Consider the following 72,089-nt stretch of genomic DNA (forward strand, 5'->3'; position numbering starts at 1 on the left):
TTCAGTCACCATCTGCAGTGATTTTGGAGTCCAAAAATATAAAGTCTGTCACTGTTTCCCCATCTATTTGCCATGAAGTGATGGGACTGGGTGCCACAATGTTAGTTTCCTGAATGTTGAGTTTTAAGCCAACTTTTTCACTTTCCTTTTTCACTTTCATCAAGAAGTTCTTTAGTTGTTCTTTATTTCTGCCATAAGGGTGGTGTCATCTGCATATCTGAGCTTATTGATATTTCTCCTACCAATCTTGATTCCAGCTTGTGCTTCATCCAGCCCAGCGTTTCTCATGATGTACTCTGTATATAAGGTAAATAAACAGAGTGACAATATACAGCCTTGATGAACTCCTTCCCCAATTTGGAACCAGTCTGTTGTTCCATGCCCAGTTCTAACTTTTGCTTCCTGACCTGCATACAGATTTCTCAAGAGGCAGGTCAGGTGGTCTGGTATTCCCATCTCTTTAAGAATTTTCAACAGTTTTGTGATCCACACAGTCAAAGGCTTTAGTGTAATCAATAAAGCAAAAGTAGATGTTTTTCTGGAACTCGCTTGCTTTTTCAGTGATCGAATGGATGTTGGCAATTTGATCTCTGGTTCTTCTGCCTTTTCTAAATCCAGTTTGAACATCTGGAATTCCATGGTTCATGTACTGTTGAAGCTTGGCTTGGAGAATTTTAAGCATTACTTTGCTAGTGTGTGAGATTTTAAACATTACTTTGCAATTGTGTGGTAGTTTGAGCATTCTTTGGCATTGCTTTTCTTTGGGACTTAACTGTAAGCTTTTATGAAATTTCTAATGCACTGTTATTTTACAGGAATCAGTTAACTCTACACTTGCCATTGAATAGATTAATATTCTCTCCATACCTTAATATCTCTCAATGTAATTCTAAATATAAATCTATAATACTAAATATTGATTATTGGGAATCTTAAATTCATGTTGTGTGTCTTTCATCTTTTTCTAAAATTAGACCTTGAAATCAAATTGTCTCTTTCAAAAAATGTAATTTGGAAAGAAAAACACTTTTGGAGAATAAAACGATCAATTTGCTTGAATTTTTAAACAATTGTTTTATTATTCTATAATGATAGAATTTTCCAAATTAATGTAACAAAATACATAATATAAAGAAATAGTATCTAAAGGAAAAAAATGGATTATTTTTAAAAACTAACTTTTATATAAATACATGAACTTTAAATTTCATCTAACTTAATATTTTAATATACTCTACAGTTGATAATTTGGTTTCAAAATGTTTGGTATTCCAATAAAAGTATATAATTAAAACATCACAAAAAGGAAACATTCAAAAGCTTTTTTTTTAATTTTAAAAACTGTACTCTTCTGCTTGCCTCACAGTTGGCAAATTTCTTCCAGATTCAATATCTCTTTAATTTTTATCCCCCCAAGCAATCCATTCATTTGGAAGGTAAAATCATCATCATTTTTACATTTTGGATAAGTTGGATCAGGGGAAAAATGTGTAAATGGCTTATCCCAAGGTCACTGAGCAGTCAAGTGGCAGAGAACTTACTCTCTGATTCAGATTTCATATAGAGGGGCCTAGAAGACAGAACTGATGCTTAGCGAGGTTTTGTTATCATAGCCTGGTACCTTCTTTAAAGAATTGGTAATTCATCTTTCCCCTAATACATTAGAGTATGCAGTTCTTCTATTTTATGCAATTTACTAAAAATATTTTGTAAGTGATAACTAACGACTTTATATGGAGTCATACTGTTCTATTCCACTTATGCTCGGAAATATGAACAGCTGTTTGAATGCACATGTGAAAAATTTCAATTTGTATATAAGGGAGAATTTTGGTGCTTCTAAGGATAAGAGAATTAAGTCAGTTTACCTTTACAGAGAGAAACTGCTCCGGGAATCATTTAAGGTGGTTAAATTACATAACTTCCCCCCACAAGCTGTCAACAATAAAGAGATTAAGACTTCATTTGCAAGCTTTATTATCTTTAATGTAAAATGACAGTAATTGACATTTTAAAACTGTATGGTACAATGCGATACATGGCACAGGCAGAAACTTGTACAGGCTTTGGAGCCTGCCTCCTGCACATATTGCTTCACTTGTCTATTACAGAATCTAGACTATTTTTAGTTGTTGAATCTTTTAAATATTATCTATGAGAATCCAAAAACATTACTTGAGATAATACTGTAGAAAATCAAATTAAAAAGGACAGAATATATATTACTTTTTACTTCCGGTTCTCCTTTAAAACCAAGTTAATACTCCCAAAGTGTAACGTTATGTGAATCAGTTACCCTATTTGCATAATTTGCTTTCAGTGCAAAGTAACAGACCCTGACCCAGATTACCTCAAAGTGAATTGTCAGCAGGCCAATAAAAAATTGAACAGATGGATGTCATTTTTCAAAATTAGGCTTTCTTTGACAATAATCATTCTTGATGTTCTAAGATAATAAAAATCAGTAGGAGGAATTCATCAGGCATTTTCTTACATAAGAATGTTTACAGTTTATGTAGAAGGAAAGAGATAATTGACAAAAAGGATGAAAATCCTTTCTAATTTCATGAAGGATTTTGAGTATAAATACACACACACACATACATCAATTGCTTGAAGTCTAAGAATATAATATATTTCTCTTTGCTAACTATGTTAGAATATCTCTTATTTTTATCTTGTGAATAAGTTTGGACAATTTTCATGTCCATTCCCAGTTTCTACATATTGTATTTTTGAAGGCATAAAAAAGATAATCATATTTTATAAAGAACAGTTTTCCTCTTCAATTAATGCCCCATGCTAAATTTGAAATTTACATCCTACACACCAGTCTGGTTACAAAATAATTTGATTCAAATGTTTAATTAAGCATGACAAGGAGGCTTTAGTTCTAAGTTAAGAGGGAAAAAAATGAAAGAGTTGCCTTGGAAAAGCCTGGAGCGTATTATGCAGAGCATCTTGGAACAAACAGTTTTAACTAAAGACTTAGCCTGTTCCTTTGATGACTTCATTAACAAGTCAAAGTCTTCAGACCCATGAGGCCTATGACAGAGAATACTCTAGTAGCTAGATGTAGGACACATAGAATTTGGATTTTTTGATCAAGTTGTAATAAATATCTTTAATTAGCAGGCTTTTCCTAGGGAATTAAAGGAAAGAAAAAAGGTGCTTCATTATTTATTTTTGAACTATTGCTTCCTCATTCTATGTTAATTGAAAATATCTTTCATCTATAGATATTACGACTTTCATAAATAGTCAATATGTACATCATGCACATATTCACTTTCTTTGCGTTATATGGTGTTCCACAAACTCTATTCGTCAATGTTCAAAACTATAATTAAAGCCAAGCCTTAATTTTTCCTTTTACTAACACATTTTGTTGTAAGCAAAAGAACGAGAGTTGAACTTACTATGATGTATTTGATCTTCATTTCAGTGATAAGTTTACATCTGTTCTCACAGAGAATGAAATCAGTGAACATTCACAGAAATGGTGTAAAAGCAAATTTAAATGTTCTGAAATACAATAATCATTAGACAACCTGCAATTGCTTTTCTTTTTTAAATTTTCATTTACAGGAATATTTTGTGTAGAATTATAGTGTCTGTTAAGTCAAGAAATGTCAAATTGCCTGACAAATGTTCTCAAATGCCAGATTTACAGCAATATCTACCCTCAGGTTTTTTTAACAAGCAGCAGCTTTATACAAATCCTTAAATTAATCATGGATACCAAGTCAAGGGCTGAATCTCAAAAATATTCAGCTAAGGGAAGGAAGGCGAATATCTTGGGGAAGATGGAGAGGCATGACATGGTGTCAGAATATGAGGGCTGGGGAGATGTTTCAAACCTTAGAGTTTCTGAGTTTCTTATATGCTCTATGTTTTCACCTTGACTCTCTAAAAGCCAGTGAAAAACCACTGCAGCTATTAATAATAGCAATCTGATACCTAATAGGGAAAAAAACATAAACTATTATTCTAGTAGAACAGCTATTCTTGGTATGACAGTGGGTTTTAGGTTTTCTGTCTTCAAAGATGTCTAAGGATTTGATCCTAGTCCGGTCTTCTTGCAACACTAACTCAAGGAATTTATGGAGGGGCAGGTAAGATCCAAGAAAGTCCTCTTAAATGCTATTTATCAGACTAAGCGCGTTCATTGTCAGAGTGGTTTATCAAGTGGTGTGTGACTGATTATTGATGAGATACAGTTGTACTGAGAATAGGAGGTTCTTTTTCACCTTGAAGAAACTACATTGCTTGCAAGTAACGAAAGCTGAAAAGTACTCAGAGACACTGAATTTCCTGAACTGAAATAGTCTGTGCCAATCCATTCTCATCTAGTGTGATCACACATGTTTTAAGCGTGAAGTGACTGGGACACTGGAAGTTGTGTTTACGAATCCCAAGATCACCACAGTGTTTCTGGGCATGCTGTGTTGCTGCCTGCCCAGTAACCCTTCTTAAAAAAGAGTAACAGTGTACTATGTCTCATGAGGGTGATTGTCAGTCCAAACTTAGATTACTCCCTCTGGTTGACCAGATCTGTTTCACTGAGCTTCCACTTCATGTTCAAAGTATATCTCTGGCTTCCCTATTACAGTATGATCCTAGTTTTTTTCCCCTGCTTCTCTTACTATACTTTTGATTTTACTTCAAAAGCCCCTACCCTTTCTTCCATCCCCTAAGTGTATAAATGTGGCACTGAGGTGGATAGATCAAAATTGTCAGACTTACACACATCTGGATTTGCACTCTAGCTCTGAAACTCAATGGCTATTTTATCCTGAGAAAATCAGTTAACTTTTTGGAGCTTCACTTTCTTATTGGTATTCTTCTATATCTCATAACATTATTTAAATTATAAAATACATATAAAGTTTTTTTTATATGTAAGTGGTTTCATGAATGAGAAAAAAACCTAGTAAATATATGATAATATATGTTACAAAAATAAAGAATAACTGTACTCAGTTGTTGTATCATATACAACCTGTGATGGAGGATCCCAGTATGTATTAAGGGTATCAGTTCAGTTCAGTTCAGTCACTCATTCATGTCTGACTCTTTGTGACCCCATGAATTGCAGCATGCCAGGCCTCTCTGTCCATCACCAACTCCCGGAGTCTACCCAAACCCATGTCCATCAAGTCAGTGATGCCATCCAACCATCTCATCCTCTGTCGTCCCCTTCTCCTCCTGCCCCCAATCCTTCCCAGCATTAGGGTCTTTTCCAATGAGTCAGCTCTTCACATGAGGTGGCCAAAGTACTGGAGTTTCAACTTCAACATCAGTCCTTCCAATGAACACCCAGGATTGATCTCCTTTAGGATGGATTGATTGGACCTCCTTGCAGTCCAAGGGACTCTCAAGAGTCTTCTCCAACACCACAGTTCAAAAGCATCAATTCTGTGGCATTCAGCTTTCTTCACCATCCAAGTCTCACATCCATACATGACCACTGGAAAAACCATAGCCTTGACTAGACAGACTTTTGTTGGCAAAGTAATGTCTCTGCTTTTAAATATGCTGTCTAGGTTGGCCATAACCTTCCTTCCAAGGAGTAAGTGTCTTTTAATTTCATGGCTGCAATCACCATCAGCAGTGATTTTGGAGCCTCCAAAAATAGTCTGACACTGTTTCCACTGTTTCCCCATCTATTTCCCATGAAGTGATGGGACCAGATGCCATGATCTTAGTTTTCTGAACGTTGAGCTTTAAGCCAACTTTTTCACTCTCCTCTTTCACTTTCATCAAGAGGCTCTTTAGTTCTTCTTCACTTTCTGCCATAAGGGTGGTGTCATCTGCATATCTGAGGTTATTGATATTTCTCCCAGCAATCTTGATTCCAGCTTGTGTTTCTTCCAGCCCAGCATTTCTCATGATGTACTCTGCATATAAGTTAAATGAGCAGGGTGACAATATACAACCTTGACGTACTCTTTTTCCTATTTGGAACCAGTCTGTTAGTCCAAATAGGAAAAGGAGTATGTCAAGGCTGTATATAAGGGTATATGCTGTGCCATATATTTACACAGATTATATAACACAAGCCATCAGTAAAGACACTCAATTCATTTTACATAAAAAAATCAGAAGCTATGAGTGGCTATTTTTTGGTAATTTGCATTTTATTAAATATAACTGCTGAAACCAAAGACATTTTATCAACTTTATCAAGAGCATTGTATTAATACCATCATATTTTATCTTTAAAACAAGTCTACAAGATAAATACTTTTATTATCCCAGTTCACAGATAAAAGAAATGGGCATTTAAAAGAATTAATAGCATGTAGTGAAGCAAGTATTGAAATCTAAATTTGTCTGACTCTGTCACCTAATCTATGACAAAGGAGGCAAGAATATACAATGAATGATAGCCTCTTCGATAAGTGGTGCTGGGAAAACTGGACAGCTACATGTAAAAGAATGAAGTTAGAACATTCTCTATCACCATACACAAAAATAAACTCAGAATGGATTAAAGACCTAAATGTAAGGCCAGACACTATAAAAACTCTTAGAAGAAAACATAGGCAGAACACTCTTTGACATAAATTACAGCAAGATCTTTTTTGATCCACTTCCTAGAATAATGAAAATAAAAACAGAAATAAATAAATTGGATCTAATTAAACTTACAAGCTTTTGAACAGCAAAGGAAACCATAAACAAAACAAAAGACAACCTTCAGAATGTGAGAAAATGTTTCACATGAAGCAACCAACAAGATCTCCAAAATATATAAATAGCTCATGCAGCTCAATATCAATAAAACAACCCAATCCACAAATGGGTGGAAGATCTAAATACACATTCCTCCAGAGAAGACATAGATATACCACGAGGCACATGAAAAGATACTCAATGTTGCTAATTATCAGAGAAATACAAATAAAAACTGCAATGAGTTTATCACTTCACACAGGTCAGAATGACCATCATAAAAAAATCTACAAATAATAAATACTAGAGGGAGTGTGCACAAAGGGGAACCCTGCTACACTATAGGTGGCAGTGTAAATTGGTGCAGCCGTTATGGAGAACAGTATGGAGCTTCTTTAAAAAAATAAAAATATAACTTCTGTATGACCCAGCAATCCCAGTCCTGGGCATATACCCAGAGAAAAACCATAATTCAAAAAGATATATGCATACCAATGTTCATTACAGCACTATTTACAATAGCCAAGACATGGAAGCAACCTAAATGTCCATCAACAGAGGAATGGATAAAGAAGATGTGGTACATATTTACAATAGAATATTACTCAGCTATAAAGAAGAACAAAATAGTGCCATTTCCAGCAAAATGGATGGACCTAGAGATTGTCATAGTGAGTAATGCCAGACACAGAAAATGATATATCATTCATATGATACTGCTTATATACAGAATCTTTAAAAAAAAAACAAAGGGTGCAAATGAACTTATTTACAAAACAGAAGTAGAGCCACAGATGCAGAAAACAAACTTATGGTTACCAGGTGATAAGGTGTGGGAGGGATAAATTGGGAGACTGGGAAGGACATATACACACTACTATATATAAAATAGGTAATATAAGAACCTACTGTATTTGTTATTCAGTCACTCTGTCGTGTCCGACTCTTTGCAACCCCACAGACTACAGCACGCCAGTCTTCCCTGTCCTTCACCATCTCCCAGAGCTTGCTCAAACTCATGTCCAATGAGTCTGTGATGCCATCCAACCATCTCATCCTCTGTCATCCCTTTCTACTCCTACCTTCAGTGTTTCCCAGCATCAGGGTCTTTTCCAATGAGTCTGCTCTTGGCATCAGGTGGCCAAAGTATTGGAGCTTCAGCCTCAGGATCAGTCCTTCCAATGAATATTCAGGATTGAGTGGTTTGATCTCCTTCCGGTCCAAGGGATTCTCAAGAGTCTTCTCCAACACCACAGTTCAAAAGTATCAATTCTTTGGCACTCAGTCTCATTTATGGTCCAACTCTCACATCCATACGTGACTACTGGAAACATTATAGCTTTAACTATACAGACCTTTGTCGGCAAAGTAATGTCTCTGCTTTTTAATACACTGTCTAAGTTTGTCATAGCTTTTCTTCCAAGGAACAAGTGTCTTTTAATTTCATGGCTGCAGTCAACATCTGCAATAATTTCAGAGCCCAAGAATATAAAGTCTGTCACTGATTTCCTTGTTTCCCCATCAAATTTGCCATGAAGTGATGAGACTGGATGTCATCATCTTACTTTTCTGAATGCTGATTTTTACACCAGCTTTTTCACTCTCCTCTTTCACCTTCATCAAGAGGCTCGTTAGTTCCTCTTCACTTTCTGCCATAAAGGTGATATCATCTGAGGTTATTGATATTTCTTCCAGCAGTCCTGATTCCAGCTTGTGCTACATCCATCCTGGCATTTTACATGATATACTCTGCATATAAGTTAAATAAGCAGGATGACAATATACAGCCTTGATGAACTTCTTTCCCAATTTGGAACCAGTCCATTGTTCCATGTCCAGTTCTAACTGTTGCTTTTTGACCTGCATACAAGTTTCTCAGGAAGCAAGTTAGGTGGTCTGGTATTCCCACCTGAATTTAAGAATTTTCCACAGTTTATTGTGACCCACACAGTCAAAGGATTTAGTGCAGTCAGTGAAGCAGAAGTAGATGTTTTCCTGGAATTCTCTTGCTTTTTCTATGATCCATCAGATGTTGGCAATTTGATCTCTGGTTCCTCTGCCTTTTCTAAATCCAGGCTGAATGTCTGGAAGTTCTTGGTTCACTTATTATTGAAGCCTAGCTTGGAGAATTTTGAGCATTACTTTGCTAGCATGTGAAATGAGTGCAATTGTGTGGTAGTTTGAGCATTCTTTGGCATTGTCCTTCTTTGGGATTGGAATGAAAACTGACCTTTTCCAGTCCTGTGGCCACTGCTGAGTTTTCCAAATTTGCTGGCATATTGAGTGCAGCACTTCCACAGCATCATCTTTTAGGATTTGAAATAGCTCAGCTGGAATTCCATCACCTCCCCTAGCTTTGTTCGTAGTGAGGCTTCCTAAGGCCCACTTGACTTCACATTCCAAGATGCCTGGCTCTAGGTGAGTGATCACACCATCGTGGTTATCTAGGTTATTAAGATCTTTTTTGTATAGTTCTTCTCTGTATTCTTGCCACCTCTTCTTAATCTCTTCTGAAAAATTTATAAAAAATAGATTTGTCTGACTCTAAGGTCTATAATTTCTCAATTAACAATGCCCCCAATAATTAATTCTGTGTCCTGTGACTAGGACACAGTATGTAAGTAATATACATTTGGTGAATGCACAGAAATTACATATAATGCATATAAATAGGAGTGGGTAGCCTATCCTTTCTCCAGCAGATCTTCCCGACCCAGGAATTTAACCGGGGTCTACGGCATGGTAAGCAGATTCTTTACTAGCTGAGCTACCAGGGAAGCTCTATATAAATTACTTTTATAGTTTGCTTTATTAGCATAATATTTTATTGTCTCACCCTCTTCAGGGGGTACAATGTCATTCAACTTGTGGATGACAGGAAAATAAGTGGCTTATATTATAGCCAACTTTTAGCATAATCTATGATAGAGACAGGTCAGATGGTCTGATATTCCCATCGCTTTCAGAATTTTCCACAGTTTATTGTGATCCACACAGTCAAAGGCTATGGCATAGTCAATAAAGCAGAAATAGATGTTTTTCTGGAACTCTCTTGCTTTTTTGATGATCCAGCGGATGTTGGCAATTGGATCTCTGGTTCCTCTACCTTTTCTAAAACCAACTTGAACATCTGGAAATTCACAGTTCACGTATTGCTGAAGCCTGGCTTGGAGAATTTTGAGCATTACTTTACTGGCGTGTGAGATGAGTGCAATTGTGCAGTAGTTTGAGCATTCTTTGGCATTCCCTTTCTTTGGGATTGGAATGAAAACTGATCTTTTCCAGTCCTGTGGCCACTGCTGAGTTTTCCAGATTTGCTGGCATATCGAGTGCAGCACTTTCACAGCATCATCTTTCAGGATTTGAAGTAGCTCAACTGAAATTCCATCACCTCCGCTGGCTTTGTTCGTAGTGATGCTTTCTAAGGCCCACTTGACTTCACATTCCAGGATGTCTGGCTCTAGGTGAGTGATCACACCATCGTGATTATCTGGGTCGTGAAGATCTTTTTTGTACAGTTCTTCTGTGTATTCTTGCCACCTCTTCTTAATATCTTCTGCTTCTGTTAGGTCCATACCATTTCTGTCCTTTATTGAGCCCATCTTTGCATGAAATGTTCCCTTGGTATCTCTAATTTTCTTGAAGAGATCTCTAGTCTTTCCCATTCTGTTGTTTTCCTCTATTTCTTTGCACTGATCACTGAGGAAGGCTTTCTTATCTCTCCTTGCTATTCTTTGGAACTCTGCATTCGGATGGGAATATCTTTCCTTTTCTCCTTTGCTTTTCGCTTCTCTTCTTCTCACAGCTATTTGTAGGCCTCCTCAGACAGCCATTTTGCTTTTTTGCATTTCTTTTCCATGGCGATGATCTTGATCCCTGTCTCTTGTGCAGTGTCACGAACCTCTGTCCATAGTTCATCAGGCACTCTGTCTATCAGATCTAGTCCCTTAAATCTATTTGTCACTTCCACTGTATAACCATAAGGGATTTGATTTAGGTCATACCTGAATGGTCTAGTGGTTTTCCCTACTTTCTTCAGTTTAAGTCTGAATTTGGCAATAAGGGGTTCATGATGTGAGCCACAGTCTACTCCCAGTCTTGTCTTTGCTGACTGTATAGAGCTTCTCCATCTTTGGCTGCAAAGAATATAATCAGTCTGATTTCGGTGTTGACCATCTGGTGATGTCCATGTGTAGAGTCTTCTCTTGTGTTGTTGGAAGAGGGTGTTTGCTGTGACCAGTGTGTTCTCTTGGCAGAACTCTATTAGCCTTTGTCCTGCTTCATTCTGTACTCCAAGGCCAAATTTGCCTGTTACTCCAGGTGTTTCCTGACTTCCTACTTTTGCATTCCAGCCCCCTATAATGAAAAGGACGTCTTTTTTGGGTGTTAGTTCTAAAAGGTCTTGTAGGTCTTCATAGAACCGTTCAAGTTCAGCTTCTTCAGTGTTACTGGTCAGGGCATAGACTTGGATTACCGTGATATTGAATGGTTTGCCTTGGAAACGAACAGAGATCATTCTGTCATTTTTGAGACTGCATCCAAGTACTGCCTTTCGGACTCTTTTGTTGACCATGATGGCTACTCCATGACCTGTCTCTTGAGAAACCTCTATGCAGGTCAGGAAGAACAGTTAGAACTGGGCTTGGAACAACTGACTGGCTCCAAGCAGGAAAAGGAGTACGTCAAGGTATAGAAAGTTGTTTTGGAGTCGAGAGTTGTGTGAAACTCTCAATTTTCACTCTGTAAATACCTGAACATGGCTATGTTCTCATTCTTGACAAAAATTTGAAGTGACAATGAAAGTTTTTCACTGTTTTATAAATCTGTGATTACAAGAGTTTTCCTAATCTTCAATGATAAACATAGTTTTATTCTTTATTTCTGTTTGTTCAAATCTTGACGAACTAAAACAAAGATTGAGCCAACCTATATTTTCATCTAAATTACCAAGATTATTTGAAGCTTTAGCCTCACTTATTTGATAATTGCTTCAAGATCGTATTTCGCTTTGATATGGGGCCCTGGCCATACCACCAGAACACCACAGTTTTAAAAAGCATGATAACTTATTTGTATGAGTTATTTGTTACCGTGTAACAAATTACGTACAAAATTAATGGCTTAAACCAATGACAGTTTTTATCTCAGTTACCGTGAATCAGGTATCCAGAGATGATTTAACGGGGTCCTCTGGCTTTAGATTTCTCTCAAGGCTACTTCCTCTACAGGATCGACTGAGAAGAATCTGCTTCCTACTTTATTCATGTAGTTGTTGGCAGTATTCAGTTCCTTGTGGACTATCGGATTGATGCCTTAGTTCCTCATGAGCTGTTAACTGGAGGCCTCTCTTATTCCTTTGCCATGTGGGTCTCTCTTTAGAGTATCTCACAGCATGGAAGCTTGTTTTATCATCAGGTGAGAGAGCAAGCGAGAGTACCAGCAAAAAAAAAACAAGTTCCAACATGATAGAAGGCACACACTTTTGTAACCTAATCACACAAGTGACATCCTATCACTTTTGCCATATTCTATTCATTAGAGTAAAATATTCTAATAATTATAATTCTATTTATTAAAAGTCAGTAAGTCCAACCTATACTCAGAGGGAGGTGATTACACAAGGGTATGAACATCAGGAAACTAGAATCATTGGGAACCATACTAGAAGCTGCCTACATACAATTGTGGGGTCAATGATACATATGCCCACTACCATTAAATGATGATATATCTGTTTATGGCAATAAGAAGTAAATAATAATAATAGCTTCTCATAAGCTGAAATCAATAACTAGGTATAATAACCTTATAAAAACACTTTGCAATCAAAATAAAGAAATTACATAAATTGTAATGAAAATGTAAAAGAGAATGAGAATTGCAAGTTAGTATTTTGGAAAATTCGTATATCAATGTGAAATATTAGCCAGCAGTTTTACACATTCTGTAGTGAATAAGAGGCAAAATCTTTGAAGTCATATATGTGTGCGCATGCATGCTCAGTTGCTTCAGTTGTGTCCAACTCTTTGCGACCTTATGAACTGTAGCCTGCCAAACTATTCTGTACATGGGATTCTCCAGGCAAGAAGAGTGGAGTGTGTTGCCATTCTCCTCAGGGGATCTTCCCAACACAGAGATTGAACTCGGATCTCCTGCATTGGAAAAAGGGTTCTTTACCACTAACACCACCTGGGAATCCCTAGGTCATATATTCATGGGTTCAAATATAGGGTCTACCACTTACTAGTTGTGTATTTTTAGACAGGCTATTTAAAAGTTTTGAGTTTCTATTCTTCATCTGTAAAGTGAGGGTACTAATGCCTGCATAGTAGAGATTTAAATCTGACCTTACGTGTAAGATACTTAACCTGAATAAATAATAACCACTGTTATTTTATGAGTTTTACTATTTTAAGATGATCATTTGCTCTGCAATGAAAGAGAATTATAATTAGAACAGAAAGAGTGTTTCAGTATCAGTTAGAGTATAATTATTGATATCAGGAGTACCAGTGGTCAGAGGTATAAGCTTCATTTATGGCAAGAAAAAATACAAAACAATCAGTGAACTGGTAAAAAAAAAAAAATCTGCACATAAACTGAAGCAAAATGGACTCAAAGTACAAGGAATAAAGTTGGGGAATAGATGATGCATTCACGTATAAAAAAACAGGATTATGAAATTTGGTAGTGATTCCTGGCAAAGACAGCTTTCACCCCAGGGACTGGTTTTACTGATACTCACATGTGTATGACAGTTTTTGACCTATTCCTTGCTGAAGATTCAGCTTGATATCTGTAGTATATTGGTTGCCTTTATGTGTGCGTGTATGCTAAGTTGCTTGAGTCGTGTCCAACTCTTTGCCACCCTATGGACTGTAGCCCACCAGGCTACTCTGTCCATGGGATTCTCCATGCAAGATACTGAAGTGGGTTGCCATGGCCTTCTCCAGGGGATCTTCCAGACCCAGGGATCAAACTCATGTCTCTTATGCCCCCTGCCTTGGCAGGTGGATTCTTGACCACTAGTGCCATCTGGGAAGTCCATGGTTGTCTCCATGAGTCAGTCCAGTTCTTCATCTTCCTTGTATCCACATTGAATTTCTTTCGCTTAGAATCAGTGGAACTTTAGGTGATGCTGTAAACATTCTGGGTGATGAGACAGTACCAGAGAAGGATATCTACCCACTTTCCCCTCATATGTGCCCTTTGTTTGTTTTTCCATGGACTTATTGGCCCATGAACATAAGACTGTTCAACAGAACAATAAGTACATATGTCTTAACTCTTTGCCAAACATTTTCATGAACAACACACACACACACGCACCCTACATATTATTTCTGACTTTATGAGTTGTTATATCATTTGTGTAGAAGAGAAATCTGAATTTGAAAAGATATGCCTAAAATCACAGAGCTATGTAAATGGCATATACTCAGTTTAGACACAGGTCTTCTGAAGACAAAGTAAATGAGTTTCCACTACAATCCTCACTGCCAATAAAATGCTAGAATTAGTGTCAGATTAGTTTGATCCAAAATAGAATCAAATCATTTAAATTAACGAACCTTTTAAATGACTTTGTGTTCATTTTCATTTTATTTGTTTTTCCTATTGCAGCACAGTGTAATGGATGTTGCACACTAATTATTGCAGCTTATCTGGTGAAGCCAGAAAATTCAGGTTCATAAGCATAATCATTAGGTCTGTTTCTTCACATGTAGCATGATGAGCAGGAAAATAAATAATAAAATTCTCCTTTGTCTCAGATTCTAAAACTCTAAAGAAAATACTATTATATTTTTCAATTTGCCTTTTAATATGTTTATTATGTTCTTTTAGTGAGGAACAGGGAGGCCTGGCATGCTGCAGTGCACGGTGTCACAAAAGAGTCAGACACAACTTAGTGACTGAACAACAAAATGCTCTTTTAGGTAAAGTCAGGAATGAGTAGTCTATACATGTACGTAATGCTATGTGCTGGCAATATAAATAAAGCACAAACATATTTGTTGGGACTAAATAAATTAAAGTGAACTAGAGTAGCTAAAATGATTTTGTAAAAAAGAAGAACATTGCAAGAATCATGTGCTTAATCTCTTAGTTATGTCCAATTCTTTGTGACCCCATGGAGTATAGCCCACCAGGCTCCTCTGTCCATGGGATTCTCCAGGAAAGAATACTGGAGTGGGTTACCATGCCCTTTTCCAAGGGATCTTCCCAATCCAGGGATCAAACCCAGGTCTCCTGCATTACAGGCAGATTCTTTACCATCTGTGCCACCAGAGAAGCCCAAGAATTCTGGAGTAAGTAGCCTATCCCTTCTCCAGGGGATCGTCCTGACCCAGGAATCGAACCAGGGTCTCCTGCCTTGCAGGTGGATTCTTTACCAGCTGAGCTACCAGGGAAGCCTTATACTACTCAATTTTAAGAATCGCTATGTAACTACTGGGTGACATTGACAGAATCACCTAGATCAATGAGACAGAAGAGAGCCAAAAGATAGACCCACACAAATATTTCCAATTGATCTTTCCCCAAAGTGTAAAAGCAATTCAAAGGAAGAAGGATAGTCTTTTCAACAAACAATGTATGAATAGACATCCCTAGGCAAAAACCCAAAAATAAAACCCCAAACAAACAAAAACAGAATCTTTACCTAAGCTTCATATCTTACACAAAAATTACCAAATGTACTGGTAATTGTATAAATGTAAAATTGGCAAAATTTTAGAAGAGAACAGAGAACACAGGAAAAATATCGTGAGCTAGGTTTAGGCAAAGAGTTCTTAAACATGACAAAAAAAATCACAATCATTAAAAAAAAACATTTAGATCACATGACCAAGTTATTTTTTTTTCTTTTTGCTTTGCAAAATACCCTGCTAAGAGGACTAAAAGACAAGCCACAGCCACACACTGGGAAGAATATTTGGAAAAAATCACATATCTTACAAAGGACTCATCAGGTATATAAATACATAAGATCAACACCTTGTACACCTCAAACTTAACACAGTGTTTTATATCGGTTGTTGTTCAGTCACTAAGGCGTGTCTGACTCTTTGTGACCCCATGAACTGCAGCACTCTAGGCTTCCCTGTCCTTCACTATCTCCCTGGGTTTGCTCAAACTCATGTCCATTGAGTCGGTAATGCCATCCAACCATCCTGTCCTCTGTCATCCCCTTCTCCTGCCCTCAATCCTTCCTAGTATCAGGGCCTTTTCCAGTGCGTTGTCTCTTCACGTCAGATGGCCAAGTATTGGAGCTTCAATTTTAACATCCATTTTATATCAATTATATATCTATAAAAGTAAAAATAATATATAAAGCACTCTCAGATGCAACAATAAGAAAATGAACAACCTAATTAGGAAATGGGCAAAGGCTTGGATAGACACTCCACCAAAGAAAATGTCAAGCATGGACTTTTGTAAAGAAGGAGAAGATGGAAAAGTTTTGGAAAATATTTGCTTTGCTAATTTGGATACCAAACTTTTATTTATCCTTTATCTTCATATTCCTGCCTAGTAATGTTTGGAAATGTGATATCCATATCTTTAAGTGAGAAAGACAAAAGTCACTTGATCAGGATGGCGGACCAAGAAGATGAAAGAATACTGACACCCTAGTGACACTACTGAGTTACTGTCAGCCTTTTCCCTATTTTTTGAGTTAAATTTCCTTTCTCTCTTGAATATTTTCCCATAAAAAATGTAGAAAATAAATACAGTGTCAATGTGAGCTTTCTGTATTGTTTGAGAACATTCAATTCTGTTTTAGAGGGCAGGAAAACAAACGGGATAGAGGAAACTCATATAAAGTGTTAAGCTAAGCAAGTATTAATAGCTTATGAAATACAGGTTAAGCTCATAGGATTTGTTAAGGATCAGTAAGTAAGCAAATGTCTTATAAATCATAGGTAAACTTCATAAGATGTGTTAAATTTAAGTAGTTAAGTGAATAACTGGCTGAAGTGTCCAATACCTGCTGTGCAATGTAGTGCCTATCATTAATACTGTCCACTTAATCATTTGTTAGAAGAATAGACCTCATGTTATATTCTTACCCCAATAAAAAAATGAAAAGGCAAAAATATAGAGACAATAAAAAGATTAGTATTTGCCAGGAGTTTTAGAGTGGGGAGAAGGGATGATTAGGTAGGGGATTTTTATGACTGTGAAATTATTTTGATACTACAGTGGTGGTTGAATAACATTATGCATTTCTTTGTCAAAATCCATGGATTTGTACATCACAAGAATGAACCCTAATATAGACTATGGACTTCAGTTAATGTTTTTTTAATATTGTGTCATTGGTTGTAGCCATTGTACCACACCAATGCAAGATGTTAATAATGGAAAACTGTGGATGGGGAAAAGGAGAGAGGGGATGTATGAGAACTCTCTGTCCCTTCTGCTCCATTTTTTTGTTAATTCAGACTGCTCTAAAAATAAATTCTACTAAACTTTTTTTTCTATTAAATATTTTTAATGAGGAATATGGCAGTCTTTTTTCCTAAAGATACTGCTGCATTTGAATATCCACATTGAGAAAGATGAATATAGACAGCTCACTGACAATAAATTAACTCAAAATACATTATAGACATGAATAGAAGGAAAAAAGTCTCTAAAATCTTAAACAAAATCACTGAGTAAACACCTGTGATTCTGGGATAGGCAAAAACTTTTTAAATACAACAAAAAATACAAATAAAAATTAATCTGCACTTCAGTAAGTTAAAAACCTTTGCACTACAGAAGTCTTTGCTAAGGAAAGGTAAAGACAAGAAATGCACTGGAAAAATATTTGCAAATTGTTATGGTCCTTTAATGGACCAGAACTTGGGGGTACAGAGTCGACAATAAGAAAGTGAAAGAAGGAAGAAAAGAGGCTGATAATTCCCTGGTTTACACAGTGTGTCAGTATAACTCTAGACAAAGAGTTAGCTCCATCTATGTAGACACAGGGCACCCTCTCAAAGAGGTCTTGAAAGCCCGGGCGAATAAGTAGACATAGAGGACACCTGTGCTCTGTGGAAGCAGCCTGAAAGGGGGAGAGAGAGAGAGAGAGAGAGAGAGAGAAATGAAGAAAGACACGGGGACCGATGTTCTGATGGAACAAATGCATTTATTCAACACATTGTGGGCATATATATACTGTCTTAAAAGATAGCCTTTTCAGCAGAGATAGGGATAAACAAATCTTACAAGTTATTCAGGAAGCCTGGGGCTAGAATCATTTTCAAGAGGGGATTGTAAAAGTTACTTTCCATATCAGAAGGGAAGAGAGTTGTAAATGGCTACTTTTCACCATATGGGAAGGCTACTTTCCATACAAATGGAATACATAAATTCCTATTATTCCCGAGAGCTGGCTTGCCAGCCCTCTCACACCTGCATTCAGGGGCTGTTAAGGAACAAAGGATTTATGCAAGACCGAAAACAGCATACAGGAAGCTTCCTGTTAAATGCTTCCTTACAGCAAATCACATAACAGGTAATGAAAATGAGTTCAGAATATATAAAGATTATTTTCATCTGAAGAAGTAAGTGGAACACAAATAATCAAATTTTTTAAATGGGTCAAATTTTAACGAGTTATTTCACAAAGGCAGAAATATGAATGACCAAGAAGCACATGAAATAATGCTCTAAACTGTTAGTTAACATGAAATGCAAATTAGAATGAAAAAGTGTAACACTTTTGTCCTGAAGAGTTGCCATAATAAAAAAAAAAATACAGGAAATAACAAGCATACTCAAATGTGGAATTACAAGGACCCAATATTGATGATAGGAATGCAAAATTTTGTTGCTACTTTGGAAAACAGTATGGCAGTTTCTAATATTTATTTTTGATAGGAAAATTATCCAGCAATAGCAGGATTACTAAACTACACAAATGAAAACTTATATTCAGCTAACAACATGGACACAAAGTCATAGCGGCATTATTCATAGCACCAAATAAATGAAAAGGAAAAAATGTCATTCAACTAGAAAATATACATAAAAAAGTTACAACCAAACAGTGGAATATATAGCCATGGAATACAAAACCATGTTCACAGATTAGAAGATTCAATATTATTAAAATGCCAGTAGAATCAGGTCTACAGATTCAAACCATCACTGTTAAACTCCCATTTGCATTTTTTGCATAAAATGACTGCTAAAATTAATATGGCAATGTAAAGGTTTGAGAATAATCTAAACAATCTTATAAAAGAACAGTGGAGAGACAAACACTTTCCAGTTTCAAAATGTACTGCAGGCCATATAGTAATCTAGAGAGTGTGGTACTGGCATTCAGTTCAGTTCAGTTGCTCAGTCATGTCCGAATTTTTGTGACCCCATGATTCACAGCATGCCAGGCCTCCCTGTCCATCACCAACTCCCAGAGTCTACTGAAACCCATGTCCATCGAGTCGGTGATGCCATCCAGCTATCTCATCCTCTGTTGTCCCCTTCTCCTCCTGCTGTCAATCTTTCCCAGCATCAGGGTCTTTTCCAATGAGTCAGCTCTTCGCATCAGGTGGCCAGAGTATTGGAGTTTCAGCTTCAACATCAGTCCTTCCAATGAACACCCAGGACTGATCTCCTTTAGGATGGACTGGTTGGATCTCCTTGCAGTCCAAGGGACTCTTAAGAGTCTTCTCCAACACCACAGCTCAGAAGCATCAATTCTTTGGCGCTCAGCTTTCTTCACTGTCCAAGTCTCACATCCATACATGACCACTGGAAAAACCATAGCCTTGACTAGACGGACTTTGTTGACAAAGTAATGTCTCTGCTTTTTAATATGCTGTCTAGGTTGGTCATAATTTTCCTTCCAAGGAGTAAGCGTCTTTTAATTTCATGGCTGCAGTACCATCTGCAGTGATTTTGAGGCCCCCAAAAATAAAGTCTGACACTGTTTCCACTGTTTCCCCATCTATTTCCCATGAAGTGATGGGACCAGATGCCATGATCTTAGTTTTCTGAACTTTGAGCTTTAAGCCAACTTTTTCACTCTCCTCTTTCACTTTCATCAGGAGGCTCTTCAGTTCTTTGCTTTCTGCCATAAGGGTGGTATCATCTACATATATGAGGTTATTGATATTTCTCCCGGCAATCGTGATTCCAGCTTGTGCTTCTTCCAGCCAAGTGTTTCTCATTTTCTACTCTGCATAGAAGTTAAATAAGCAGGGTGACAATATACAGCCTTGAAGTACTCCTTTTCCTATTTGGAACCAGTCTGTTGTTCCATGTCCAGTTCTAACTGTTGCTTCCTGACCTGCATACAGGTTTCTCAAGAGACAGGCCAGATGGTCTGGTATTCCCATCTCTTTAAGAATTTTCCACAGTTTATTGTGACCCACACAGTCAAAGTCTTTGCTTAGTCAATAAAGCATAAATAGATGTTTTTCTGGAACTCTCTTGCTTTTTTGATGATCCAGCGGATATTGGCAATTTGATCTCTGGTTCCTTGGCCATTTCTAAAACCAGCTTGAACATCTGGAAGTTCATGGTTCATGTATTGCTGAAGCCTGGCTTGGAGATTTTTGAGCATTACTTTACTAGCGTGTGAGATGAGTGCAATTGTGCAGTAGTTCGAGCATTCTTTGGCATTGCCTTTCTTTTGGATTGGAATGAAAACTGCCCTTTTCCAGTCCTGTGGCCACTGCTGAGTTTTCCAAATTTGCTGGCATATCGAGTACAGCACTTTCACAGCATCATCTTTCAGGATTTGAAATAGCTCAACTGGAATTCCATCACCTCCACTAGCTTTGTTCATAGTGATGCTTTCTAAGGCCCACTTGACTTCACATTCCAGGATGTCTGGCTCTAGGTGAGTGATCACACCACCGTGATTGTCTGGGTTGTGAAGATCTTTTTTATACAGTTCTTCTGTGTATTCTTGCCACCTCTTCTTAATATCTTCTGCTTCTGTTAGGTCCATACCATTTCTGTCCTTAATCGAGCCCATCTTTGCATGAAATGTTCCCTTGGTATCTCTAATTTTCTTGAAGAGATCTCTAGTCTTTCCCAATCTGTTGTTTTCCTCTATTTCTTTGCACTGATCACTGAGGAAGGCTATCTTATCTCTCCTTGCTCTTCTTTGGAACTCTGCATTCAGATGGGAATATCTTTCCTTTTCTCCTTTGCTTTTCGCTTCTCTTCTTTTCACAGCTATTTGTAAGGCCTCCTCAGATAGCCATTTTGTTTTTTTGCATTTCTTTTCCATGAGGATGGTCTTGATCCCTGTCTCCTGTACAATGTCACGAACCTCTCTCCATAGTTCATCAGGTACTCTGTTTATCAGATCTAGTCCCTTAAATCTATTTGTCACTTCCACTGTATAATCATAAGGGATTTGATTTAGGTCATACCTGAATGGTCTAGTGGTTTTCCCTACTTTCTTCAATTTAAATCTGAATTTGGCAATAAGGAGTTCATGATCTGAGCCACAGTTCGCTCCCGGTCTTGTTTTTGCTGACTGTATAGAGCTTCTCAATCTTTGGCTGCAAAGAATAGTGACATTAGGATAGGACAATGGAATAGAATTCAAATCTATAAATAAACCCATATATGTTGTTTCAGTTGTATTTCAACAGTGTTGTTTAGCCGATTAATTGCTTGTTAGTGGTCTTTTCCAAATGTAATGCGTGGAAAATCAAATGTCCGCATGCAAAATATGAATGCATGACAGTCAACTCAAAATGGATTATATACTTAAACATAGATGCCAACATTTTTAGAACGCATACATGCATATTTGTTCTTCTGACTTTTGAAATGATTGTTTATAAATGATACCAAAGCACACTAAAAAAAAAAAACACTTTAAGATTCAAAAATGAATATCAAGAAAGTACTCAAGCCCAGACTCAATGATTTCACATTGTCTATATGGAAAAATCAGTAAATCATAATCTTTAAAATAAAATGCCATCAAAAGATCACTGTAAGTAGTGTGAGGCACAGTGATGTGAAAGGAAAGAACTTAGATGCTGAAGCCTCACACCCAGGATTCCAATATGAGATCTACTGCTTACTAAGGAAATCGGGGAAATAACTTAATATTTCTAGGTCTCTATTTTCCTACAAAATCGAATAGGATCTATTTTTGTGAAAAATAAAAAAATAATATACTCAGAGTACAAATAACTCAATTAAATATGAACATTAATAAACATTTCCCTCAAGAAGGTATACAAATAGGAAAGAAGAACATGCGAAGATGCTCATCAACACCATTAGTTTTTTGGAAAATGCAAGTTAAAATGCCAAGTAAATACCAATTCATACCCACTATAATGTTAATAATATAATCAAACAACATGTTGAGGATGTAGAGAAACTGGAACCCTCACATATTGCTAGTAGAAATATAAGATGTCACAATCACTTTGGAAAACTTTGCCTGATAATAAAATGTTAAACAAATGTTTAATATAGGATTCTGCATTTGAAAAATTAATTTCTATCCAAGTTAAAGACTTTCATCAGAAGTCTTATAGTATCTCCATTCATAATAGTCAAATATCCACAAAAGGAAAATCAATGGATATATAAAGTAGCATGAAAGAACCTGAAAAACATTACGGGAAAGAAGCTACTCAAAAATAGCAAGTATTTAAAATGTGTAAAGAAGGAGAACATACTGTGAATTAGTGTTTGCTTAAGCTGTGAGTATAAATGAGAAGTGACTGGGAATAGGTCTAACGTTTCTCTTTGATATGGTAGCATCATTAAAATTTAGATTTTGGTAATGTATACAGCTTCTATATTTATTAAAATTCATTGAATTTTACAGTTAACAATAGTGAATCTTGGGCATTGTAAATTATATCTCAATAAAATTTTTAAAATATAAATTCCATTTATTTCTGCCAGCAATGTATTCATAAAATCAAAAATAGAAATTGAGAAGAAATTATCAATATCAATAGCATGGATCGGAGGAGAATAATTGAGATAAAATAAATAAGTATAGTGAAATTTGTATACTGAAAACTACTAAACATTACTGGTAGAACATAAAGATCCAAATAATTGGGGAAAGATTTTATGTTAATGGATTCAAAGAGACTCTATGGTTAGATGTCAATTAGCCTAGTGAAAAAATTGGCTTAAAACTCAACATTCAAAAAACTAAGATCATGACATCCGGTTCCATCACTTCATGGCAAATAAATGGGGAAAAAGTGGCAACAGTGACAGATTTTATTTTCTTGGGCTCCAGAATCACTGCAGATGGTGACTATAGCCACAAAATTAAAAGACACTTGCTCCTTGGAAGGAAAACTATGACAAACCTAGACAGCATATTAAAAAGCAGAGACAGCACTTTGCTGACAAAGGTCCCTGTAGTCAAAGCTATGGTTTTTCCTGTAGTCGTGTACAGATGTGAGAGTTGGACCCTAAAGAAGACTGAGCACCAAAGAATTGATGCTTTCAAACGCTGGTACTGGAGAAGACTCTTGAGAGTCCCTTGGACAGCAAGGAGATCCAATCAGTCAATCGTAAAGGAAATAAGTCCTGAATAGTCATTGGAAGGACCGATGCTGAAGCTGAAGCTCCAATACTTTGGCCACTTGATACGAAGAATTGACTCATTAGAAAAGACCCTGATGCTGAGAAAGATTGAGGGCAGGAGGAGAAGGGGACAACAGAGGATGAGATGGTTGGATGTCATCACCAACTCAATGGACATAAGTTTGGGCTAACTCCAGTAGATAGTGAAGGACGGGGAAGCCTGGCATGCTGTAGTCTTTGGGGTTGCAAAGAGTCAGACACAACTTAGCGACTGAACAACAACAAGCCTAGTAGATCTGAAGTTTCAACTACATTGTTGCCAAAATATCACTGAACTTTCTTGCAGAAATTGGCAATGAAGGGTAAACTTCATATGCCAATTTAAATGACACAGCATAGCAAAATATCTTGAAAATTAGGATGATTTAGAGAATTTACTCTGTTTACAAAACTTACTACAAATCCAGTTATAGTGTAGTAGTACCAACCTTAGGATAGACATGCAGATTGATGGAACAGAATTCAAAGTTACAAATTAGTCACAGCCTGAGGGAAATAAGCGGTAATCTTGTATCAGATAAGAGAACTGTATCTGGAATACATGAAGTACTCTTTCAACTCTAGAGGAACACAAATAACTCATCTAAATGTGGGCAAAAGGTGTGAATAGAAATTTAATCCAAGAAGACATATGAATGGACAAAAAGCACATGAAAGAAATGAGGTGATGAATACATTAAAAAAATTAGGTTTTAGTAAAATTTTTACAACTTAGTATATTTATGAAAAGTCATTGAACTGTACACTTAAAATTGGAGAATTTACGGCATATAAATAATATCTCAATAAAATTGTAAAATAATTGCCTTTCTGTTCACTAGCAACATGAAAATGAAATTGAGAAAATCCTGAAATTTAGAGTTAGAAATTTTTGTTATGAAGTTCATACATATCTGCTACTTTTATTTCCAATATTGGAATCACAATTCTGACTCTATGTCTCCTTCATTCATCTGTTGCTTTAAAAAGAAAAAAAAAAGTTAGAGTGGAACACAATAAAATATTTTACTACAGCCTAGATTTTATTAAAACTGAATTCCTATGACATTGAATAAAGAAAATAGAGGTTTTATATGTGTCAACACTTTCATTTTAATGAGATCTATATGATTTTAAACTGATACAGGTTTTGTAGCTGGGCACATACCCTATAGTGACTTCAAATATTAGGATGTGAGATAGTGCTTAGTACATGTATTTCTGATTACCAGTAACATTTGATTCAGGATCTTTTGGTGTCACAAAATTATCATTAAACATTTCCCAGAATTATACATGCTAAGAGGTTACGTTATGTAAGTTTAGGTTAATTAAAAGATTTACCTGTAAAAGGCTGTATTGATTCAATTTGTTTTATCAGCTTATTACTTTGTATGGTTAATCATACTATAGAGTAAGAAATATTTTGGGTTATTTTTACCTTATTTTTTGGATCCCAGATAATGATAAAATCACTACAGGTAGCTCTAATACACGACTGAGCGACTTCACTTTCACTTTTCACTTTCATGCGCTGGAGAAGGAAATGGCAACCCACTCCAGTGTTCTTGCCTGGAGAATCCCAGGGACGGGGGAGCCTGGTGGGCTTCTGTCTATGGGGTCGCACAGAGTCGGCCACGACTGAAGCGACTTAGCAGCAGCAGCAGCAGCAGCTCTAATACAAAAGGATAGTGAACTTCAACTCTAATCAACTTTTATATCAAAACCCACCTAAGAAGGAAAGAATTAAGCTAAAAACTTCTGGCCCATAGCATGCCCTTTCTGTGGTTGTGTTTTTTTTCTTTACCATCCTTCCTCCATGGCAGTTCACTAATAGCTATGAGCCTTAAAATTGATTTTATTAGAATATGTGGAACTTTTGATTACAACATGCATGCCAACCATTCAATACATTCACATATTAGCTCAAGAGTTTCATTTAGTAAAGCTTTTTACATGACTTTACCTTTCCAGTTGTGACTCCAGGACTGAGAATTGCTGTGTCTTTTTAATCTCATGAACACACACACACACACACACACACACACACACCCCAACAATATACTGTATTACCAACAGACTCAGTTCATAAGAAATTGTATACGTCTGATCATTTCCACTGCAGGTTCTGCATAGTCATTTTAATTATTTCTCAATTTGTGAAATCCTTACTGCTCATGGCTTAAAATCTTGAAATAAACTCCTTTTTCTCAAAATCAGGTTATACTTGCATTTCTATTCTCTTTATAAAGAGATAACTCAAATGCCTTCTGATTTCCTTTTTACAGTGGGTTTTTTTCATTGCTTCCGCGTTTATGCATTTGTTCATATTTTCTGCCTTGGTTCCTCTGCATCTTTTTCTCCTTTCAATACACAGTTCAACGAACGTAAGAATTTTTAGAACTTTTATATATTAATGAATATTCAGTAGTCCGTGTATCTAACATAACAGTATTTTTGCACAAAAGAGAAGGGACTTGAGACATACAAGTAGTTGTAAATGTTTTAAACAAAGTGTAACTTTGATTGTGTATTCATTGTTTCCAAGCATGACTGATCTGATTCTAACTCATTACTAATATCTATAAAGTATACAGGATATATTTTATTTAGTTTAAACATAAAATCACAAGTTGTTTTGCTTTTGTTTTTGCAGTTATTATTATTGTAATCTTGTGTAGTATTCATTTGACATCGCTGACGATGGGGAATTCCTACAGTTCAGCGGTCATGTTTTCTGATCTTGTTAAGTTAGTACAATAAAGATTTTACAAGTTTTAATAGAAGAGGATTTGTGAAGCTCTGGAGAAGGATTTGAATTAATCTGAAAATCACTATGAGACCAAAAATAATTTTGAAAGATTTGAATTGTCACTGATTACTAGTTAAGACATTGTCAAGAGATGTGTAAACACTATACAAACACTTTCTTACCTCTAGCAGCATTTTTTGTTTGTTTTGCTGTCCCTGAACAGATGAATGGTGTTTAATAATCCTCCAATTCTATTTGAAATTGCTAATACTTATTAACCTGCAGTGCTCAGATAATCAAATCCTTTGATACCATTATCAAAAAACAATATTTAAAAGAATTTACCTAGAGGCAAACAATGTATCTTTACCCTTGAAATGACATTGATTAGAAATGGCAAACACCAGAACTATCTAGTTGAGTTTCTTACGTGTGTGGGTGCATGCATACTCAGTCATGTGTGTGTGTGTGTGGGTGCGTGCATACTCAGTCATGTCTGACTCTTTGCGACCCCATGGGCTGTACCCTGCCAGGCTCCTCTGACCATGGGATTTTCCAGGCAAGAATACTGGAATGGGTTGCCATTCCTTCTCCGGGGGATCTTCCTGATCCAGGGATCGAACCTGCGTCTCTTGCGTCTCCTGCATTGGCAGGCGGATTCTTAACCACTGTACCACTTGAGTTTCTTATATATTGATTTAAATTTTAACTTATTCACATTAATTTTCCTCATACTAGAATACTACACAACAGAGCATCTAAATCCATGGAAGTCACAGATTCTTTCCTCCACAACCCCTGTACATTTTCTTGCTTGACTTAGGTCAGTTTGTTTGAAGCAGAGAATCACTTGTTGATGAAGGTTGTCTGAACAGATGGCACCTCAAAACTTTTAAAAATGACATACAAATGAGAGTGGGAAACGGAAAGGGAAGGGAGCCAGTTATCACTTGCAGCTTGTCACATCTTCACTTCAACACCCAAACCATGGCTATGCACAATAATATTCTCCTTCATGCTTTAAACCTAAGTAAGCCCAAGTAGACAAAAGTGGAAATGAGTCTATTCAAATCTAGATAAAGGACTTGATTTTTATATTAAATGACACAATTAGATGTGCTATAACAATACCTAAGTATGTCTAAAATGGTTTTATTATAATCTTATGCAAATTAAGCCAATTTATCTGGTTTTCTTCCCTATCACCAATTTCACAGTATTTTACAAAAAGTTATATAACCTTTATGCATTTAGCACTTCAAAAATCACATTTTCATCATGTCTTGTATTAATAAATGATGAATATTCCAAGCCCATCTTGCATGCCTTTTGTGAAAATGAGCACATATTGTATTGCACTATGCATAGAAATGGTCGAACGGTTTGTGCTGTCCTATTTGAAGTACAACACTATCTCTTATCGATGTGATTTTGCATTACTCGCAGAAGTTTTTACCAAAATTGATATATGATAAACTGATAAAATGTTTAAATATTGTTTCAAATTCTCTCTGAAACATATAAAACGTTTAAAAAAAATTGTTTTAAATTCTCTCAAAAAAGCAGCTGCTAGATTACAGATGATAATTAATTGAAGGTTTATGTTATCACTGATTTAATAAAACCACATCTAGAATGAAGACACCAAAACACACACATACAGAGAAAAACAAGCCAGTTTGAAATTCCTCTTTTGGGCACAGTAGGTTTGCTTCAAAGATAAATTCAGTTCAGTCGCTCAGTCGTGTCCGACTCTTTGCGACCCCATGAACTGCAGTACACCAGGCCTCCCTGTCCATCACCAACTCCCTGAGTCCACCCAAACCCATGTCCGTCGAGTCGGTGATACCATCCAGCCATCTCATCCTCTGTCGTCCCCTTCTCCTGCCCCCAATCTTTCCCAGCATCAGGGTCTTTTCAAATGAGTCAGCTCTTCGCATAAGGTGGCCAAAGTATTGGAGTTTCAGCTTCAACATCAATCCTTCCAATGAACATCCAGGACTGATCTCCTTTAGGATGGACTGGTTGGGTCTCCTTGCAGTCCAAGGGACTCTCAAGAGTCTTCTCCAACACCACAGTTCAAAAGCATCAATTCTTTGGCGCTCAGCTTTCTTTGTAGTCCCACTTTCACATCCATACATGACCGCTGGAAAAACCATAGCCTTGACTAGATGGACCTTTGTTGGCAAAGTAATGTCTCTGCTTTTTAATATGCTACCTAGGTTAGTCATAACTTTCCTTCCAAGGAGTAAGCGTCTTTTAATTTCATGGCTATAGTCACAATCAGCAGTGATTTTTGAGCCCAGAAAAATAAAGTCAGCCACTGTTTCCAGTGTTTCCCCATCTATCTGCCATGAAGTGATGGGACCAGATGCCATGATCTTAAGTTTTCTGAATGTTGAGTTTTAAGCCAACTTTTTCACTTTCACTTTCATCAAGAGGCTCTTGAGTTCTTCACTTTCTGCCATAAGGGTGGTGTCATCTGCATATCTGAGGTTATTGATATTTCTCCCGGCAATCTTGATTCCAGCTTGTGTTTCTTCCAGCCCAGCGTTTCTCATGATGTACTCTGCATATAAGTTAAATAAGCAGGGTGACAATATACAGTCTTGACGTACTCCTTTTCCTATTTGGAACCAGTCTGTTGTTCCATGTCCAGTTCTAACTGTTGCTTCCTGACCTGCATACAGGTTTCTCGGGAGGCAGGTCAGATGCTATTATAAATGTAGAGTGGTAGTCTCAAAGTAACAGATTATGTGATCTTGAGAGATGTCTTTCTTGACATAAAGAAAAGAGTTTAGAATGTTAATGAGGTGATACTTTAATAACTTACATTCAAGAGAAGTTGTCTACGTTTTCTCTACAAATTCTTCCCACTAATACTCTATAAAACCTTAAGAGAGTTCATTTATAATACCCTCAGATATTTTTAAGAGAGTGTTCTCAAAGTACTAAGTGTATATATTTAAAAAAATCAATTTTTTCCTCCTGGTATAATTAAATTTCTCCAGTGTTTTTAGTGATGACCCAAATAGATGTCCACATTTTCATTCCATATACTTTGAAAATATTGCAATAGCATATTTAAAGGTGAGTTTTGAAGAAAGACTAAAGATAAGAGGAAGCTATGTCAAGAACTTTAAATGAGTGAAAATAATTAGCTCTTTTTCAGGGAACCTAAAGGAATTCATATTTTCTGAACTCTAAAATTTGAAATTAGCATTTTATCTATTGACTTACCTCTGAAATGTAGAAAATATTTGGCCTTCTATTTTTTCCCTCATACCCAATCTTCAGATAGGACCACATTTATCACCACAAACTAAAATAGTTATTGCATTTCTAAAATTCATTCAATTTGCTATATGATGAACAATGTTAGTTTGGGAGGGAAAAGCAGTGGGTCTCATTTAGAAAAACATATTTCTAATTTCCAAAACTTTATTAAGTCTCTAGTACATGTCAAGGGATGGAGGAAATAAACACACTAAAATGAATATTATGTGCTTAAACTAAGGTTTCAAGTTAAATTATTTAAAATATTTCAGAATGGAAATGCTTATCTTACCAAAGTAGCAATTAAAATATTCATCTAACCTGTAATATGTCCAGATCAACTCTTGGCTAGCTGATCACCCAACAGGGCAAAAGTAAATAAATCCAGTTAAGGGGATTTTTAATGGTAAATCCAATGCTGCCATCCTAACAAATAGACTTTTATGTTTACAAAAACATTCAGATTAACAGATTCACAATGAACTTGTATTATCTTCCTTCTCAAATCCATTCTTTCTATAATTTTTCTAACCCACTAAATGGCATCATCATTCACATTTTTGCCAAGGAGAGTCAATTATGTCACTTCCCTTACCTCATCTGATTTGGGCTTCCCTGTGGCTCAGTGGTAAAGAACTCACCTGCAATGCAGGAGATGCAGGAGACACAGGTTCTGTCCCTGAGTCAGGTAGATCCTCTGGAGGAGGGCATGGCAACCCACTCCAGTATTCTTGCCTGGAGAATCCCATGGACGGAGGAGCCTGGCAGGCTACAGTCCATAGGATTGCAAAGAGTTGGACATGAATGAAGCGACTGAGCACGCACGTATCTGACTTACCCTTTTATCAAAAACATCACAAGTACTTTGAATAGCTGTAGGATTTTATCCAACACTGCCCAAACTCGAGCCACTCTTTACTACAATAACCTTTTATCTGTTGTACCAGCATCTACTTACACTCCCTTCCAATTTATTCTCTATATGTTAAAACTTTAAACACATTTAAAAGACACACATATTTAGGGACTTACCTAGCAGTCCCTGACAGATTTGGGAACCAGGAGCCTTTTTTAGTAACACGAAAGTCATGAATCCTTTCACTAGAAAAACGCACAGAAACAGTCAACAGTTGACATTGATTTTTTGGAGAGAAGGCCCATAGACAAGCTGGAGCCCATGCAGAAATTTCTTGTACTTCTAATCTAGAAACAATATGATCCTCTCCAGGTGGATGTGGAATTGCTTGGTGCATTTTTGTTGTCCCAATATCTGGGACCCACTGCTGTCATTTAGTGAGAGGAACAGGTATTATAAACTTCTTCCAGAGAAAAAAATTCTCACTCAAAATTTATGTAATAACCTGTTGTGAATCTCAGGACCTCAGATTAACGTTATAGTGGAGAGGAAAATTACATGTCCATCAAATCCAAAATAATGTTTCCTCTTTCTTTAGTGACAAAGAAATTCACCATGAAAATAGCCTGGTTTAAAAATGGCTTTTGGGACTATGAACATGTTTCATATTTATAAATGTTTAATTTACATAACAGCTGTCACTGAGCTTTGATAAATTTACACACAATAAAAATGTAAATTTATAAAATGCAGTATAGTAGTGAATATTTATTTGAGGTTTTATTAATTACTTAATTCTCCATGGCAGATTATTCCCAAACTTAGTGCTTCAAAACAGCACACATTTATTAGCTCACAGGATCTGTAGGCCAGGAATCCAGGTGCTCAGGAACTACGAGGCTGTAATCCAAGTGTTGGACAGAGCTATGATCTCATGTGAAAGCTCTTATCAGGGAAGAATCTGCTTTCAAGTTTACTTACGTGGTTGTTATCCCAGTGCAGTTCCTCGAGGGCTGTTGGACAGAGGGCTTCAGTTTCTTGCTGGCTGTTGGTCAGAGGCTACCTTCAATTCCTTGCCACATAAGCCTCTCCATATGCCATCTTGTTTCATCAGAACAAGCGAGAGAGAAAAGCCAGAGAGAGTGCCAAAATGAGGGAGAGAGAGTAAGCAAAACAGAAGTCACAGTCTTTTATAGTTTCATCTTACAGTTGATGTCCCCCCACTTTTTCCATATTCTGTTTGTTAGAACTAAGTAGGTTGAGCCCATATGCAAATGAGGGGGGTTTCACAAAGGCATAAATACCAGAGGGTAGGATCTTTGGCAGTCATCATAGAAGACTCTGTACCACAGGGATGAAGCCATAAAGGCAAAAGGAAATCAGTTTCGTGAAAACATTTAAGTTATATTTGAGCTGCTAAACAGTCTATGCTTATATATCTAGGTTTTTTTTAAGCAATTGAATTTCTTCTTCATCAAAAGACAAATACATAAATACTATCTTAAGATTTCTCTCCATTCTCACTCTAGTAACTCTCACCTTCTCTGTATCTGAGTATTGTTTTAATGGTGCATTTAAAAAGAACAGATTACATTTTAAATGTTAAGATAAAATAAGCTTCAATTAGTTATTACAGAATAGTTTGACTATCTTCCTCTTGGGAGTGATAATATAATTTTACTTGTGAGAAGACCTTTACAACTCATTAGCTTATAAATTATACATCTTTCATGCAAAGAAAGGAAATATAATCCTAACTCTTTATGGGTGAGGCACCCTATATTTATTTCTCTTAAAACTAAGTATAGATGCCTTCAGATATTTCATTACTCTTAAAGAAGTAAATGGCTCTAGCAAAAGTCAACTTCCTCTTCTCAATAAGCAAATTTTTAAAAAAGCACTTATTAATGCATGAATCCACTCTCCAACTTGTATATACTTTAATAAAAAGAGGAGGGAATTTACATTTTCAAAATGATCTTAAATTTTGTACCTCCTCCATAATTAAAAGTGCTACTGTGCAAAGAAGGCCTGAGTGCTAATATTTTATTTTAGTTCAAATTGTCTGCCTTTCCTGGAGGTATAGGATTAACAATATTTAAAGCTCTGTATATAACTGAGAAAGAAATTGACTTGCTGGATATCAAGTCTAAAAATACCCATCCCTAAAATAAGAGAATGACAAAGCAGAATTGGATACATGAGACTAAAGAGTCATCAAAAATCATAGGTGGGAGTTAACTCAAATCAACGGGGCCATTGCAACCAGACCATATATCTCTACTTGGTGAGCGAACAGTCCACATTCTAGTCATTTTCATCCTAAAAATAACTGGAAGATTTATGATAGAAGGCTTCCTTGAAGTTTAAAATGTGTGGCATTTTTTAGACTTGTTAGTTGTCTTCAAATGGTGTTATATAGGCTAATTTGACATTGTTTATCACTAAAAATCCACTGAACTCCCTTCTCCATACACTGTATACCTTGAAATACAGTGTCTGTAGGTTTTGATGGCAAAATGGATTTGGGGAACTTCTCAAATAAAGATTTGAAGAGGAGCACTGGGTCGGCAGAAGAGTACTGAGCGAATGCCTGCATAGGAAAAGGTCAAAATAAAGTCCAAGCAAGACAGCTACACACAGAGAGAGAGAGAGAGAGAGAGATTTGAGACTGAGAGAGAAAGAAACATTGAAGATAGGCTTCTCCCCCTCCCAGTTTAGCCTGAAATCATTTTCACTCACTTGACTGTGTGTATCACAACAAACTGTTGAAAATTCTTAAAGAGATGGGAATACCAGACCACCTGACCTGCCTCTTGAGAAATCTGTATGCGGGTCAAGAAGCAACAGTTAGAACTGGACATGGAACAACAGACTGGTTCCAAATAGGAAAAGGAGTACATCAAGGCTGTATATTGTCACCCTGCTTACTTAACTTATATGCAGAGTACATCATGAGTAACGCTGGGCTGGAAGAAACACAAGCTGGAATCAAGATTGCCAGGAGAAATATCAATAACCTCAGATATGCAGATGACACCTCCCTTATGGCAGAAAGTGAAGACGAACTAAAGAGCCTCTTGATGAAAGTGAAAGAGGAGAGTGAAAAAGTTGGCTTAAAGCTCAACATTCAGAAAACTAAGATCATGGCATCCGGTCCCATCACTTCATGGGAAATAGATGGGGAAACAGTGGAAACAGTGAGAGACTTTATTTTGGGGGGCTCCAAAATCACTGCAGATGGTGACTGCAGCCATGAAATTAAAAGACGCTTGCTCCTTGTAGGAAAAGTTATGACCAACCTAGACAGCATATTAAACAGCAGAGACATTACTTTGCCAACAAAGGTCCATCTAGTCAAAGCTATGGTTTTTCCAGTAGTCATGTATGGATGTGAAAGTGGGACTATAAAGAAAGCTGAGCGCCGAAGAATTGATGCTTTTGAACTGTGGTGTTGGAGAAGACTCTTGAGAGTCCCTTGGACTGCAAGGAGATCCAACCAGTCCATCCTAAAGGAAATCAGTCCTGAATAGTCATTGGAAGGACTGATGCTGAAGCTGAAGGTCCAATACTTTGGCCACCTGATGTGAAGAGCTGACTCCTTTGAAAAGACCCTGATGCTGGGAAAGATTGAAGGCAGGAGGAGAAGGGGACAACAGAGGATGAGATGGTTGGATGGCATCACCGACTCAACAGACTTGAGTTTGAGTAAACTCCGGGAGTTGGTGATGGACAGGGAGGCCAGTAGTGCTGCAGTCCATGGGGTCGTAAAGAGTCGGACACGACTGAGCAACTGAACTGAACTGAGACTTCCCCAGACCAATCACCATGCTATTTTAAATCTACTCAAAGCAGGAAGGTTATGTCCTATATATTGTTCTTGCAACTTTTCAGGAAAGAAAAGGTAGACGATCTGGGAAAACAAATCTAGTTCCTGTTCACTGTTACTTCCGGGAATTTAAGGATGAGAAAAGAACACAGGCTGTGTCATCCTTCTTTAAATAAGTTGCCTGCTTTCCATTTGTTCTAGGTAGTAACTGTCGGCAGAGGAAGAAAGAGACGGGCTGCAATTCTTAACCTCGCCCTTCACAACCTGTGAAACACGTTTATCTGTTGATACAGTGGTGAACTTTGGCAAGAATTAAACAGGAGCAAGTCTATATAAGAAAGAAAAACAATGCTGCAAGAGGAAAGAAAAGCACAATAGGTAAAATTCATCTCACTCGCCAATTTTGCAGTAGTTTTTTTTACTATGCATTGATGTCTCTTTCTCTAGCCTTGAGAGTTACCTTGAGCTTTCCTGATGGAACAGCCATGGAAATATTCAGTTCATCATTTCTAAAGTCCCTCCAAAGACTCTCTGCAGAGCATTACTGTGTCACATCCACATAAATAGAATAAAAAGATTAAATAATCATTTAATCATACCACAGACTTATTATTGTGACATTTTGTCTTGTAAGTTTAATTTGTCCCAACTAACCTAACCTTTCCCTCCTAAACTTGCTCTTGTTTCTAATTAAAAGACATCACCATCCAGCAAGTTGGTAATTATTTTTTTATTGTGTTTCCACTTGCCCTGATCACCCTCATTCTAATCAATCAATCAACAGAAAATTCTGTTAATTAAAACCATAAAGTGTTTGTCACTCAGTCGTGTCCAACTCTTTGTGACCCCATGGACTGTAGCCCGCCAGGCTCCTCCTCTGTCCATGGAATTCTCCAGGCAAGAATACTGGAGTGGGTTGCCATTTCCTTCTCCAGGGGCTCTCCCCAAGCCAGAGATTGAACATGGTTCTCCCGCACTGCAGGCAGACTACCCACTAGTGTCTCTTGAATGTATCAATTTCTCCTTACCCTCACTACTAAAACTGTAGTTCAGATCACAACCATCTCTCACTAAGATTTCTGCAACATTCTTTATTAAGATGCCTGGCTTGCTTTCCATCTCCATTCTCCACACAATTCAAATACAGATAAGGTACTGCCATGGTCATCCTTTCAGGTTTACTTCGTTTATGATTTTCATGACCTACTACTTACTTTTCCTCTTCCCCCTCTTGCCACATTCCCACAGACACATCCATAATTCCAAGTAGACTTTTAAGATATAATTTAACCATTATATGGAATGATTTCATGATATGTCTAGGTTGTCTTGTGTGCCTTATAAGGTACTTACATTGAAAGTGTTTAACTGTCTCCCTTTCAAGGCTGAAAATTCAAGAGAGATGAAGAGTAAGCCCTCTTCTTAGCATTTACCTTTGAGTTACTAGCATATGTCCTGGCTCATATTAGGCAGTCAGCATTCACTGGATACCTGAAATAACTTCATTTTTCATTCATAAATATCAGTTCCAATTTTAAATGTCTAATCAAGACAGTGTGTTGCTTTGCATTTAAACACTACCGCAATTAATTTTGTTAGTTGAGCATGAAATTCATTCTCTGGTATTTTCAGCTCTTATATGCCAAAACTTAGGGGCCCACATTTTTAAAATTTTATTTCCCAGGTCCAGTCTCAAAAGAAAAGTCTCATTATTATTCCAATCACATCAGAAAGGAATCTGAGGCAAAAAGAGGAGTTATGTGACCTACCCAAAATAAATCCGGGTCTAATTCTCAGAATATTCCGGAGTCCAATATGATTGCTTAGCTCCTGAGTGTGCTCTTTAACATTCTTGGGGGGAAATGTATTTTGCAAAACTGTTACACTCTTGAAGATGAATGTTATTTTTGTTTATAAGAGACAAGTGCTGCTGCTGCTGCTAAGTCGCTTCAGTTGTGTCCGACTCTCTGCGACCCCATAGACGGCAGCCCACCAGGCTCCCCCGTCCCTGGGATTCTCCAGGCAAGAACACTGGAGTGGGTTGCCATTTCCTTCTCCAATGCATGAGAGTGAAAAGTGAAAGTGAAGTCGCTCAGTCATGTCTGACTCTTAGCGACCCCATGGACTGCAGCCTACCAGGCTCCTCCGTCCATGGGATTTTCCAGGCAAGAGTACTGGAGTGGGGTGCCATTGCCTTCTCCGATAAGAGACAAGTAAATATCTTCAAATATAAAATGGCTCTAGACTGGAAACATCTAGGAAAATTTAGAAATTTTGAACAGTGAATAGGTAACTAAAGAATATATACAGGAATTAGGAAATGACTTTGGTGATGAAAATATCATTGTAGGAAATTTTACAACTCAGGGTAGCATACTTACCCCTGAGGGAAGCAGGTATCCTGATCCTAGTATTCTCAGCAATTTAAAGTCCTTTTGTCTAAGTAATATCCCATGAAAAGGTTGAGACTGCACAGATTGACTCTGCTCTGGACTCAAGCTGTAAGTGAAACCAAGCAACTTGACCTATTTTCACAAGAAAATTAATTAACAGCAAGGGTATTGAGAAAGGGCAAGATTACCTGGAGCTCCGTGGGCTCTGGGAAGGAGGACTCTTACACAGCACTCACCATCTCATTGCAAATGCTCCTTACACTAGCCTCTCCTCAGTAGCCACTCGGGTAGGGAACCAGTTCTCGGGTCTCTTTCTCTGAGCTTTTCCTTTGCTGCCTTCATCTCAAATAGTGCCCAGGCCAGGGGCATGAGCAGAGGGACTTCCTGTGTCTAAATCAGTTTTCTGAGGTCTCTAAACAGCTCAGTCTTTTGTTACCTCGCGCACACATCCAAGCCTTAATAAATTTATATTTAACACCTAGGCACTCAGCTAACTGCAACAAAAAGCCTTCAGTTTCTTGGACCCATTCACCTAAAAGGCAGTGATGTGTGTTACAGAACACTTTTGTCGTTGTTGTTCACATATAAGATTTGTAAATGAAACAACATGTTTAAATAATAACTTCATCAGGCACTGGATTAAGTATCGTATATCTGTTACTTCTTTGATCCCATAACAACCAAATGAGGTAGGTAAAGGTTCCACTTTAGAGATGCACAAATTGAGGCCCAAACATAATAGGTATCTTGTCTATGTCACATGACCTGCCAAAGCCTCAGTGTCAGCTTGCAGTAGCTGTTTTTGTGTTTGAATTCTTAACCACCAGGTCTGCTTCCTCCCACTTACAGACTGGATATATGGGTGAAATATAAATATGGATGCAGATATAGATATAGATGAATATAGCTATGTGTCACTGTATCTATACTTATCTTTTGAATATAAAATTGTAAATATATATCATTGTACTTTTTTCAATGTGCTCCTTTATTTTCTCTTCGAGTTTTCGTCTTTCAGTACCTTGTTTCACTAACTAGATTTCTTCCTTTCTTTCCTTGAACTATTTTCTGCGTGGAAATAATTGCCTCTTGTACCATAAGCAACTGACACTTCCCTGAAATAACTGAAAAGACCTGAGGGACAGATTTGTAGTCAGAGAACTTAGGTGTTAAAATACCCTTGGGACTCCAGTTGAGCCTGAACGTTAAAGCCCTAGGGAATGGATATGTCTTATCATTTTTCTTTGCTTTCCTTTGCTGATTATTCTTAATAAATGGCAAAGACGCCTGTATATGCCCAGAGCAACTTCAAGAATATTGCAAAAAGTGGGGGGAGGGGGGCACATATTCTTCCTTTTCGTTATTCCATTGTTGAATTAAAGTGAATCACAGACTTATATTGCCGAAGGCAACCTGAGTACACATGACATGGAGACTGGATAATTAGGCATATATAATTTTAGAATAATGGAGGATTTCTTTAAAGATATTTGAAATTGCTATACATTAGAATATTTCTCTTTGAGAGATACAACTAAGTTGTTGTGAAGAGACAAAATGCAACCCCCCAAAAGCCAAATTAACAGTCTGTTACAAAAGACATCATAAATGCTATGGTGAGATTGGGATGTGTGGCCTGAAGAAGACTGGCACTTACCTTCAGATGAAAGAAAGCAATTCAGTATATGTGAACCCTCATTCTTACCTCTGCCATTGAATGGAGAATAGTAAGAAATTAAAATAGTAAGGCTTATTTGAGAGAAAAGTCAAGAAAGTGTCCCATTGGTACATGCTGAATGATATTAGAAAATATTTCTATGAAAGTTATCTCTTTACCTGGAGGTCTTTAAAATTAAAGCAAAAGGAAGAGCCACTCAGGCTAATACAGCCATTTAAGTAATCGAGTGCTAGCTGTCAATGGCATGTGTTTGCAAGGGAGAGAAGAGAAAGGTATCAGATACTCTCAAATAGAAAACTGTAAAAGGGGATCTCCATATACAACTGCATTAAAAGAGATGTAACTGGAAAAATTAATGGCAGGCTCCATAATGTAATTAGTACAAAGAATGATCCTACTGAATAATAAAAAAAAAAAAAAACGGCTATAAAACCTACGTTTACAAAGATCTTTTAAGAGTTCGAAGTAGAAAGAAATACAGAAAGAAAAAAAAGACATATGGAGAGGAAAAAAAGGGCAAAAAGTAAAAGGGGCAAGATATGGCTGAAGGGGAAAGTATTTCAATTGGAGCTTAATGCAATCAGAGGTATGAGAAAAAAAGAGAATGAAAAGTAAACTTTGTTTATCTCTCTTTAAAGCAAAAATAATGCCTACAATAAGAATGTTTCTATTTGGGAGGCAAATACTTTAAGGGAGAGATACAACCAAGTAAAAGCACTAGATATCTAATTGTTCTCAGTGCCTTCCATTAAGGAGAAAAAGAAGGGAGTGAGAGATAGGAAGGGGGATATAGACATATATTTGCTTGTCTCAAAAATGATTAGGATTCTAGTGATGATTGTATACCATAAATATATAACATAGCTTCAGCCTCCATTTAAAGAAAAGGAAAAAAGAATGGTGACCTGCAGTGTGGCAAAGAGCTTAGAGTGCACAGATTCTTGAGTTTGACTACTGGGGTTCAAGTCTAAATTATTCACTATGAAAACTCAGGCAAATTTATTAACATCGTTGTCCTCATGCAGAAGGAAGTTTAGGAAAGAACTTGAAAATGTCTGTTTAATGAAATCAGATACTAAAGCAACAGAGGTTAATAAAATAAGGAGGGGCTTAATTATTTTTATAATGAACTATTTCCACCTAGGATTGAACACTGTTTAATATAATAGAGATAGAAAGATAGAGATGTCTTCTTCTATCCATCCATCCATCTCTTGCTGCAGGTACTACTATTTATTTATAATTGAGAGACAGCAAGTCTAGAGATGAGTGCAAGGTATCTGTGACCTTGAAGAAATTACTTACTTTTGATGTATCCTGGTTTCTGGATCAGTAAAGTGAAACTAATAATTATATCTACCTTATGAGGAGTAAGTGAGTGCACCTGTGGAGTACTTGGAATGATAACTGCTACAAAGCAAACATTAGCAATTGTTAAGATCTGGTTTAATGAATGAATCTTTGTATTGTGTGTCTGCTATGTACCAGGCTCTTTTCTAGATCTTGGGAACAAAGAAGTGAACATCACAAACATTTTTGCCCTTGTTTTCGGGTAATCAATGTTAGGGCTAAACTTACGAATGTGATTCTTGTTTTGAAAGTCTGTTTGACTGTCTTAAGATGGAAAACACTTGAACTCATTCAATTGAAGGGGGAAAATAAATTATTCCGAGGCAGAGTTTAAAGATAGAAATCACAGAATAATTTGTGGCATAAGGTTTCAGAAAGCCAGAAAAGGGCATGATATGTAAAGTGCAGATTAACAGGTTAGCTCAGTTGGTAAAGAATCTACCTGCAATGCAGCAGATCTGGGTTCAATTCGTGGGTCGGGAAGATCCCGTGGAGAAGGAAATGGCAACCCACTCCAGTATTCTTGCCTGGAGAATCCCATTGACAAAGGAGCCTAGCAGGCTATGGTCCATGGGGTTGCAAGAGTTGGACACAACTAAACCACTAAGCCACTAAACCACCACCACCACCTGAAGAAAAGAAGGCTCACTCCCCAATGGAAGGAGAAGAGACAGAAATTGCTAAACATAATATAAAGTTGTTTAAAAATGGAAGGTGAACCTTGGATTGGTGTCTATTCTCTTGGTGAAAAATTAGATGAAATCTTTGCTGAAAGATAACTGGAGTAGAATGGAAGAGCTGAGAAGAAAGTGTTGATAATTAGACTATCAAATGTAGAAAAAGGAGAGTTGACTATAAACTTCTAGGAGGGCTAAAACACAAACCCACTGACAGGCAGTGACATCTCAATGAGGATCCACTCAATGAGAAGTTTTCTTTCAAATGCTATCCATGTCTCTGTGGCACATAGAAAAAGTGATCATTACACATTCTTTCATGTGCCCATTCATCAAACATACACTAAATGCTTATCAATCTTCTAGGCAGTGCAATACAGAGGAGAGTAAGACTGGCTGAGACCTATATTGGCCTTTGGTGGGCTGGGGGAGTAGAGTGGATATAGAATAAGACAATAAAAGTAAACAAATGATGTAGTGAAGGAGGAAACAGACAGAACAGTCTCCATCTTGAAAGCAGGACTCCATCTTAGGCAGGACTGTGGACTTTGAGCTATATGCCCAGTATCTATGGAAATGACATACCAACTGGAAAACCAGACCCCCTGAATGGAAGAGCCCCAGGGCTCATACCTACTAAAAGAATACCCCAATTATCTGTGTAACCAAATAGGATCATATATTCTATTATGCTTATTGGGGTATGACCGCAGGCCTGTTGATAATTGTCCACTGTTAACTACCTAGGCTTAAGGCATACGAATCACGGGTTAACTTTGATTGACTGTATCTCTCTTTTCCTTTGTTCAGACTAGTTTCAGAGAATTTGAGGAGGTGGGTTTGAGCACGTTCACTTAGGGTATATAAGGTTTTCACAAAAGCTGGTCGGGGTCCTTGGCTAAGAGGAGACTCTGCCCTGGGCCCACTAGTGTAATAAACTGCACTCCACTATCTGCATTGTACTTTTGAGTGAGTTTGTTTCCTGGAATGCGTGGCTACAACAGTAGTAACTCTAGACTATTAAAGTGCTGCTGAGAAACTAAAATAAGGCAATGAGAGAAGAGAGGGGTGCCTTTCTTATAAGTAACTGTAAAGAAAAACTTGGTATTTTTCTGAATGATGTTATGTCATTCAAAAATACATTCCTACACCACCATGCCAGCTCTCTTGACTAAGGAAGTGATAGCAGACCACTTAGCAGTAACAAAATACAAAAGGTTATTTTTCAGGAGGAATGAACCAGATCTTCACACTTCAAGTAGTAGTACATCCAAAATCAGTATTATTCAAAGTGTTTAAGATTTTTCCTTTCTTATCATGAAAACACTTTTTTTCTGTTTCCAACTCAATCCAATTGTCTCATAAAAATCAAATATATTCAAGGCATGCCTTTAGATGTTAATGGGATTAAGGCCAAAATGTTAAGTTGAAATTAATTGCTGCCTAAAAAGTGAAAATGTATGTTTTATTATATAAGTATATATAATGCAGTACTGAAGAAATGAAGATGATTACTCTCTGTAAGCAAAAACTGACCAGCTTTTAACTCCAAATTATGCTTATTGCCATTACTTATATGACATGGTTATAAGGTAATTAGTAACTTGACAGCTAATGTTATTCCTGTAGATCTAGATAGAAACAAGAAATAATATGTTCTCTCCAGACAAGAAGAGGAATCGATGAATTATGGAATTTGAACCAAACCCAAAAAGAGTCTACAAGTAACTGTTGAAACAGAGGGCTTCCTTGGTGGCTCAGCACTAAAGAATCTGCCTGCCAATGCAGGAGACTAAGAGATGTGAGTTTGATTCCTAGGTTGGGAAGATTTCTTGGAGGAGGAAATGGCAACCCACTCCAGTACTCTTGCCTGGAAAGTTCCATGGACAGAGAAGCCTGGCAGACTACAGTCCATGGGGTCACAAAAGAGTCTGGTACAACTGAGCAACTGAGCACACGCACACACACATACACACACACATTGAAATAGAAGAAGAAGAGGAGAGCATGGAACTTACAGTCAAAGAACACATTTCCCTTTTTCTTTTTCCCTCTTTTAAATCCATGCTGTATAAGCAAAAGATGTTAGTGTTTCCAAGGAAGCCAGGCACATAGTGAAGAATGTGTTACTGCTAATAGAAACTGCCTGTGGATCCAAGTAAGTATTTAAACTGGTTCTTACCTCTGAGCATTGGGAATATAATAGCTGCTACTCCAGAAATGCACCACAACAGGATGCTGTTTTAAGCTGAGAATAAAAATTGGTAAATATCCATACATTCTGTAATTATAGTATTCATGCATATCCCTCTTTCCCCGTTAAAGTTCTCAGTTACAGCTGTCTTATCCAAGCTTGTGGAAGATTGCATTAAATGTCCCCAATTTTTCATTCTTCCTTTTACTCACACCCTTTGCTTTGCAATTTTGCTATGATCCCTGCCTTAGCTGGGGCATACTTTCCCATCACCCTAACTATAGGCTTGGCTATGGACTTGCTTTGCTTTGGATAAGACATGACCCAAAAAGAAGCTTGAAATGGGCTGGAGATTTTATTTTATTAATTTAGTTATTTTAGTTGGAGGCTAATTACTTTAAAATATTGTAGTGGTTTTTGCCATACATTGACATGACTCAGCTATGGGTGTACATGTGTTCCCCATCCTGAACCCCCTCCACCTCCCTCCCCATCCCACCCCTCTGAGTCATCCCAGTGCACCAGCCCTGAGCACTTGTCTCATGCATCGAACCTGGACTGGTGATCTGTTTCACATATGATAATATACATGTTTCAATGCTATTCTCTCAGATCATCCCACCCTCACCTTCTCCCACAGAGTCCATAAGACTGTTCTATGCATCTGTGTCTCTTTTTCTGTCTCGCATATAGGGTTATCGTTCAGTTCAGCTCAGTCGCTCAGTTGTGTCCGACTCCTTGCGACCCCATGAATCTCAGCACGCCAGGCCTCTCTGTCCATCACCAACTCCCGGAGTCTACCCAAACCCATGTCCATCGAGTCGGTGATGCCATCCAACCATCTCATCCTCTGTCATCCCCTTCTCCTCCTGCCCCCAATCCTACCCAGCATTAGGGTCTTTTCCAATGAGTCAGCTCTTCTCATGAGGTGGCCAAAGTATTGGAGTTTCAGCTTCAACATCAGTCCTTCCAATGAACACCCAGGATTGATCTCCTTTAGGATGGATTGATTGGATCTCCTTGCAGTCCAAGGGAATCTCAAGAGTCTTCTCCAACACCACAGTTCAAAAGCATCAATTCTTCGGCACTCAGCTTTCTTCACCATCCAACTCTCACATCCATACATGACCACTGGAAAAACCATAGCCTTGACTAGACGGACTTTTGTTGGCAAAGTAACGTCTCTGCTTTTAAATACGCTGCCTAGGTTGGCCATAACCTTGCTTCCAAGGAGTAAGCGTCTTTTAATTTCATGGCTGCAGTCACCATCTGCAGTGATTTTGGAGCCCCAAAAAATAAAGTCTGACACTGTTTCCACTGTTTCCCCATCTTTTTCCCATGAAGTGATGGGACCAGACACCATGATCATAGTTTTCTGAACGTTGAGCTTTAAGCCAACTTTTTCACTCTCCTCTTTCACTTTCATCAAGAGGCTCTTTAGTTCTTCTTCACTTTCTGCCATAAGGGTGGTGTCATCTGCATATCTGAGGTTATTGATACTTCTCCCGGCAATCTTGATTCTAGCTTGTGTTTCTTCCAGCCCAGCATTTCTCATGATGTACTCTGCATATAAGTTAAAGAAGCAGGGTGACAATATACAGCTTTGACGTACTCCTTTTCCTATTTGGAACCAGTCTGTTGTTCATGTCCAGTTCTAACTGTTGCTTCCTGACCTGCATACAGGTTTCTCAAGAGACAGGTCAGATGGTCTGGTATTCCCATCTCTCAGAATTTTCCACAGTTTATTGTGATCCACACAGTCAAAGGCTTTGGCATAGTCAGTAAAGCAGAAATAGATGTTTTTCTGGAACTCTCTTGCTTTTTCGATGATCCAGCGGATATTGGCAATTTGATCTCTGGTTCCTCTGCCTTTTCTAAAACCAGCTTGAACATCTCGAAGTTCACGGTTCATGTATTGCTGAAGCCTGGCTTGGAGACTTTAGAGCATTACTTTACTAGCATGTGAGATGAGTGCAATTGTGCGGTAGTTTGAGCATTCTTTGGCATTGCCTTTCTTTGGGATTGGAACGAAAACTGACCTTTTCCAGTCCTGTGGCCACTGCTGAGTTTTCCAAATTTGCTGGCATATCGAGTACAGCACTTTCACAGCATCATCTTTGAGGATTTGAAAAACTCAACTGGAATTCCATCACCTCCACTAGCTTTGTTAGTAGTGATGCTTTCTAAGGCCCACTTGACTTCACATTCCAGGATGTCTGGCTCTAGGTGAGTGATCACACCATCGTGATTATCTGTTACCATCTTTCAAATTCCATATATATGCATTAGTATACTGTATTGGTGTTTTTCATTCTGGCTTACTTCACTCTGTATAATGGGCTCCAGTTTCATCCATCTCAATAGAACTGATTCAAATGTATTCTTTTTAATGGCTGAGTAATATTCCATTGTGTATATGTACCACACCTTTCTTATCCATTCATCTGCCGGTGGACATGTAGGTTGCTTCCATGTCCTGGCTATTATAAACAGTGCTGCGATGAACATTGGAGTACACGTGTCTCTTTCAAGTCTGGTTTCCTCAGTGTGTATGCCCAGCAGTGGGATTGCTGGGTCATATGGCAGTTTTATGTCCAGTTTTTTGAGGAATCTCCACACTGTTCTCCATAGTGGCTGTACTAGTTTGCATTCCACCAACAGTGTAAGAGGCTTCCCTTCTCCACACCCTCTCCAGCATTTATTGCTTGTAGTCTTTTGGATAGCAGCCATTCTGACGGGCGTGAAATGGTACCTCATTGTGGTTTTGATTTGCATTTCTCTGATAATGAGTGATGTGGAGCATCTTTTCATGTGTTTGTTAGCCATCTATATGTCTTCTTTGGAGAAATATCTGTTTAGTTCTTTGGCCTACTTTTTGATTGGGTCGTTTATTTTTCTGGAATTGAGCTGCAGGAACTGCTTGTATATTTTTGAGATTAATTCTCTGTCAGTTGCTTCATTTGCTATTATTTTCTCCCAATCTGAAGTCTGTCTTTTCACCTTGCTTATAGTTTCCTTTGTTGTGCAAACACTTTTAAGCTTAATTAGGTCCCATTTGTTTATTTTTGCTTTTATTCCCATTACTCTAGGAGGTGGGTCTTAGAGGATCCTGCTGTGGTTTATGTTGGAGAGTGTTTTGCCTATGTTTTCCTCTAGGATTTTTATAGTTTCTGGTCTTACGTTTAGATCTTTAATCCATTTTGAGTTTATTTTTGTGTATGGTGTTAGAAAGTGTTCTAGTTTCATTCTTTTATAAGTGGTTGACCAGTTTTCCCAGCACCACTTGTTAAAGAGATTGTCTTTTCTCCATTGTATATTCTTGCCTCCTTTGTCAAAGATAAGGTGTCCATAGGTGCGTGGATTTATCTCTGGGCTTTCTATTTTGTTCCATTGATCTATATTTCTATCTTTGTGCCAGTACCATACTGTCTTGATGACTGTGGCTTTGTAGTAGAGCCTGAGGTCAGGCAGGTTGATTCCTCCAGTTCCATTCTTCTTTCAGATTTTAATATTAGAAACTTAGGATTCTTTCAATACCTAATTATTGATGGCAAAGCTGTATTCTACCTGAGATTTAACCGAGAGTTGGGGAAGAATGTTTGGCAGAACATGATGGAAAACATCAGGGCTTATTCAATAAGTTTTTCATGCAGTTAAAAGCCTAAACAGGAGAATATTACTTTTGGTCACCATCAATAAAAAGAAAACTATCCCCCAAAATGGAATTACGGTAGCAGGGGAAATGCCAGATGTGTCTTGTAAATTTGAAATATCTCCTGTTGTTACTACCTATCTATTCCATGAGATGACTGGAAATAAATTTCAAATTCAGTGTTTTATCCCCAGTGTTTGATATAGGGCCTGTACATAAGGGTTTGTTATATAAGAATGTGAGGAATAAGTAAATGAATTATTGTAAGTCATCCTTGAAATGATGTGTATTCATTTATGTATTTATTCAATAAATTATTGTTGAGAAACTACTATGTATTGTGCCCTATGCCAGGTCCTAGGCACACAGAAGTGCAAAAAATAGATAAATCACAGCCCTCATACAACTGATAGTCTGAATGCAAAAGAAAGAAAGGAAAAAAAGAATAAATAAAGTATAAAACAGATGATGCTAAGTGCTATGGAGAAAATGGATGGATAAAACTTGGGATGGAAGTTCTCTGCAATTTTAAAGAGGTGGTTAGGGAAAATCTCACTAGAAAAAAAGAGTATCGGGGAATTCCCTGGTGGTCCAGTTGTTAGGACTCGACACTTGCACTGCCAAGGCCTAGATTCAGTCTCTGGTTGGAGAACTAAAAAGAATAACAAAAGATTGTGTGGAGTCAAGTGGTCCAATAACCTGGAACTCCAACTGATACATAAAAAATAAGTAAACTTTCACTTTATAAAAAACAACAACAAAAAACGAGCATTTGAATAAATTTTTGAATGAGGCAAAGGTATAAGCCATGTAGATATTGAGAAATAGTGTTCCAGATAGAAGGAAGAAAGGGCAGGTACAGAGGCCCGGAGGCATGAGTTTGCCTGGTGTGCTTCAGATATAGAAAGGTGGCTAGTATGGCTGGAGCAGAATAAGGGAGAGAGAGACTACAAAATGAAGAGCTCACACATGTCAAGGGGGTCAGGTCTTGTTGGGCCTTATAAACCATAGTTAGAACTTTGGTTTTTATTCTGAGTGAGGTGGAAACAGGTTGATTTGGTGTAGAAGTGTGTGAGGATATGATGTGTTTTAAATGGATCCACTCTGGCTATTGTGTGGAGAACATACTATTAATAGTTTGGAAAAAAAAAACAGAAGCTAGGGGAGAATATTGTTACAGATTTCCAAATGAGAGTGATGGTGGCCAAAAAGGCAACATTCCACTAAATAAGTTACCTGGAGAAGCTGCAGAGAACATGCATGTGTTTTTCACTAATGTTTTGAAGTTGAAAATTTTAGAGTGGATACACTTGAATACTTGTATTTGAATGCTATTTCATAAAATTAAAAAAAAAAAAAACTTGCTCTTCCCACTATAAAATATTCTCTCCTCTTATAGATAGAATATTTAGATATCTAAGTTCTATATGTATACATGTGGTTTCAGTAACAATAACTAAAATTCAGAAATGTATGACTAATTTTGCCAAGAGAACGCACTGGTCATAGCAAACATCCTGTTCCAACAGCACAAGAGATGAGTCTACACTGGACATCACCAAGATGGTCAATACCAAAATCAGATTATGTTCTGTGCAGCCAAAGATGGAGAAGCTCTATACAGTCAGCAAAAACAAGACCATCTGACTGTGTCTCATAACATGAACTCCTTATCGCAAAATTCAGGCTTAAATTGAAGAAAGTAGGGAAAACCACTAGACCATTCAGGTGTGATCTAAATCAAATCCCTTATGATTATACAGTGGAGGTGACAAATAGATTCAAGGGATTAGGTCATGTGGACAGAGTGCCTGAAGAACTATGGATGGAGGTTTGTAACCTTATACAAGAGGTAGTGACCAAAACCATCCTCAAGAAGAAGAAATGCAAGGACGCAAAGTGGGTTGTCTGAGAACACCTTACAAATAGCTGAGAAAAGAAGAGAAGCAAAGGGCAAAGGAGAAAGGGAAAGATATACCCATCTGAATGCAGAGTTCCAGAGAATGGCAAGGGGAGATAAGAAAGCCTTCTTAAAGGAGCAATAGAAAGAAATAGAGGAAAACAATAGAATAGGAAAGACTAGAGATCTATTCAAGAAAATTGGAGATACCAAGGGAATATTTCATGCAAAGATGGGCACAATAAAGGCCATAAACGGCAAGGACCTAACAGAAGCAGAAGAGATTAAGAAAAGGTGGCAAGAATACACAAAGTATACAAATGAGGTCTTAATGACCCAGATAACCACAATTATGTGGTCACTCACCTAGAGTCAGTCATCCTTGTATGTGAAGTCAAGTGGGCCTTAGGAAGCCTCAGTATGAGCAAAGCTAGTGGAGGTGATAGAATTCCAGCTGAGCTATTTCAGATCCTAAAAGATGATGCTGTTAAAGTGCTGCACTCAATATGCCAGCAAATTTGGAAAACTCAGCAGTAGCTATAGGACTGAAAAAGGTCAGTTTTCATTTTGATCTCAAAGAAAGGCAATGCCAAAGAGTGTTCAAACTACCTCACAGTTGCACTCACTTCACATGCTAGCAAGGTGATGCTCGAAATCCTTCAAGCTAGGCTTCAACAGTACATGAACCAAGAACTTCACAAGCTGGATTTAGAAAAGGCAGAGGAACCAGAGATCAAATTGCCAGCATCCGTTGGATTATCAAAAAAGCAAGAGAATTCCAGAAAAACATCAACTTCTGCTTCATTGACTATGCTAAAGCTTTTGACTGTGTGGATCACAACAAACTGTGTAAAAATCTTAAAGAGATGGAAATACCAGAGAACGAATGGTACCTGTCTCCTAAGAGACCTGTTTGCAGATAAGGGAGGAGCCAGGATATACAGGAGTTTTGCAACAAAAACCAGGGAGTCAGAACATCAAAAGATTACTGTTAATTAAAGAAAACCAGACATCTCCAGTTAAGGAATTTAGTACTTTTCTGTGTAGGGGAAGATGCAAAAGTCTGGGCTCATTGAAATCATTCCTTTGATATGCACCTCAGTATATGCAGCCAGTTTCTGGTTTTTCTCCATCCTGAATCCCCTCAGGGTACACAGTTAGGGGTGACTCTAGTGGCTGCTGGTGTAAAGGCCACAACATCCTTTGGTTAGTGATATGGCAGGTGACATTCTTCCTCCACATTATAAACATATGCTATGACAATTTAGGCATAGCCTAAGAGAAAGCATTGCATATTGGTAATAGTAAAGTGGAGGGTCAGAACTATACAGGCCTACTTTCAAATCCTAGCATCATCATTTATTGTAGAGGTTTGAACCAAATCTTTGATTCTGTTTTGTAGTTTCAAGTTTTTTTCTCTCCCTAATATGGTAGTAATGATACCTTCTTCAGGCCATTATTGTATGAGGATTAAATAAAAGATAAATAATACCTATAAAAGGAACTTACACAGCTTCTAGAATCTGACATTTGTTTATTCACATTGCCTTGCTCTCTGTAAAGCAACAAAACACACACACAAAAATAATAATAACCTTAAATAGCTAGAACTACTGAAGCAAGCGGAGAGCAATGGCACCCCACTCCAATACTCTTGCCTGGAAAATCCCATGGACGGAGGAGCCTGGTAGGCTACAGTCCATGGGGTCGCTAAGAGTCGGACACGACTGAGCGACTTCACTTTCACTTTTCCCTTTCATGCACTGGAGAAGGAAATGGCAATCCACTCCAGTATTCTTGCCTGGAGAATCCCAGGGACGGCGAAGCCTGATGGGCTGCCGTCTATGGGGTCGCACAGAGTCGGACACGACTGAAGCGACTTAGCAGCAGCAACTGAAGCAAGTGAAAGTGTTAGTTGCTCAGTCATGTCCTACTCTTTTCGATCCCATGGACTGAAGCCCACCAGGCTTCTCTGTCCATGGAATTCTCCAGGCAAAAATACTGGAGTGGGTTGTCATTCAAGGGCATTATTCTACTTCCCAAACCAAATAAGACAGGAACTGAAAGAATCAACTGCCGAAACAGCAGTAAGACATTTGAACTTCAGGCTCTTTTAGATTGTAAAGAGATTCTAGTTAACCTAATTAAGATAGAAAGTGAAAGTGAAGTCGCTCAGTCACGTCGGACTCTTTGCGACCCCATGGACTGTAGCCTACCACGCTCCTCCATCCATGGGATTTTCCAGGCAAGTGTACTGGAGTGGGTTGCCATTTCCTTCTCCAGAGGATCTTCCCGACCCAGGGATTGAACCTGGGTCTCCCACATTATAGGCAGATGCTTTACTGTCTGAGCTACCAGGGAAGATAAAGGGACCTTAATTGGGTGAAAAAGTTGGCTTAAAGCTCAACGTTCAGAAAACTAAGATCATGGCATCTGGTCCCATCACTCCATGGGAAATAGATGGGGAAACAGTGGAAACAGTGTCAGACTTTACTTTTTTGGGCTCCAGAATCACTGCTGATGATGACTGCAGCCATGAAATTAAAAGACGCTTACTCCTTGGAAGGAAGGTTATGGCCAACCTAGATAGCATGTTTAAAAGCAGAGACATTACTTTGCCAACAAAAGTCCGTCTAGTCAAGGCTATGGTTTTTCCAGTGGTCATGTATGGATGTGAGAGTTGGACAGTGAAGAAAGCTGAGCGCCGCAGAATTGATGCTTTTGAACTGTGGTGTTGGAGAAGACTCTTGAGATTCCCTTGGACTGCAAGGAGATCCAGTCAATCCATCCTAAAAGAGACCAATCCTGGGTGTTCATTGGAAGGCCTGATGTTGAAGCTGAAGCTCCAATACTTTGGCCACCTCATGCGAAGCGTTGACTCATTGGAAAAGACCCTAATGCTGGGTAGGATTGGGGGTGGGAGGAGAAGGGGATGACAGAGGATGAGATGGTTGGATGGCATCACCGACTCGATGAACATGGGTTTGGGTAGACTCCGGGAGTTGGTGATGGACAGAGAGGCCTGGCGTGCTGCAATTCATGGGGTCGCAGAGAGTCGGACACGACTGAGCGACTGAACTGAACTGAACTGAATTGGCCTAAGGGAAACTTCCTGTGATAAAATTGTGAGAACACATAGATTTGTGCTGAATATCTCTCAGAGACTGGAACCTGAGGGCATATTCAGACAGTTGCGGGTATTATGATTGATTCTTAGAGAAACTTTAATATAACCACTCTAATATAACCACAGCAGTGGAAAAAAACTAGACCATTAGCATGGTCCAGCATCATTGTTGTTGTTATATATTTGCATGTTCTCTTTTATTGAAATAAGGCAGGAGTTTTTAACTAGTACACGTGTCAATTTTGTGTTAGTCATTTTTGAGTTCTTATGAGGAGCCTGGTAGGCTGCAGTCCATGGGGTCGCTAAGAGTCGGACACGACTGAGCGACTTCACTTTCACTTTTCACTTTCATGCATTGGAGAAGGAAATGGCAACCCACTCCAGTGTTCTTGCCTGGAGAATCCCAGGGACGGCGGAGCCTTGTGGGCTGCCATCTCTGGGGTCGCACAGAGTCGGATACGACTGAAGCGACTTAGCAGCAGAAGCAGCATCAGTTTAAGTATTATTTATAATTTATAAATGTTTCTAAAGCAGCAGTATCCTGGCAGTGATTTGAATTTTCTCATGAAATGATTGTCACTTGAATTCAGTCCCCCAAGAGCCCCGGCTGTACTGTCCCAGGGAATATTCTTGTACAGTAATCTCCTGGAGGCTACATTGCAAGAGAGGTGTGTGGAAGAGTATTTCTGTGCTCTACTTGAGAATTGTCACACATCTCCAATGCTATTAATATGTAAAATGAAGTTATTGTTACAAATAGGACTCTTCAATTACAAATATGCTTGATATGGCCCAATTCTCAGTTTCTCCTTTGCAATAACAGGGTTAATGTTTTGGGGGAAAAAATAAGTTTTTTTAAAGAAAACTGAAGAAGTTGCTGCTACATCAAAAATCAACTTGGTTACTATTAAAATTATATTTAACAGTTGCCGTATACAAGCTTCTATTTTCCATTGGCTATACACAGATGTGAATCTAAAGGAGGAAGTGCGTGCCTTTCATCTTCTCTTGATAATTTTATGTTGATTACAAATTATATAGATGGAAGGAGTGTAAAATAAAGTGTAATGAAGGCCAAGAAAAGCGGGGGATAGCATGGTTCAGTGGCTGAGAAAACCAATATTTCAATCAGAAAGATGTGTTCAGAGTTCCTCACCTTATTAGCCATACAATCTTTGGCAAGTTAACTTCTCTAAGTTTGTTTCCTGGTCTCAAAAGGACACTTAGTACTCCTATTTTACTGGGTTATTATTAAAATTAAATAAGAAAATATATAAATGTTCTTGTTACAGTATCTTGAATATAATAATCACCAAAGTACTTGATCAGTTATGTTATTACCTTTCTTTATAATAATAATAAGCAGTCAAGTATTGTTACTTAGCTATTGTGGTTGTTATTATTACCATAATTATTAAGAAAATAAGAACAATTGATTTGTGGTGTTTGCTATTCCTTATGGCTAACTTCAACTCAGTTTCCCACTGGCCCACTCTTTCCCTAAGAATAAGTAGTGTGGCTACAGATTGGGAAAATTTGAGGGAATTTTTTCCTTGGTGTGCTAAAAGATAGAGCTTTAGGCCAAGCTGAACAGGGTAAAGGAGTTAGTTGCTAACTCCCTCTTGGAACAATAGCCTCTCCCAAGGATGGGTAGGACTTCCCTGGTGGCTCAGACGGTAAAGCTTCTGCCTACAATGCGGGAGACCGGGGTTCAATCCCTGGGTTGGGAAGATCTCCTGGAGAAGGAAATGACAACCCACTCTAGAATTCTTGCCTAGAAAATCCCATGGATGGAGGAGCTGGTAGGCTGCAGTCCATGGGGTCGCAAAGAGTCCGACACAACTGAGCGACTTCACTTTCTCTTTCAAGGATGGGTAAGTGAGTGATACTGACATTGGCTGGGCTTCGTAGGTGGCTCTAGTGGTAAAGAGCCCTCCTGATAATGCAGAAGGTGTAAGAGACAGGGATTCGATCCCTGGGTTGGAAAGATTCCCTGGACAAGGGTATGGCAACCCACTCCAGTATTCTTGCCTGGAGAATCCCATGGACAGAGGAGCCTGGTGGGCTACAGTCCATAGGGTCGCAAAGAGTCCGACACAACTGAGCAACTGAGCACCATACCACCTATGAGGAGAGGGGGCATACCACTTTTGAGGGAAGGGGGCATAGAGGGCGTACCATCTTGAAGGAGAGGGGGCATACCACCTATGAGGGGAGAGAGTGTACCACCTGTGAGGAGAGGGGGAGTAACACCGGGAGGGATTGTACCACCTGTGAGGAGAGGGGGAGTACCACCGGGAGGGGGCATACCACCTATGCGGGAGGGGGGGGACGTGTGTTTTCTTGACCCTGAGTGTTAGGTGTTGACTTGGTCGGGATGTAAGTGATTAAGCTTTCTTTTGTCTAAGGTCCTAAGTCTCCATCCCCACACTCATGATGAGTGAAAATGTTAATGGAGGACAGAACCTTTTATGGAAAGAACAGTGCCCTTTGCTCGCCTTCCTAAGCCTCCATAGGTAGGCTTGGCGGCATTAACAAGCATAGAACGTCCTTTGGAGTAGAATCCTGGGGGAGTCATAATTGTCAAGGCTGTCGTAGATAGCCACGAGCAGCCTCAGAGGCTCACTTCATTTCGCATTAAGAAAGCGTTATGGGGGGCGCAGAGTGGAAGGAGGGGGGCTAGGGATGGTAGTAGTGGAACTGCAGGGAAACCTTACTGATTTGAGGCGCCACTGGAATCCCTGTGGCCTCAACTTATCCGCCATGTTTTGTCGCAATTTTTCCGACTAGCCACCTCAGCGACCACTGTTGTTGCCGCCCCCGTGACAGCTGCCGTTAACCCTGAGCTCGCGCGAGACGATCACCTGACGAGACCAGGGCCAGGGTGAAGTGAACGTCGCCATGGCGGACAGGCGGAGCCTAGTGAAAGTCTTTTTCCTGAATGATGACCAACAATGGGAAATGCTAGGGAAGGGACATGTATCCACTATTTATGTGGAACGCCTTCAGGGCGTGTGTCTGCTCGTTCAATCTGAACCTAGTGGCTTACAGATCTTGGAGTCAAAGATAAATCCAGACACGCCCTATCAGAGACGACAAGGGACGTTAATTATTTGGTCTGAAGCTGAGAACCACGGTATGGCGATAAGTTTCCCGGACGCAGCAAGTTGTCACGAGATATGGAAAGACATCTGCCAGGTTCAAGGTAAAGACCCATCTACCGATATGACATACGAGGCCTTAGTTGAATCCGAAGACGAATTGGATGACATGTCAGACACTGATGAAGAGCTTGAGCTGCCTGACTGTGAACTCGGTAAGCTTGAACAGATTGCTTCCTTAGTTACCTCAGTTCTCATCTCACCTGTGCGTAAGGAAAGACTGGCTCAGTTAGTGGGAAATGAGGACTTTATTAAAAAATTGCTGCAGTTGTTCCACACTTGTGAGAACCTAGAGAATACTGAAGGCTTACACCATCTGCATAAAATTGTTAAAGGGATGTTATTTCTCAACAAGGCATCTCTGCTTGAGATCCTCTTTTCTGATAAGTATATCATGGATGTGGTGGGATGCCTTGAATATGACCCTGCCTTGGCTCAGCCAAAAAGGCATAGAGAATTCTTAACCCAAAAAGTGAAGTTCAAGGAAGTTATACCAATAATAGACCATGAACTTCTGCAAAAAATACATCAGACATACAGGGTACAGTACATTCATGACATCCTTTTTCCTATCCCATCTATATTTGAAGATAATTTGCTTTCTACTCTTACAAGTTTTATTTTATTAAACAAGGTTGCAATAGTCAATATGGTGCAGGAAGATGATAAGTTTTTGTTTACCGTTTTTGCACAGTTAAAGGATGAGACCACAGATAATAATACACGGCGTGAACTATTATTTTTTTTCAAGGAATACTGTGCATTTTCTAGGACATTACAACGTGAAAACAAGGATGCACTATTTGAAACACTGACACAACTGGGAATTCTTCCTGCTCTTAAAATTGTAATGAGTGTGAATGACTTGCAAATAAGGTCAGCTGCTACTGATATATTTACTTATCTAGTAGAGTATAGTCCATCCATGATTCGAGAATTTATAGTAGAAGACCAGCAAAGTGAAGACAGTGTCCTTTTCATTAATTTAGTAATTGAACAAATATTCTGTGATACTGACCCTGAGCTAGCAAGTGCTGTTCATTTAATGGGACTTCTTCGTGTCCTGCTTGATCCAAACAACATGAGGACAGTATCTAGTCATTGTGAAAAAAACGAATTTCTACATTTCTTCTGTAAACATTGTATGCATAATTTAGTAGCACCCCTTTTGTCAACTACTTCAGAATATATACGTGACAAGGGTAATATAGTTGGATCTGACGAAAGCAACAAAAACTGTCTCAATAATTACCACACGGCACAGCTGCTTGCCTTAATTTTAGATCTGCTTTCATTTTGTGTGCAGCATCATGCATTTTACATGAAAAAATATATTTTGAACAAAGACTTGCTAAGAAAAGTCTTGATCTTGATAAATTCAAAGCACACTTTTCTAATCTTGTGTGCTATTCGTTTTATGAGAAGGATGATTGGCCTTAGAGATGAACTTTTAAATCGTTACATCATCAAGGGAAATTTTTTTGAGCCGGTTGTAAATGCTCTTCTAGAGAATGGAACCCGGTACAATATGTTGAATTCAGCTATTGTTGAGCTGTTTGACTACATAAGAATGGAAAATATCAAATCTCTAGTTGCCCATATAGTTGAAAAGTTTTATGAAACACTTAAGTCAATTGAATATGTTCAGACATTCAAAGGATTGAAGGTGAAATATGAGCAAGAGAAAGAGCAGCAAAATCGAATAGTGAAGAATTTGTGTTCTGTACTGTTTAGTAGAATATTTTGCAGAGGTTCCAGAGGAGAGTATTTTGCAGAGGAGAAGGAGGGAATGAGTATTACTGAAAATGTAAAGGAAGAAGCAGTTAAGCCACCAGCGGGAGGTGATGTTGGAGATTCTTTTGAGACTAAAAAAACAAAAGAAAATGAAGACAAGGTAGATCTTCCCTCCAAAACATCTTTTGGTGACTTTGAATTTACTTCATCCCATTCTGCTGATGCTGCTGATGGAGCAAGAAACCCAAACCACAGAAGTGTGGTGTGCTTAGTGGATTATTCAGATGATGAAGAAGAAGAGGAAGATGAAACACCTCCTAGCAAAAGACCACATCTTAGCCCATAAAGTCTTTATGGAAAACCCATGACATTACTAAATTCTGGTAAAACTTTGTAACATTAGCTGAAGAGTCTGAATCCAAAGCTTCCATATATGAACATATGTATTTAGTAAATAGCAAAGATGTTCACTGTTATTATCATCTAGGAGAATTTAGTTCTGTAAAAAAACAAACTTCAGGGTTGATAATCTAATATTAATGTAGTTCTGTTTCAAGAGTATATATTAGACATATCTATTAACAGTGCAGTTGCAAAAACTAAAAACATCATTTGCCCAGTGGTTCTTGCTATGGTTTTCTTTTTTCATTTCCTTCTTTGAAATAAAAATGTATGTTTATGTTGGAAAATAGAGTCAACTGTAATAAAAAGTAAAGCTATTCACTTTTCTGTGAAGATTGACAAAAATTCAGTCTTATGAGTAATTAGAAGGAAGTGACTTTTGGTGTGTATTTTCATGAATAATAAAGGAAGCTGGATTCAAAACGTTCAGTTGTTACTATAATTTTTTGTCTGGTTAGAGGAGATGCAAAGAATTGGTCCAGTAGTATTCTAAAAGACCTTGGGAGTGGGTAGAAAAAACAAATGCTTTCAGCTGCCCAAATTGTGAAAGATACTTGGAAGTCATTTCCTGATTCACGAATAAACTTGTGTCTGTCTCCAGAGCAGTAAGTAACTTTTTTTTAAAAAAGTAGCTATTTATTTGTTGACTGCTCTGGGTCTTCTCACTGCACTTTCTTTCTCTTGTTAAAGTGAGCAGAGGCTGCGGTGCGCAGGCTTCTCACTGTGGTGGCCTCTTGTTACAGAGCAAGGGCTCTGGGACCTGCAGGCTCTGTAGCTGTGGCTCACGGGCTTAGCTGCTCTGAGGTATGTGGAATCTTCCCAGATGAAGGATCAAACTGGTGTCCTGTGCATTGCAAGGCAGACTCCCAACCCCTGGACCACCAGGATCTAACCGGTATCCCGTGCATTACAAGGCGGACTCCCAACCACTGGTAACTTTTAAAGTATAACTTACAAAGACTGACATACCAAAAAATAGTGCTGAATGATGTGGCATTTAATATCTAGAAACCATTTTGGACAGTTTTTTAAGAAAAAGTTACTTAAGTGTTAGATTACACACACAATACTTGAAGCTTTTTCTGTAAATGAATGGGTGTAACATGAAAGGTACTTTATTAAAGAAGTGATTGCAAGTGAATTTCTAACAGTAAGATGTAACAGAGTTAAGAGGTTTTTGTTTTTTTTTGTTTTTTTTTTAGAGGGGGGTGTAAATTGGGTCCAGTTTCTCTGGAATTGCTTGAAGCCATTTCTCCTATTTGAAGATTTTAGAGTTAATTTTTATTATGACCATTGTTTGAACAAGATGATCTGTCTGTGTACATATGAAGTATAGTTTTCCAGAAGACAGATATTCATCTTGTATTAAGAAATACCACTGTACTTGTTTTGTACCATTTGCTGATATTTATGCTGAACTATACAATTCAGGAATTAAAAAGTGACCTTGTAATTCCAAAAATAAAAGAGACCATTTTAAAGTGCCAACAGGGAATACATCTTATTCAAAACTGAGAGATTGTTGTTAGAGCTACAAAAAGAGAGTATTCCCAAAATAACAAATAATGATTTAATCATCAAATATAAAGGCTGCTGAAGTATGGACATGACCTCAGAAGATATAATCAGACATGACTGAGGAGGTGACACAATAGGGAAACTTCATTTTCACATCTCTCAAGCCAAGCTAGTTAAATGTTGTAATGGGATGATTCAGACTGTGAGTGCATGTCAAAAAAGGAAGTTTGTTTGAAGGGCATTTCATGTTTTCCTTCCCACTAGACTGTCATGGGGAATGCTCTCCATAGTACATATTTACATGCATGCACAAACTTTCGTTTGAAAAAAATATCCTTAACTCTATTTTGGTGGGAGTAGTTCCATTTCCTTAGCAGAACAGATATTTACAACCAGACAGAGAATAACAATTCTTTGCTGCTCTCTCTGCTTATTCTCTTCCCTTCAGCTGGCCATAATGGGAGGTTAATAAAAAGTAAAAATAAAAACAAGGGGAAAAGAAGAAGAAAAGAAAAAAGGACAGGCATTCTCTCAGTGTAACCTCTGTGAGCCCTTTTCTAGTCTCAGCAACTTAATGTTAGGGAAACAAGATGACAAGCAAAATGGTGCAAAGGCAAAGTGCCCATCAGATGGCAAAACCTACTATTAAGGGAACATTTAAGAGGGCAAAAGAACACAGAAGAGCAATCCTTACTGTCTGCACACTGAGTGAAAAATTGACCAAAATGTTCAGTCTCTGTAGATAGTGTGTGTGAGAGGATACCATGTCAAAAATGTTTACTTTCATCTTTAAGTTTTTTAGAAGTAATTTTAATAGGCCCTTTAAGTAGATTGTTTATAAAAAGAAGAAACAGTGTGGAATGGCTTTGTACTTAAAACAAAATTCACGTGAGCATTTTTGAAGAGGTGCCCTGAATTTGTCAAGGTTTTGACTTTAGATATATGACTTCCAGCCATTTTTATGGCCTAGTGACTTTCTAAACCCACCAACAAAGTGGGGTGATATAACAGATAAAGCACAAGCTTCATATTACAGCCCTTGATGACAATGCAGACTCTGATGCTTACTAGTTCCAGGACCTTAGACAATTTACTTATTTTCTCTTTCAACCACAATCTCTCCAACTTGCCTTAAAAATTAGAAACTGTATATAAATTACCCAGAAAATATTTAGTACTCAATAAATAACTTTCAAAACTCATCATCATCATAAGAAGCAGTATAATCATTTCCAAGAAGGGGGAGGATAAAGCCAGGTATAAGTACTTATATCAGAAGTTATGCCCATAAATCAATAATCCTATATTCTATGATACCTTAAAATCTAATGAGTTCATTTCTGGTTGGCAGATAAGTCTATGTATATGTATCGTGCCTTACTGAGACACAACTGAAATAAGCATAAAAGTAGACAGAAAAATAAACCTTCATAGCAATGAAGTCACTCGAGTGGAGTGATACCTGAGGTGTTAACAAAGGAGTGGGAGATGTCAGGAGTGAAGGGTGGGATTGAAATTAGAAAAGGAGGGAAGATGGGAGGGCATTGAAGATTTGTAGCGAGTCACTGACCCTTTTCCCCTTTGTCCCATCCCAGGAAGCACTGTGGTAACTAGAACGGGTCCCTAGATAAGAACCCAGATGTCCTTGCCCTAAAGCAGTTGAGATAACAGGCAAAGCTGGGGGCGTTTTATGGATGCGCTTGCCTCTTTAGGGTGTTGGAGGATCCAGGATGCTGAAAACTTACCACCGGAAGGTGCAGGAGAGAGGCATGGTCGTGCCCAGTTCCCACCCAGTAAGTACAATTTCAAGAGCACAAATGGAACCCCTGGAAAGAAAGTCTTTACAACTGGCAGACCTGTCAGGTAGTCCCAACATCAGTCAGGGAACACAGATTGAGAATGCTAGCAGATCAGCCTTAAAGTTCCCAGTTCATGTTATAAAAACAGCCTAGTCCTTGCTTTGGAAAGTTTGCGGAGTGCAGTCAATCCAGTTTTCTTGTTTGTCCATGCCACCAGCATGGTGGCGTGACCTTAGTCCACCCCGTGGGATGACTGTGATGAGGAGCAGGAAGATGTCCAGAGGGGTATGTGTGATCATGCCCTGAATCTCCTGACAGGTCTCTCAGGAGGGTTAAGGGGGAAGTGCTCAGAGCTGCCTAGCTGGGGACGGCAGACTCAGCAGTCAGACTGAAAGTGCCTGCTAGAGTTGGAGAGAACTGCACCAGGATGTTTTCTTTGGGGAGGAAGTCTCCAGAGGCACTTCTTAACTACAGGGCTTGTCAGTGCCCCTCCCTCCCCTGTGCAATCCTGGGTGCTGGGTTGATACTCTTCCTCCACCTCTACAATACCTGAGTGCACCTTTCTGATGACTATAACTTTGCCCCCTTTTCTGCTCATTCCCTACTCTCACCCAGACTTTTCATCTAGGAAGATCAGGTGTAAGAGGCATGGGACATTTGTATAAAACCAGAATTAGGTTTGAACCATGTAGATCCCATTTTTGCCTGGCTGCCACCATGGCTATACCAGCCGGGCTAGTCTGGGAAAAGAAATGTGTGCCATGCCGGGGAATGGTCAAGACAGAACCCTACAGTTTCAAAAGAGGCCTGTATAATCTCCCATCCCTTTAGTCCTGATTTAATGACCAAATTGCCTTACTCTGAAGTAGGGCTTCTCAATCTCAACACTGTTGACTTCAGGGGCCAGATCATTCATGGTTGCAGGAGGCTTTCCCGTGCATTGGCACGATATTTAGCAGCATTCCTGACATCTACTCACCAGAGGCCAGCAGCACACCTTCAGCTGTGGCAACCAAAACCTATCCAGAAGAAGCTAAGTATTCCTCAAGGGGGCAAAATCACCCTTAACTGTGAACCTCTAGCCTAAATATGTGTGGCACTTGATTCAAGGGCTTCTCTTACTTTGTTGATGTTGAGTCCACATCCACTAGGCTGAGTCACCTTCTCTTTTTCCCTCTCCCTTAAAGAGCCCAGTACATACAAGGGCCAGGTGCGTAACACACTTTCATAGAAAGAGAATGGATTTTACTTGGAAATACAGAGATCCCAGTTCTGCTTTTCATTACAAGTGTAATCACAGCATCTTCTTTGACACATTTAATCTCAGTTTTCTTATCTGTAATTATGGCTAACCACCCTGTTATGGCTGAATTGTGCACTCCCCCAAATGCATATGTTGAAATTCTAACTTCTGATATATCATATGGCACTGCATTTGGAGATTTGGTCTTACAGATTATTAAGTTAAAAATGTGGTCATTAGGGTGGGCCCAAGTCCAGTATAACTGGTATCTTTAAAACAAAGAAATCTGGACACAGGCATACATACAGAGGGAAGACCATGTGAAGACACGAGGAAAAGATGGCCATCCATAATACAAGCCAAGGAGATAAGCCTCAGAAGAAACTAACTCTGCTGACACTTGGTCTTAGACTTCTAGCTTTCAGAACTGAGAAAACAAACTTCTGTGGTTTAAGTCATTCAGTCTGTGGTACTTTATAATGGCAGTCTTACCAAGCTAACACAAATATCTAACAGAAGTTTTTCAAAAATGAAAGAATGCATATCTTATGAACAGCAGAGTTACAATAAAGAGTTTGAAAATGAGATATGACAATAGCTGTTCTTTATTGAGTAGGTATTATATGTCAAGCACATTTTCTTAGGCAATTTAGCTAGATTATTTCTAATTTTACAGTAAACCCACAGGGTTGATGTGATATTGTGAGACTGCACTTTGTAGAGAGGGAGAATGACTGAGTGAACTAAAGGGCCCCAGCCACTGTGATCTGCAGCCATTGCCTCTTTTTTTCCCAGGTTATGCTTGCTAGGGACTGCTGCCAGCCAGTGGTGGACAGCACGAGTACTAAGCAGGCTTGTTCCTGGAAGAAGAGAAACACCTCTGATCAGAGACTGACTTGAAGACTTTCTGAAGGCCTTCCTAAACATTCTTTAAACTGCATGGTGATCTAGGATGCTGCCATCATCCTGTCTCTCCTTCTCTTGATGTCAGTGTGTTATGGGCTGACTCTCCCAACATCCTCTTAACTTTCTCTCCATTGCCTCTCATTAACTTATCCCCTAAAGAGATCCTTACATACTAAAGCCTTTCATGCTAACAGCTTCTTGAACTGGGCTGACATAGTATGTATTTTGACTCTATTTTACAGGGAGAACAGGCACACAGAAGTGTGTTCCCAGAGTTGCATAACTAGTACTAGTGCGAGGGTATTCAGATATGATTATCTAACTCCATAGACTGATTCTTCTACATATTATAATGCATCTTGAAATATATGGTGGATGTACTTTAAACATTAAAACCATTATATGCACCTACCATGTAAAATATGTGTATTAATAATAAAGTAGAAATCTGAGATCAATATCTCAGGTCTTTGAACAATCTATGCACATAAATTGGAGAAGGCAATGGCAACCCACTCCAGTACTCTTGCCTGGAAAATCCCATGGATGGAGGAGCCTGGTAGGCTGCAGTACATGGGGTTGCTAAGAGTCGGACACAACTGAGTGACTTCACTTTCACTTTTCCCTTTCATGCATTGGGGAAGGAAATGGCACCCCACTCCAGTGTTCTTGCCTGGAGAATCCCAGGGACAGGGGAGCCTGGTGGGCTGGGGGTCGCACAGAGTCGGACACGACTGAAGCAACTTAGCAGCAGCAACATGCACATAAATAGTAACAATGTCCCTATTTCTGCTTTACCCACCCTTCAAAAGGTCATGTCATACTGAGATGGATGAAACTGGAGCCCATTATACAGAGTGAAGTAAGCCAGAAAGAAAAACAACAATACAGTATACTAATGCATATATATGGAATGAAAGATGGTAACGATAACCCTATATGCGAGTCAGAATAAGAGACGCAGATGCATGGAACAATTTTATGGACTCTGAGGGAGAAGGTGAGGGTGGGACGTTCTGGGAGAATAGCATTGAAACATGTATATTGTCGTATGCGGGGCAGGGTACCGTTCCATGTTCGATGCATGAGGCGGGGGCTCGGGGCCGGGGCGGTGGGATGGCCCGGAGGGATGGGATGGGGGGGAGGGTGGGTGGGGGGTCCGGGAGGGGGAGCACGTGTGGGCTCATGGCTGATTCATGTCGATGTGTGGCGAAAACTATTACAATATTGTAAAGTAATTAGCCCCCAACTAAAATAAATAAATTTATTAAAAAAAAAAAAAAGAGAGACACAGATGCATAGAACAATTTTATGGACTCTGAGGGAGAAGGTGAGGGTGGGACGTTCTGGGAGAATAGCATTGAAACATGTATATTATCATATGTGAAACAGAACACCATTCCATGTTCGATGCATGAGACAAGGGCTCAGGGCCGGGGCAATGGGATGACCCAGAGGGATGGGATGGGGAGGGAGGTGGGTGGGGGGTCCAGGAAGGGGAACACATGTAAACCCATGGCTGATTCATGTCAATGTATCGCAAAAACTATTACAATATTGTAAAGTAATTAGCCCCCAACTAAAATAAATAAATTTATATTAAAAAAAAATTAAAAAAAAAGGTCATGTCAAGCTAACTGCTTGAATTCTCCTCCACAAAACACAGCACTGTGCAAACTACTGTCATCACACTCACCACAGGAGTTGCTAAAGAGGTGACTAGTGAAATTTTCCCTCTTGCCTCAAAAGTCAAGAGAGATAAAATAGCTAACTTGCACTGTGTGCTAAGTGCCAGGCTATTTAATTCTTTATTTGGGGGGTGGGACACATTGATGTTAACAGTGGAGGTCCATATCACCACTTCACCTCATACATTCACCCACGCTAGAATTTAGTTGCTAATCTAAGAAAACTGGTGGACATACGGACATACTTGATGTACTGACATTAAATTTCAGCCCCAATGAAAAACAGAGGCTGGAAATAGAAATTATGTCCAATTGTATACAACTTGAAATTTAACCCCTTTTACATTTCAGAGTGTGTAGACTGAGTTTCCTAACCACTAGACTTGTATAAACTCATGTTCCTTTGTATCTTTCTATTGGATTGTTTTCGGGTTTGTTTTTCTTTTATTGCTTTGCAAGGCATTTTTTCAGTTCTAATCTGGTAATTAGTTACCTTTAAATTGTAACATGCACAGTTTATTTTACAAAGACTAAACTTAATCAATCTATCTTTCCCTGGGATAATTAAAGGAAATTGGTTTATATGTATTATCTCTCCATAGTATTGCACATGATTGCTGTTATACTATATTTGACACTTTTGGCTGTTTTTACTAGAAAGATTTTCATCTCCAAACTGTTGGAATCAGAAGCAAACCAAATTTGAGAAACATTATTTCTTGCTTTCACGGCAATGACTAAACAATTATGAAGGTTGTATTTGGAGAACTCTGCAGAAAACTACTTTGGTTGGAGAGTTACTAGGGCAACCCTTTAGGAAAGGAAGACATATGAATGGACTGAGGAGCCTGATAAGCTACTGAAGAATATTGCATTGTTTTTGCTGTACACATTAGGTACCTGAATAATCTAAGATCTATTGTTCCTGCAGTTTGCTCAGGAGCTCATCCTTATCAATTTGATGAACATGAATTTGGTGTTCAGTGGATTTTATATGACTATATTGCAGGCAGATTGTTTACCATCTAGGCCACCAGGAAAGCCTCAATATACTCATAACAAATTCATTTTATAGTTATATGTGTATGTACATAACATGTATATTTTCTATGTAACATTAATAGATATTTACTCTGTCTTTTCCATTCTCCCTCCATTTCCTTGAGAATTATTTTATAGGAAATTCAACTGCCAATTCTTAGCCAAGCACTTTGAGTGAGATTGTCCCTACCCCATCACCAGCCTCAGGGATGTATTAGCTTATGTATTTCTTGACATTTGCCACTGATACTGAGTAGATATACAAAAGAGACAAAGCAAATTAAATGCATACATTCTAGGAATTCTATTCTCTTTTTTAATGAGATCTACTTGAAAAGAAATTCTTTGCTGCTGGATGCAAATGAGCAATGTGCCACTTTTGACGCTGGTGGAAGCCATAGTTTGAAAACAAGGGAAGAAACCTACTACAGAAGAAACCAGCTGCCCCCGAGCTTTATCTTTGGATTATTGAATAACCAGAGAAAATGTTTCCTTTGTATCAGTAATGTAAGCTGATTTTCACTGGGTTTTCTATTATTTGAAGTATTCTGAGAATATTACAGGTGACCTCTATTTAATTGTCAAAGATAAAAATTAACTACCTTGCTATTTTAACGATTTGAGGGCACAGACAGAGAAAAAGAACATCCAAACACTTCAAAAATTGGATTGGTAGCCTCTGTGGTGGCTCAGTGGTCAAGAATCCACCTACCAATGCAGAAGACACAAGTTTGATCCCTGATCCACAAAGATCCCACATGGCCCGGAGCAGCTAAGCCTGTGCGCCACAACTATTGACCCTGTTCTCTAGAGCCCCAGAGCCACAACTACTAAAGCCTGCATTTCTAGAGCTCATGCTCTGCAACAAGAGAAGCCACTGCAATGAGAAGCCTGTGCACCACAACTGAAGAACATCCCTCATTGGCCACAACTAGAGAAAAGTCCATGCAGCAAAGAAGACCCAACATATCCCCCCAAAAATTTAATAAATGAAATGATTTTTTAAAAATGGATTGGAATTTTACTAGGAGAAAAGCAAAGAGAGTCCCCAAAGAAAATTTTAATTCAGATTGAAGCAAATTGCTAAAGACAATATCACCAGTTATAGCTTATCAGTACATCATGATTATTTTTCTAGTGAGTAGAGTTTTTCATATTACTATAACAAATACTCCATATTACAAAACTCACTTGTAATTAATATTACAAATAATACAAATATATATGAAAAATATTCATTTTGTAGAATGCTAAAATAATTATGAAATTTAATATATACCCATATCTGATAAAAAGTTAACTCTTTCTTAACCCTGTGTAGCATGTATCTCTAGAGCGGATATGTAGCCAGGACACACACACTGATAAGGCATACTAGGTAGTGTACAATTTGACTGGTTGCTCGGTGCTCATTGATAGAAGTCAAAGTCTGTTGGGTAGATGCTATAGTATGTTTTGGGTTTCATTCCATTATACTAAATAGTGTGTATCTATGTGTGTGTAGTAATGTAAAATATGTTCTGTATGTGTATATTGAAAATCAGAATCATATTTAATGGTGAATCTTTAGGGAAATATCTATTATAGTCAAGAGTAAGATAAAGCCAATTACCAATCATTATTTTACATCAAACTGTCACCCCTAGCCTATTCAATTAGATAACAAAGTAATAAAATAGAGGTATAAATTTGGGGAAGAAGGAGGACATATTATCTTTTCCAGATTTTATTATTGTATACTTTGAAGACCCCAAAAAATCTGAAAAACAAAAAGAATTCAGTAAGGGTGTTGATTATGCAATTAGTAAATGACAACCAGTAACTTTTCTTTATCCAAGAACAAACACAGTAGCTACTTAAAATAAAATGCTTATAATAAATATGGCAAGAAATGTTTAAAACCTATATGAATAAAGCATTAAAGTTTCTTAAGACACATTAAATCCTTTAATAAGATTTTTAATAAAAATCCTTTAATAATAACACACCTTGATTTAGGACAGGAAATTAGCATTGTGAGGAATTCCATTCCCCAAACAGAAATTCACTAATGTAATTCAATCCAAGGAAAAGTACTATGAGGATTTTATTTTGTTTTTGCTGTAATATTATTCTGAAAATTTTCTAGAAATATTACTAGTTGAGAGTAGCGGACTTTTATGAAAATGAATAATGTTAGAGGATGACTTCTACCAGATATCAAAATGCGTAAGTCCAGTTTAATAAAAACCTTACTGCATTGATGCAGCAAGAAGGAAACATTTCAGTGGAAAGAATAAAATTTAGAGATTATATTTATGGGGTTTCTTATCTGCAAAATATAGGGTAAGCTAAGTTATGCAAACATGGTATTGGTTCAGCAGTCTAGAAACTAATAGATAAATGCAATTTCATCATATTACTTCTCTTATTAAAATAATTTTTTAGAAATATCTCAAGAAAATAAATCACAAACTGACTATTTTATGAAGATTTTACTAACAAGAAATTCAAGTGGTGACAAAGGAAAAGACTGATGATGACACAAAAATGTTCTGTAGTGGTGGGAAATATATATCTCTTTTTTCTATGGGTTATATTTTATTTTTTACAATGAAAACAGAGAAACATAAATGACTAAATTTGCTGGTAAAAAAAAAACATAAATTAGCAGTTCACAGAAAATGAAATACCAAAGATCAATAAACAGGAAATCATGTACTCTGTAGCAAGCTGTAAAAGATATTCCACCCCAAAATATTTGCATCTCAATCCCTGGAACCTGTGAATATTACTGTATATAAGTCTTTACAGACGTGATTAAGTTAAGAATTAGGGAATGGGAAGATTTTCCTGGATAATACAGATAGGCCCTAAATGCAATCAGGTGTATCCTTATAAGAGGAAGGCAGAGGGATATTTTTTTTCTAATTGGAGGCTAATTACTTTACAATATTGTGGTGGTTTTTGCCATACATTCACATGAATCAGCCATGGGTGTACATGTGTTCCCCACTCTGACCCTCTCTCCCACCTTCCTCCCCATCCCATCCTTCAGGGTCATCCCAGTGCACCAGCCCTAAGCACCCTGTCTCAGGCATCGAGCCTAGACTGGCAATCTGTTTCACATATGATAATATACATGTTTCAGTGCTTTTCTCTCAAATCATCTCACCCTAGCCTTTTCCCACAGAGTCCAAAAGTCTGTTCTTTACATCTGTGTCTCTTGCTGTCTCATATATAGGGTCATTGTTAGCATCTTTCTAAATTCCATATATATACGTTAATATACTGTATTGGTGTTTTTCTTTCTGACTTACTTCACTCTATATAATAGGCTCCAGTTTCATCCACCTCATTAGAACTGATTCAAATGCATTCTTTTTTAATAGCTGAGTAATATTCCATTGTGTATGTGTACCACAGCTTTCTTATCCATTCATCTGCCGATGGACATCTAGGTTGCTTCCATGTCCTGGCTATGGTAAACAGTGGGCAGAGGGAGACTTGGCACACACACACGTACAGAGGAAAAGACAATGCAAAGGGTGAGCAGAGAAAGACTCAAAGTGTTAGCCTTGAAAATTGGAATGCCAACAGTCACCAGAAGCTGGGAAAAGCAAGAAACAGATTGTCTCCTAGAGCCCCTGGAGAGAATGCAGCCCTGCTGGCACATTGATTTCCCCTCACAATGCTAATTTTTGAAATTTTGTCCTCCAGAACTGAGAGAATTTTTTAGTTTTTTTTTGCTTTTTTCCATTTATTTATTTATTTTGCCCTCACTGTGTGGCATGCTGGATAGGATCTTAGTTCCATGACCAGGGATCAAATCCAGGCCCCTTGCAGTGGAAGGATGGAGTCCTAACTAGTGGACTGCCAGGGAATTCGCATTCTGTTGTAGTTTTAAGCTACCCAGTTTGTAGTAATTTGTTACAGCAGCCACGGTAAACTAATCCATGCTCTAACAGTTAAAAAAATATAAATTAGAATAATAATGACATTATTCTACACTTACGGGCAAAGATTTAAAACCTTGGAGAAGTATGGTAATGGAAGAAAAGTGGGGTACTTTTATTCTATTCTCTTGCAATTTCAAAATATGCATAGAAATAAATAAACCCTTGATTCGTTTATCTTTTTGAAATTTTTCCTACTAACATACTCAAAAATCATGAAAAGACTTATGTATCTTGATACTTAATGCAGCATTGTTTAGAGTAATAAATTCTGTAGCCAGTGTAAGTGTCCATCACCGAGGGACTAGAATTACATATTACAGCATAGTATGCATGTATATGATATTATTTGAAATGGGATTTTTTTTTTTTTCTGAAAGGTTTTTCTTTAATTGAAATACAGTTGATTTACAATGCTGTGTTAGTTTCTGGGGTATAGCAAAGTGATTCAGTTATACATATATTCTCTTTCATATTCTTTTCTATTATGGCTTATTGCAAGATATTGAATGTAGTTTCTGGTGCTATGCAGTAGAAATGAAATGAGATTCTTTTGTCTGAGTTTCAGCTGAGGTTCTAACATTGGACGACAAAACAATATTTGCCAAAGTGAGGCACTAGTCCATTTATACAGTTCACATAAAAAAGTTAATATGAAAAAGGTTTTGTGACTCATAGCCCACACTTGAGACTTTAAATTGAAGTAAGATAAAGAGAGAATTTCTTTGGAGATGTTTGCAATAGGACTCTCGTACTTCCTCTTATTTCATCATTACATTTAACTCTTGGAAGGAGAGGACAAAGGTGTTTTTCATTGCTAGTCTAGTAGAAGGGGCTTTATTTAAGGAAACCAGTCTAAGATTTTGAAAAGTGTCCACTGGAATTTGAGGAACACGGTATCCTGGTGTTTGATTCATACCTGAGAATTCTAAAGAGGCTGTGGAAATATCCAGAGAGAAAAAGCATGATCTTGGGAGCAAACTGAACTTCCACCTACAGAATGAACAAGACTGTGAGTGTGTTTTCCACAAACTGGTATGTTGATATGCCATCAGAGAGCTAGAGAGAAAATAGCTTGAAGCCATCTTAGCAGGGAACTTGGCCCAAAATAGCTACCTGAAAGAGAGCAGAGGCTCCAGTCTGGAGAGTCTGTGGAGTAGCTTACCAGACACCAAGGAAATTAAGAGCCATCACACATCATGTGGATGAATTTCTCAGAAATCCTTAACATCATCCCAGGACTGAAGAAACTATCTTCAAACAGCTGCCAAACCCCGAGATTGCTGGCTGAATACATCTGTACTCTAACCCTACTCCCTTCCTGCAATGTCCAGAAGCTGTACAGTTCATTAGAAAAATAAGAGGTGTAAGAGAGAGAGAAATAACTGGTTCTCTTTGCAGATATTCCCCCTGAAATCAAATCAAGTTAAAGCAAACTTGGAGGTTCATCTTGAGAGATTCATAACACTGAGCAATTTATTATGTAAATGAGATGGGAATCGTATCTAAAACGTACCAGAGGATTATTGCTATTAGTATCTGAAAGTGATTGGAAAAGTTATTACTATTATCTAAGAGGCAGGCAAGAGAGTCCATAAAGCAGGTAGGGCAGTGTCGACTGAAAAAAGAAAATGAAAGCCTAGAAGTTGAGAATTATGTTTTATTTGGGAGACAAAACTGAGGATTTCAGCCCAGGACACAGTTTCTCAAATAGCTCTGAAGACCTGCTCCAAAGAAGTTAAGTGCGGGGTGGGGCAGGGTATACAGGAGTTTTGCAACAGAGATCAGGTGGTCAGACCATCAAAAGATTACTATTAATTAAAGAAAACCAGACATCTCCAGTTAAGGAATTTAGCACTTTTCTGTGGATGGGAAGATGCAAGAGTCTGGGCTCATTAAAATCCTTCCTTTGATATGCACCTCAGCTGCCTGGAGCCTGAATCCTCTGCTTTCTCATTCTGAGTCTCTTCATGGTGCACCCTCGGGGGTGGCTGCCATGGCTGCCTGCTGGGCAGCTGTTATGTGATGGTTTGATGGCTGCAACATCCTTTGTTTACTGATAGGCAGGCAGCAGGTTTTCATTGATAACGGCTCCATGGTAATGCTTGCATCCTATCAACCTGAACATATTCAACAAGGCTTGAAAACACAGTAAAGTTGATTTCAATATGTAGATCCAAGAAAATACCTCAAAGATACATTTTAAGTACTGTAACAAAAATGCATGTAGAAGAATATGAATAGTAAGATCCCACATATGAACTTTTATAAAAATGCATGTCTCTGAAGATTTCCATAAGGAAGACAACAATGACGACGGAGGCTGGCTGCTATGAAGCCGATGACAAGATGAAAAAGAGGCAACAGATTCTACCTTTTGCTCCTACAAGATTGTCCCTTGCTCTGTTTTCACAGCACCATCTTTACCACTTCTGCTTTAAGAGGCTAGCCGATAAAAATGAAGTTTATCCAAACCTTACATGGATTGAATACCAAGAGCTGTTCCTGCTAATCCTTCTTAGTGGTTCCTTCCCCAGCCTTGAGTAGTGTGTATGCACGTGAATCTGCTGCTCAGGAATCTGCCGAGTACTTTAGGGCCACCCCCTACAGAACTCCAGGATACTCTCTTCGTAGGGCTCTCTCATCCAATAGCCACCCTGGTCTCTCTGGACTGTAAGCTCCATCCCAGGGACCCTCCAGGGCCCTTCCTGGAAACTCTAAGGCCAAGAAACTCTCTCTCAGAACTAAGCTCAGGCAGTTCTAGGCTTCACTTCATTTATGTCCCATCTCTCAAAACTATTAGTTACAAAATAGGCTACAAGAATATATTGTACAATACAGGAAATATTGCCAATATTTTATAATAATTATAAGTGGAATATAAACCTTTAAAATTGTGAATCACTATATTATACACCTGTAACTTTTCTGTGTGCGAGGCGGTGCACTGTGTGGCTTGCGGGATCTTAGCTCCCCAACCAGGGATTGAACCTCAGCCACAGCAGTGAGAGGACTGAGTCCTAACCACTGGACCACCAGGGAACTTCTTCTACACCTGGAACTTATATAATATCATACAACAACTATGCGTGCATGATAAGTCTGTTTAGTCATGTCCGACTCTTTGTGATCCTCTTGACTGTAGCCTGTCAGGCTCCTCTGTCCATGGGATTCTCCATGTAAGAATACTCGAATGGGTAGCCATTCCCTTCTCCAGGGGATCTTCCTGACTCAAGGATCGAACCCGTGTCTCTTTTGTCTCCTGCATTGGCAGGCAGGTTCTTTACCACTATTGCCACCTGGTTACCACTATAAGCCCACAGCGACTATACTTCCATTAACAAAAAAATAAATCAGTGTCCTTTATTGCTGGTATTTGGTATCTTTCATCTTTTGGCTATTTGGGGTTGTTGCAGGTGAGAGGACGAACCAGTCCCTGTTATTCCACATTGGTCAGAAGTATGACTCTAAAGTTGTTGAAGAAGAAGTGTCAGGCAAAAATATACAATAAAATTTTGAACAAAATGTAGAATGGAGTCAAATCAAGCACATCTTCCCTCTCATCCAAAAGGCTTTTGAAATGACAAAAAAAAAAAAAAAAAAAAACCTCTCTAAGACTGAATCTCTAGTCCTCACCTAGTTAACTCTTTCTTCTGATCTCAGCTCACCCTTTCAGATTTATTTTCCTCATTTCTCATTTTCAAGGCTCTATATAGTCATACTTCACC

The 72,089-nt window shown here is 38.2% G+C and overlaps 1 protein-coding gene and 1 long non-coding RNA gene across 2 annotated transcripts; one reads left to right on the forward strand and one right to left on the reverse strand.

Annotated features, from left to right (window-relative positions):
• Nucleotides 1-17,801: 17,801 nt before the first annotated feature.
• Nucleotides 17,802-53,796, reverse strand: LOC145537018 (uncharacterized). Its single transcript, XR_014076132.1, has 6 exons — nt 53,652-53,796; nt 34,424-34,507; nt 31,116-31,235; nt 30,311-30,379; nt 24,692-24,925; nt 17,802-21,194 (listed from the first exon to the last, which is right to left on the reverse strand). It is a non-coding gene; the product is annotated as an uncharacterized LOC145537018 (long non-coding RNA).
• A 4-nt stretch (nt 53,797-53,800) lies between these two features.
• On the forward strand, nt 53,801-56,654 carry LOC145537013 (serine/threonine-protein phosphatase 4 regulatory subunit 3B-like). The gene is made up of 2 exons (XM_081567436.1): nt 53,801-55,339; nt 55,499-56,654. Exons 1-2 carry the CDS (start codon nt 53,836-53,838, stop codon nt 56,173-56,175), a joined length of 2,181 nt encoding a protein of 726 aa, XP_081423562.1. The 5' UTR covers nt 53,801-53,835; the 3' UTR covers nt 56,176-56,654.
• Nucleotides 56,655-72,089: the final 15,435 nt, after the last annotated feature.

The sequence above is a fragment of the Giraffa tippelskirchi genome, chromosome X (assembly GCF_054371585.1).
Source record: "Giraffa tippelskirchi isolate mGirTip1 chromosome X, T2T-mGirTip1v1.2.pri, whole genome shotgun sequence".
NCBI lineage: Eukaryota > Metazoa > Chordata > Mammalia > Artiodactyla > Giraffidae > Giraffa > Giraffa tippelskirchi.

Coding starts and splice junctions, on each gene's coding strand:
- LOC145537013 (XM_081567436.1), top strand. CDS start 53,836: ATGGCGGACAGGCGGAGCCTAGTGAAAGTCTTTTTCCTGAATGATGAC. Junction 55,340..55,498: donor AAGCAACAAAAACTGTCTCA/ATAATTACCACA, acceptor TTCTAATCTTGT/GTGCTATTCGTTTTATGAGA.